Below are 72,089 nucleotides of genomic sequence, written 5' to 3'. Positions count from 1 at the left end.
ATCTATGGAATGCATTGCGGATTCAACTCGAAGAGTGTCTCCCTATAAACCTCTGCATATGCAAAGTTCACCCCCCAACCGTGCTGACCAGACCACACACAGAAATACAAACCCCTTATGTCTCTATAACAAGCAGACACACATTTCAAAACTGAAGTAGGAACATTATAATCATATGAAATTCGTATTTAAACAAATAAACTAAGGAATTATGAGTGGCATAATGTTTAGCTTCAAGGGTGGAGTGTTGGTAGTGCGACACAAAGCAAGTAGGCAGATTGTATTCCATGTGAAAGATCGAAGCCTATGTAAAAGCTGGAAATGACACTTTCTTTCTATACAATGCAGTGTTCGTTGCCCACACATGATGGAAGAGATCACATAGAGAAATACTATTCACTCATGTCTACGGTTGCAGTATTTAGAAACAGGGTGGTCCACCCTAAAAGAATATTGACAACAAATATGACAAGGCAAGCATAGATGTAGTGAATCAATCATTTACTTGTGAGCTTACTAGGACAAGTATGCAGAATTGTAACTGCAGTAAGAGACTGTCCACAATCTGAATCAAGAAGTTTGTCTAGCACTTATTGTTTGCAACTAAGCGATGTGAATAATTGGATATTATATCGAATGGGTAAGAAAGACAAGTAAAATTGTCAACAAACCTGGCTTGCAGTAGTAATCTGGGTCAATGTCACTACGACCAACAATCCAAAATGACTAGTGTTTGTTCCTAGGGCCGGAATTTTGAAAACCCTGTGAACTTTACAGGTACTAAAGATTACCGAAATACATCTGAACCATTAAGTGTAGGTAGCACTGAGCACACAACAAACCCTAATGACAGTCCTGCCTAATGAGTAATGACTCAATTAGAAAATGGGTGATGAGGAGTGGCTGCTGAGTGTTGAGGACTTATCTCAGGATAAATCGGGTTAGCTTAGTGGGTGCTGCATGCCTGAGCCCTGAACGGACTGGGAAGGTAGGCACGACGGCGTGCCGGGCAGCGGTGACGCTGTTGGGCGAGTGCCTCCTGATCTCCTGTTAGTCCGGCGTCTCCTCCTAGAGTCATGCCGTCCGGGGACGGCAAGTCGCCGGCGAGGCAGGCGGCTGGGGGCGAGTAGAGATCGGAAGCGCGCAGCAGAACAGAGGGGAATCGGGGCCTGGGACGACCCAAAATCCCAGGGTGGGCCGGCCCACCATGGGCACCCTGTAGAGATACACACACGAGCGGTGAACATGCATTTTCGAAACTAATTTAGGAACATTTAGCTGACCAATTAAATGAATCTATTTTAATAATATCAGATTCGTATTTGAACAACTAAGCTTGTTTAGCTTGATGGGTCGAGCAGTGCTATTATGACTCGAAGCACATATTCTGATCATATAGTGATCATAAAAGGGGGAAACCGGAGAAATGATATTTAGCAGCCATTGTTTGCTTCGAACTAAGAACTAAATTCTAAGAGCTGAAAAGAAAGTAGAGTAACCAAGTTAAGATCTATTTTCTGGCTGAGATCAAAAAGTTGAGGAGATATGAAGTACCACCTCTCTTGCGGCGCCGTGTAGGCATCGGGGTGCGATGGCTGTCGGTGGCATTGAAGCAGATCTGCGACGGCAGGCGGGTGCATCGGGGGATAAGTCCCGTTGCGGTGGAAGAGAAGGTCGTGTGAGCGGCCCCGACAAAGAGTACGACGGCGCCGATGAAGCGAGAGGATGTGATGCAAGGCTCTTGGTCCGTCGCCGTGGATGAGAAACGTCCATCTCTAGCAGTGGACGACGTGGTCTTGGTAGGCGCTCCGGCATGGTGGAGGACGGTGGCGATGGATGTGGTGGAGGACGGCGGCGATGGATGTGGTGGAGGACGGCGGCGACGGATGGGGTGGCGGACGGAGGCTGGTGTGGGGATGGTGTTCTAGCGCGGACGGTGTATGAATGAGAAAATGGAGGGAGAGGTACGGGGAACCATGTTTTTGGGACGCGCCTGTCTGAAATATGGGAAAGTTACGAACTTAGCCCCTGTTTAAAATTTGGACGTCTCGTCGGTTGGGGATACGACGGTAATCTCGCATCTCACCAATATTTGCCCAGAGCGATTTCGGGCGAGGAGAGGGTGGTTGGCGCCCATGGTTGGCGCCCACGGTGTATGAACGGGGCTGACAGGTAGGGCGGTTGTGTCACGTCTGAGTGAAGTTACAAACCTACCCCTATTGAAAATATTTGCGTACATCGATTTTGGTCGAGTCGAGTTTGTTTTGCCGCCCACCGTGTATGAATGGGGAAATGGAGGGAGAAACAGAGGTCTTTCGGACAAGCTTGAATCAAATGTGTTTTGCCGCCCATGTTTGGCGCCCACCGTGTCGGAATGGGCTCAGAGGCGGTCGTGTCACGTCTAATTGAAGTTACTATCCTACCCCTATTTAGAGCAGTGGAAATGGGCCGATGGATTGTCCTTGTAATGGGTAGACAGTAATTTCCATCTCCCAAACACTTGGCTTCGAACAGCCGACGTGGGAGTGGACATTTTGCCACTTCTTTCGAATTTTGGGACAATAAGCATCCACGTTTACCCTGGCAACTAAATTCGAATCCATTTTGTATTCCTATACGAATCTTTATAAATCATTCTATGTGTTTTTATATATCTTCAAAAGGACGACAAAGATGTATTCCACTGTCATATATGAATATGGTTTACAAATGCCGATACTCAAATTCACAAGCTAGAATCCAGTTTAAGGTGAATTCGAATACTTGGAACACTTCATGTCCAACTCAAATGTCACACGCAGCATAATGTGTACTCCCATTTAGATATGTACACAAGCGATGTATCAAGATTCAAATACCGAGTCAATCAACCAAGAATGTACAGAACTAACAGACATATAAACACTTATAGAGTATATGGATCAATAATATCATCTAACATACATAAGCCAGGCCGCTGTACTTTTCTTTGCTACAACATCATCCTTTTTTTAGCCAAGCTACTATAGCATCTTGGCCCTTTCCGATGCGTGCAACTTATGGTCCATCTATACTTCTATTATTGCTGAATGCACATTCAGCCCGATTGGCATATTTGTAGGTCTAGCACAGCAATCAAAATGAAATGTCTCCGAGTCTTATCAATTAATACAGACTTCTGCTGAAATAAAATTACAAACCAAAAAAAAAACAAAAAACAATTATTACATGTTCTCTAAAACAAATGGTTTGATTGATTACATGAACAAATAACACAAAGGTTATTCAACGATGGAAAGAAAATTTCACCTATGATTTACCAAGTGGAATTTAATTTCCTTTTTTCCTTCAGGACCTTAACAATGTGGTCAGTCTCAGCTTGCTTCGTTTTGAAATCCACCAAATATTTAATGGTTGTCTTGAGTACTGCTAATGATTGTGTTGTTTGCTTCCTCAACATGTCAACTTCATATCTAAGTGGAGAAGCAGAATCTCTTTCTACCACTAGTTTAGCCTCTAGAGCATCAGCAGTTGGCAATTCATAATGCACGATTGGGCCGGTGCCACTGCTGTGGGATGATACAACGTCCATGGGGACCTCGCTCTTTGATCTTGGGCTAACCTGTTTTGTCATCAAAGTTCCGATTGGATTCAGAAAAGTTGAAGTTAGCAAAACATCTCAACTGGGAGTTATAACAGCAAACCAGTTAAACAAACAAGGAATTAAAGAGTTTCAATTCGATGTTGAAAAGTAGTTATTAACATCATTGTAACCCGTTGTTGCAGCAGCAAAGCAGTTAAACAAACAAGTAGCTATTTAAGTTCGGGCAAACAGGTAATTCTTAATAGTAAGTATCAAACACATAGATAGGCGCAGTTTATAATAGGATTAACAGGCTGTGGCATTATGTAATCATTAGCAAACTAAATTAAGCCAAGCAACGTAATTGAACAATTTTCCAATAAGTGGCTAACTAAAATTCCGAGAAGCAGGTAACTGAACTTACGCTAGTTCTTTGTACAGGCACAATTCAACTTCTTTTTCGCTTACAAGGTTGTACGAAGGAGTCCATGGCATCAATTGCTTGGATACGCAGTCCCAATACTTCTTTCTTCCCACACTGCATTGGTAAGTCGAATGGTTAACTGGTAAGATGGTGCGTCCTTGATATGTTATATGAGGACGTGTAGTCAGACTAGTTGTAGCCATACACATCACACTGGCTTTTACTGTATATTTCATGCGATTACTTTTGGCATATCGAGATCTAAGCAATCTACAATAGGATGAAAAGACTGGCATCCTTCAAATTATTGGCGAACTCAGTTCATAGAAACAAGCAATTCAACCATTCTGTGGGTAAATCAAAAGCGCCACTGGAATATTTTTCACTACCCCTATCATACACGCAAAAAGGGGCGACGCCACCATAGGGGCTGGTATGGGCGGCCGCCTCGGGTGGCTCGAAAGTGTGCACCTAGTTTGAGTCGTCCAGGTTGGCCCAGGCTAGTTTTGTTCGTCCCAACGCACGAGCAGGCAATGTAAAAAATGAAGAAAAATGTTCCATTTTGGATAGGCCAATAACATAAGTGCAAGGCAGGCCCTATAGCAGGCTCGCGGCCCAAACGAGCGCCTCTCATATCGATCGACAGCAGGAAAAATCCCAATTCATCCGCTCCAGCCTCCAGTCTGGTTTGCTCCTAACCTAGCCGCCGCTGGACAGACCGACACAGCACTTCCTCGCGCCCTCGTTCGAGGGCGGTCGCCAGGCTTCAAGCGAATGGAAGGACAAGAAGATGAAGATCCAACCCTGGGTGTAGCCTGCGTGGGAGGCAGCGGCGGCAGCACGGGCATGGCATCAAGCTTGCGCAAATGGACAGTCGCAGCTTGCAAGAGTAGCATGCGCAACGAGCAGGTACATCACATCCCTGATTATATCTAATTCAACTCTTCAATTTCTGGCCAATAGTTAAACCTGACGGTGTTGTAAAACTGCTTGTATGTAGGGAATCTATCAGAAAATGAAACCAATTTCTACTTATTTTATAACTCCCCCAATCAATACTGAACTGACTGAATCTGATGAATCTAATCAAGTTTCCGGTGCAAACATCCAAGCTCATGTTATTCTTGAGCCTGAAGTGTCTAATGAACAGACTGGTAATGAAGGATTTGATGCAAACATTTTACATGCTCCTGGTGATGAACATATAGTGTCTAATGAGGCATCTAATGCAAGCATTTTGCAAGCTCCCATTGAAGGATTTAGTGTCTAATGATGATCTGCTATGTTGAGAGAGACATAGAGATTTGCAGGCATTGATGACAAGCAAATTATAGTGCATTTTCATGGCTTGAGGAAATGTCGAGGCCATCTACCAGAAAGTCCCCGTATCATGACAACGTAGCATAAATACTTTTCTAATCTGTTGTTTGAAACCATTGGCATACTTGTGCAGGATAGATATATTGATATGCAGTTTGCGCACTGGTTATAGGTGCAATTACACTTTGATATTTTCAGCCAAAGAACGAATAATTCAAAGAGGTACAGACCATGTTTGTAGTCCTTGTACACCATGTTGCATTTTGTGTTTTTGGTGCTTGCATCATTTAGTGTTTATAATCTGAACTACTTTGGATCATTAGCTAGTTTTCAAAGTGCATGTATCTTCACATTTCTCAAGTTATGTTGATTTCCGGAGTGCAAGTGCCTTCGTATTTTTTAAGTTGAATGTTCGCCCCTGGTAACTTGAATTCGTGGATCCGCCACTGCACACAAATCATACACGAATGCCAGTACGAATTAAATGAAATGCAGGGACTTACGCTAGCTCGTTGTACAGGCTCACTGCAGCTCTGCTTGCGCTTGGGATGTTCCATGTACAAGTCCATGTTACCACTTGCTTGGATGTGCAGGCCTTGTGCTCCTTGCATCCCCCTCTACATTTTTGACACGGCGAATGGCTGATCAAATAAGAGGAATCGACCTTGCTGTTGTACCGGAGGACAGATACTTACAAGGTTATACGGGTGTGCAGGATGTGTACCAGATCCCGTAGCGCCGTCATGCTTCGCTAAAAAATGGATTTGCTTGTTTCAGATGATATCTCCAGAACAAATAAGAGTTAAAGTCAGAGTAGGTGTGTAAGCTAAGAGAGCAGTGAAAGGATATCCAAACATCGTCGGAACAGTGCACAAGGGAGTGATGTGTGGATACCTAGTTCGGGCCGGCATTTGGGCATGCTCGCCTAGCTAGAGTGCGGGTCACTTCAGAGCCGTTGAGGGTGATGCGCTGGCGTGGGCTGGCCGTGCACGGATGCAGATCTTGAGTGGCAGCGGAGCGCTACGATGCGGTGGACGAGACCGTTGGTGAAGCCCCTGCGGCCTCGGGGGGCGGAGGCACGACGATGTGCTCGGTGAAGTAGCCCCGGTGAGCTGGGAGACGGCATCGGTGAAGCGCACCTGATGCGGCGGAAGTTGGTGTCTGTGAGGCACGTCGGTTGCGGCGGCCGACGTTGTCGGTGGACCACCCGGTGCGGTGGACGAGGGCGTAGATGAGGTAGCTCCGGTGCATGTCGTCTTCGTCGTCGTCGTCGGGCACAAAGGTGGGGAAAGAGACGAGACGAGGGGCGATTCAAACTTTGCTTGGGTTGGCGGCAAATTAGGGATTTGAGCAATCTTGGCGCGGAAGGGGACGGTGGAGAAGGGAGATTTTGCAGGGCTGGAATTGGGGCCGCCAGATATTTCAATCCAAAACGTGGAAGCGCGAACTTATTTTGTCGTCGTCCTTTTTTTGGAGGGAGGGGGGAGGGGGAGGGGGGAGGGAGGGAGGGGGGGTGGGTGGCTGGGTTCTAAGCGTCCGTCCGACACACGCGACCACCACGACACGACCCTGGTCTGCCTGGTGCGCCTACATTTGAGAATGCAAACGAATCTTCTTTCATTTGCAAACGAATCTGTATGTATTACCATGCCCGTGTTTTCCTTGCAATAATTAGTCATTCGAAACGAGATACTATAAATTAATTAATGAGGATTTATTTGAAAAAAATTGAAACGGTATCCACGTTATCCACGCTAACTTGGATTAGAGTGTGTGTCACGTAATTAGTCATTTGAATTAGAGTGTGTGTCACATAGCGATCTCCAATTCTAACGTGGATTTCGCATTTCACTGTATCCACGCTACTTTTTTTAATACAAATTCATATGTATATGATGAACACCATGGTAGTGAGAAAACTTTTGGATGGATTCAAACATATGACCTACAAAATAGCACAACAAATTGAGTCAATTCCAACTTTTCGAAACCTAGTATGGCACGAATTCGAAATAATGACCCATATGCATGGTCCTCAGTTCAAATCTTACAATGCACAATGAATTGAAACATCTATATTAAGTCTCGTACTATCTACATTCAAATGTTGTTTTTAGCCCCCCCCCCCCCCCCGCACACACGCTACATACTTCCTGTATCGGTCAATCTTCCTCTCCTAACCACCTTAGGAAGCTATCGGTTTCCAACACACATCCATTCTTTCTCTCCATGTTTCGATCTCTAACTCTCTCAACTACACAACCCCCTTTTTCCACTCTGTTACGAAATGTATTTACCTCACACTCCCGCCATTGCACCCCATGCCGAGCTCTCTCTCCGTCCCTCTCCCTCTCACCCTCTCGCGCTAAATACATGCATTGCCTATCTAGCCCCCAACCTGTCATGCGCACGCACGCACGTTGTCTATCTAAGTCACTCCCTCGAGACTGTCTCACTCTTTCTTCCGCACGGCGGGCCACACTCGCTCAATCTCGCTCTCTTTATCTGAGTCTCGTTTAACCTCGTTTTCTTTCACACACAAATGATATATCTCCCTGTTCGGGCCTCGATCGACACACTCTATACTCTCTCACGCAGATTGTCTATCTAGGTCAGTCCATCGAAGCCGCCCCCACTGTATGTCTCGATTGACCTCGCTCTTTCTTGGACAAAAATGATATATCACCATGTTTGAGCCCAACTCGACTTATTCACATTGTATACTCTCTCACGCACATTGTCTATCTAGGTCACTCTCTCCAACCCGTCTCACTCTTTCGATCGCACGGCGACCCTATGTGATCGATTGACCTTGCTTCCTCCCACGCACAAAATATATCTACACGTCTGTGATTGGATCATCTCTCAAGCTCTATCTTACAGCCCTCACCATTGCCAAAAGCTCAATCGGACAATATCTCTCCAGAGCATATATATTTGTTCAATGAATGTCGGACCACACTCACTTTGTCTCTCTATCTATATGTCTCTCGGTTGACCTCGCTTTCTCGCACCGTATCTTCCACCCATTGAAGCTACCTCTCCATCCCTCGCAAAGCCGGAGCTATTTACATTGCGAGGGGCACTCCAACCTTGGATTAATTTGTGTAGGCATTTATTCCGGTCGGTTTAGATTATATTTTTGTAGCATTCGGCCCACAACTACCCGAAACACCGTTGCAACCCTCGCAACTCCCCTAGTTGATTTCCCTCTGGCTCAGTCATCGCACTCTCGCACGTCCTTTATCGCCTTCAACGTCGCACCATGGTATTATTGCAAAAAACTCTGTTGTTCTCTTCAATTATTATAAATAAGCTACAAAACTACACACCGATAGTCCACTTGGAATGGAACAAATTTTGACCCACAAATTAAAGTGCTACAAACTACACACCGAGGGGCCCACATGTCATGAAACAAACTTGGACCCATATACAAATTAAAAAATAAAGGACGAGGATCGAACATGCGACCAGGGCCTTCAAGCCACACATCAATAGGCAACATACGTAGTAGAACAGCAATGTTTGTTGTACCTCCCTTTGTTCACATAATGTTTTTATATTACCATAGCCTATTTAATTGATAACATGTAATATTATTTTTAGTACTATTCGCCTTCACTTACTGGTGGGTTCCATGTGTGCTCTCTCTCTCCTCCCTTTCTGCGTTTAGACGCACGGGCAAACACGAAGAACTCACGGGCGATGTTGGCGTTGACCATATCTGGACGCGTTCACAAGTTACGGCACCAGTTTCACATGCTAGCAGCACTAGTCAGTGTGTACGTGCAATGCACGTTAATTTGGAAGTATATTAAGTGCATGCGGATATTAAGTAGGATATTATTTGCGTGTTATTATGTGATTAGCACTATTTTTGGCATCAAATTAACTGCACGCTAAACATGTTGAGCGCTCGACATTGAAGCAGTCTTGGTCATTGGATGACAAGGAATACATGTGGCTTGATGACGTTTTATATTTAGTTTGATACGGCTCTAGCAGAACATTCAATCGATCAAACCATAGATTTTGTTCAGTCTGACTCTGACTTTAAATTATACGACGATCGATCTAAAATAAACGGAAAGGATAAACGTTCGGATTTTAAGCATGGCAATCCAATTGTTTTTCATGGCAAATTTAGATTACGCGGCGGCGGCGGGGGCGTCTTGCGGTGGGAAGCGGCTCCTCTGCCGTGCTCTGTGTGTCGTCGGGCCACTGACCGACGGCGACGGCGGCGCCTTGCGCCGTTGTTGGCGTACTCCTGGACGTTGGCCTAGCTTCAAGGAAGGCCAAAATGTTCTGGACTTCGGAGCGAGTCAACTGGCGGGAGGAGGCGACTGGCGTTGGTGCAAGGAAACGGTCGACGGCGGCCATCCATGGCGCTGAGGGGGGCACTGGCACCCGCACGGGGACAGACGCTGTCAACGGTGCGGCGGAGACATTCGTGTGCACGGGCACCGGCACGGGCGCGCACGCCAGTGCACGAGCAGGCGCATGCGCTGGCAGGTGCACGGGCACCAGCACGGGCACCGACACGGGCGTGCGCGTTAGTGCATGCGCAGGCGCATGTGCTGGCAGGTGCACGGGCGCGTGAAAGTCGGCGGGGACCTTGTGGAACCCCATGGCATCAAGATCGGTGACAATGTGCGGCTCCCAGCCCATAAATGCCACGGGGATGGGCGCTAGCGCAGTCGGGGCGACGGGAGGCGGAACGGGAGCGGGGACAGGCGCGACGTCTTCCCGCAAGGCCAGTTCAAGCTCGTCCCAAAGCGCCTTGTGTTCTTGAGACTCCGGCTGGGTGTCTTCCTCAGGAAACTGGAAGACTAAGGGCATACCATCGTGATGCAGCATGGCGTAAGTTTAGGTCAAGCTGGTTGGAGGTAGACGACAGGAGAATCGGAGAGGAAGAGAGAAGATTGTAGCGATACCAGGTAGTGAGGGGTTGATTTTAAACTGCGACGCCGACGCCATTAAAAGTGGGAGCAGTTGGGACGAAAGTGGGCGGCGGAGCCTGGTCAAAGGGCTCGCCTCCCGGTGAGCCTACACAGCGGTCTGCTCGCACGCCTCCCTGTCAGCTGGCGCAGCGGTCTGCTCGCACGCCTCCCGTCGACTCAGATGCTTGCTCGGACGGCACCTGCCGATGAGAAGCGGGACTCATGGCGGCACATAAACGCCCGTGGTTTCAATAGTGAAAGCCCTTGCCTTAACGTGACAGGTCTTTGTTCCAAAATACCTTGGCTCTTCATTTGTGCAACTTGTCATAAGCAGCTTGTCTCAAATTGAAGAAAAAAATTACGAAGTAATATTTGTGCCATATCACGTGACCATGCTCAGTTTCAAGAATTTATGGTCACTTTTGGATTTTCTGAAATTTAAGATCCAGGATTCGAAACAATATCATAACCTGCATCATGCAGTAAATTTTCAAGCCATACATCTGTCCTGTTGTATTTCTTAAGAAAGGATTTGGTCAAACATTTTTCTTAGTTAGACTTCAGACAAGTTATATATGCAGAGCAAAAGGATAATCCATCCGTACCAGTGCATTGCCTGATATATTTACTCAAGTACTAGGCACGAACAAACGGGCTCAATTCTATGCTCATCCTGGTGTAGTAGTAGTACTAGGCAATGGAGTTGACGAGTGACCTTGGCGAGCGGCGACCGAGGGAATTTAACCGTGCTCGACACGGTAGGTAACTTTGTCTAGTTACTAAAGCATCCCTCCGTTGTTCATCGGTAGTCATTATGGACCGGGGACATGAGGGGAATTTCCTAGGGCTGGAATTCTAGCCGCCAGATATTTCGACTCGAAACGCGGAGGCTCGACTGGTTGGGGTTGCCTAATGTGCGTACCACGCACGCCACCAGAAGAACATGAGCCCGATTTTCAATTTTTTTAGTTTTTTAGGATCAACACTGTCATGACCGGTTTTTCAATAAAATATTTATTGAGAGACCAATCCCTTTTACGGACCAGTAAAGAAGAATTCCTTCTCACTGGTAGACAATATCTTGGTCACAGAAGAAAAATACCAGGAGTACTGAATATAATACAAGGTTGAGTGGGGACTGCCCAACAATTTATTACATGCGCGCCGATAAAACAAGACGGCAGATAGGGTGGCATGACTACTAACTCACGATAACAACGATGGTGGAAATATCACCACGAAGTGGGTGATATGACTCCTGAAGACTACAGCTCTTCGAGCGTCGGAGTGAGGCTCGAGGAGACTTATTGCGGGTGGCAGAAGCGTATATAATACAAGTGACCAAAATCCGGGATCGCACAGGACTGACTGGGACTCCTCTAGGCGTCGGACGCGCTATCAAACTCTTCATCCAAGAGATCGCCTTCGTCAACATCTGGCCAAATCAACAAGCCAGGTGAGTACTATGAAAGTACTCGCAAGACAGTTCGGACATAAGATATAACAAATGTAAACATGAAGCATAAGAACGAAATAGCAAGTGCGTTCAGACATAGAGACAATAATTGCATGAGAAAATAACGGAGAAGTCGGGCGGTAGTCCTCCCGAAATCCCAAAATAAATACGGGGTGCCAAACGAGGGTCTGAATGACTCCTCGAGAGAAAACTGCAAGAATAGTAATACTGGTGCCAAACGAGGGTCTGAATGACTCCTCGAGAGGAAACCGCGAGAATAATAATGCTGGTGCCAAACGAGGTTCTGAATGACTCCTCGAGAGGAAACTGCGAGAACAATAATGCCGCAGTCGGGCGTCAGGGCGACACCACATAAAGGGCTTATAACAGAAATAAAAGACAAACATGCCACAGTCGGACGTCTGAGCGACATCACATAAAGGGCTTATATTGAAAGTAAAAGGCAAACATGCCACAGTCGGACGTCTGAGCGACATCACATAAAGGGCTTATATTGCAGCTCAATAATTCAGTAGCTCGAGAACATAAATTATTACAAGTACGAGACAAATATAAGGTTAGTCCATCCGCAGGAATAACAATTAAACTGGGTTTACCACTTGAGCTTGTTTACCGGGGATAAATTTCCACGAGGATAGATATGGATATACTGATCACCCTACTTGATCATGGATACGATGACTTGGAAGGATTCGACTCTGCAGAGTTTGTACTTAACCACAGCCAACGGATTTCAGTAGTCACGGGGACTAGTTCCGTTTATGGTGTTTTGGAAGAAACACGTCTAACCAGTACACACCCATTCAACATTCCGAAGCCAGGGATCACCCTCGGCAACGTTCAAGAAAAACCTCGAGACGGGGAGGCTACAACCTCGCGTAGCATGGGATCAAATTTCTATACGCGCGCTCTAAGGGGGTGCCCCCCCTCTCGGTCCCAACTGGAAACACCCATGCCCCCTGACCGGATGACTGGCTTTAATCCAGGGCCATGGAACCATCATCCTGGCCCCTCTGTTTGGTGTGTACACAGAAAGAGGTTACCAACTTACTAAACCGCATCTTGGCAAAGAAACATGTGGTAGCACGGAAGGGAAAAGAACGATAACGTGACTCCGTCCACGTTAACGTCGGAATATGTCGGATGACGCAAGGCTGGTATGCTACAACAGTACCACCTTGCTGCCCTTCATGTCACCACATGATTAGGCCATCTCTCACCAGAGATCATCGCAACTTTGGAACATGCGGGTAGTTGCCTCACAAGCAACGAGGTACTTACCGACGCTCATATGCCACGCACAAACTTATACGCAAACATGCAAACACCTATCATATCAAAGGTTCAAACATGCTTGCCTGGTTCAGAGAAGTCGGAGTCTAGCTCGGCGAAGTTCGCGGCTCCGTCACCTCTTCCGGAACCTACGGCAGAACGAAAACGGGCACTAACATGAAAACCAACACGTGCCTAAAAACTTCTCCAAATTTTTTCCAAATAAATACTATAAAAAACTAGACAAAAATACAAGACTGAAAAAAAAGAATCATTCAAAAATCACTTTTTATTAAAAAGTTATAAAGGTTTCTGTCCAGGGACTCATCTGTAATGAAACAGAAAAGTTACAGGGTTTAAACTGAGAAAACAGAAAACGCTTCGGAAAGAAACGCGCCAGCTCAAAATGGAAAACGTAATTTGCCCGAAGGCGCCAACAGAAAACGTTTCGAGGGGGAAGAGAATAGAGGCTGACATGGGGGGGTCCACATGTCAGGTTTAAAAAGCTCGCCGGCGCCCGAAGACTGCGGTGGCCGCCGGCGTCGAACCACGGCGAGACAGGGAGATCGGAGTGTACCAAGAGCTTCAGTGTGTCCTTCCGCGTCGGTGGGTGGTGGACACGACCGTCGGAGAGCACCACGTCGACGGCGACACATTCTCCGGCGGACGGCGGCTCGGGTGATGGTGGAGAACTCCGGTGATGTGCTGCAAACCTCGAATTGAAGCGCGGGGTCAGAAAGAGGGATGCACTAGAGGGCTACTGGCAAGAAATGGGAGGCAGAGGTGCACGCACGGGAGCGAATCGAGCTGGGTCCCGTGGCGGGTCGCGGCGGCCGGAGTTGAGGAAGGAGACCTCCTCGGGGCTCTTCAAGTGGCTAGGCAGGGTCTTGGGGGAGTGCAGAGGTGGTGTGGGTTCGAGTTGAAGCTCGGGGCCTCTATTTATAGGCGGATCGAGGGGGTGGCCGTTAACGGGGTTGCTCCGGCGAGCGACTACGGCGAGGCAGTGGTTGAGCAGGGGGTTTGAGTGGCCTGGCAGCATCAGTGAAGTTTACTGGTGCCGTTCCCCCGCAAATCTTGGTTGGTCTTGGCGTAATGGCGCCGGTCCACGGTGGGGTGGCCGCACGGGCACGACGGCGGCAGAGAGCGCGCTCCGCGCCCTGCGGTTCACGACGAGAGTGGCAGCGCATTCTAGGGAGTGGAAGGCCACGCGGCGAGCTCCGGTGGCTTGGGCGGCGCTGGGTGGCGCCGTCTGCGTCGCGCCTCTCTCTGGCGGCCGCAAAGCCGCCGCTGGCGTCGGTCACGGGGCGGCGCACCTCCTCCTGCTCGTCGCCAATGTCCGCAAGGCTCCAGGGGTTCGTGCGGCGCAGGAACAAGGGGGAGAGGACGGGGAGCAAGGCGACACAGCGACACTGGCGAGATTGAGATCGAACACTGAAGAAAACGACAGTGGTTCAGCCACTGTTAACTGAACTTGACTGAACTTGATTTTGACAATGCCCTGCAGGTGTTCGACAGAATGATTTGGCAAGCAGAAAAATTTTCCTGGGGCTGGGACTTGGTGAGGTGACCACTCAATGCACCCAGGGGCTGCCTGATTTTACTCAGAATTTTTGGAGAAAGATTTGAATGAATTTCACCAAATTTGACAAATCTGGTCCAAACTTGCAGCAAGTGTAGTTTGAAAAATTTGAACTGTAGACCAGTGGATCTTCATGGATCTTGGTTGAGGGTTCAAAGGACTAGGAAGGGAAAAAGGTTTGGGGGCAAAAAGCAAAACAGAAAGGGTAGTTCCTTTGTAAATCTCCAAGGGCTAGAAGAGAAGACAGAAATTGTTTTGATAAGATTTAAATGGAAAATAATTGTATGGAGAGGTCCAACTTGCTGGATTTGATGCAAAACATGATCCAAAGATGAGGGAAGGTCTAGGAGAGTGGATTTGCACTAAGGCCATGGCAATAGAGAATTGTTGAAAGTGGTAAAGGATTTTTCCAAAAGCCATAGTGCATTTTCAAAGAGATTCTCAAAATTCATGTTCCCCAAATGAAAAGCATTTTGTCTTGAGTCCAAATAAAAAGCAAGAACCTCCAAGACCAAAAACAAGTCTTGGGTGAATCCAAATAAAACTCTTGCCATATAAAAAAAATATTTTGAAAGGGAGAGTTCTTTTGAAGAAAAATTTAAATCACCTCCCTCAAGTCAAATAAAATCTTTTGAAAAAAATCCAAAAAACTTGGGTGTCACAACACCTACCCCCTTAGGAAAAATCTTGTCCTCGAGATTTCAGCTGATCCTTGAATAGATATGGATATTCTGCCTGAAGGAAATCTTCCCTTTCCCATGTAGCTTCATCCTCAGTGTGGTTGCTCCACTGAACCCTCAAAAATTTTGTCGTTTTCTGACGGGTCCTCCTTTCAGACTCTTCCAATATTTTTACCGGCCGCTCTCTGTAGGTGAGATCTGGTTGCACATCAATGCTCTCATGAGATACATGCTTTTCTGGGTTACTCACACATTTTCTCAATTGTGAGACGTGGAATACGTCATGGACGTCTGACAGCTCCTTGGGTAGGTCTAGTTTGTAGGCTACTGTGCCTCTTCGTGCGACTACACGGAATGGTCCAATAAATCTCGGGGCTAGCTTCCCCTTAACTTTGAACCGTTGCAGACCCCTCATAGGAGACACTCGTAGGTATACGGAATCACCGGGTTCAAAGCTGACCTCACGATGTTTTTGATCGTAGTAGCTCTTTTGTCGGCTCTGCGCTGTCTTGAGTCTGTCCCTGATCTGCTTAACTTTCTCCTCGGCCTCTTTAAGCATGTCTGGGCCGAAGATACGACTGTCACCTGTTTCTGACCAATTTAGTGGGGTACGACACCTCCGTCCGTACAATGCTTTCAAGGGTGCCATTTGCAAGCTGGCTTGGTAACTGTTGTTGTAAGCAAACTCGGCATACGGCAAACTCTCTTCCCAACTGGCCCCATAGGTGAGCACACAGGCTCTCAACTGTAGGATTTGGTTCACACGTTCTGTTTGTCCATCAGTCTGAGGGTGGTATGCTGTACTGAAAGTTAGCTGCGTGCCCAGAGCTTGTTGTCCCAAAAGTTGGAGACAAACTGTGTGCCTCGGTCGGATATTATTGTCTTTGGGACTCCATGCAAGCAAACTATACGGGAGAGATAAAGTTTGGCCAGTCTTTGTGTGGAGTAGGTAGTCTTCACGGGAATGAAATGAGCAACCTTGGTTAGTCGGTCTGTGATGACCCATATGGCGTCATTTCCGCGTTGTGATCGGGGTAGTCCGACGATGAAATCCATTCCTATTTCATCCCACTTCCACTCCGGTATCCTGTTTGGCTGGAGTAGCCCTGCTGGCTTTTGATGCTCGGCCTTGATGCGCTGACATGAATCGCAGCAAGCAATAAACGCGGCTATATCCCTTTTCATACCGTGCCACCAAAATCTTTCCTGAATGTCCTTGTACATTTTAGTTCCTCCAGGATGAATCGAGTATGGAGCGGTGTGGCTTTCCGTCAAGATTTGTTGCTTGAGTTCCTCAATGTTAGGTACGCAAAGTTTGTCTCCGTACCATAATATTCCTTCACTGTCTGTGACGAACTCTGAAGCCTTACCAAGGTTCATTTTCTTCTTTATACCTTCGATGCTGGGATGTCCCTGTTGAGCCTTCTTGATTTGTTCCACTAGGGTGGGTTGTATCTCCAGGTTTGATACGGTGCCCTCAGAGACTAACACCATGTTGAGCCTAGCGAACTCTTGCTGAAACTCAGGCCTCAAGTTTTGGGGACCGTCATTGTCTGGGCTGGGGTTTCGACTAAGGGCATCAGCCACTACATTTGCTTTCCCTGGATGGTAGTGAATGCCGACATCATAGTCCTTGACCAATTCCAACCAACGTCGTTGGCGTAAATTTAACTCTGGCTGTGTGAAAATATATTTGAGTGGTCCGTATATATTTCACATCGATTTCCCAACAGAAAGTGCCTCCACTCCTTGAGTGCATGTATGACCGCTGCTAGCTCCATGTCATGTGTTGGGTAATTTTCCTCATGTTTTCGCAGCTGCCTGGAGGCATATGCGACAACTTTGCCATCCTGCATTAGCACACACCCGAGACCTTTTCGGGACGCGTCACAATACACTTCAAAACTCTTGTGTATGTCTGGCATAGTTAAGACCGGTGCGGTTGTCAGCTTCTTCTTGAGTTCTTGGAAGCTTTTCTCGCATGCTTCCATCCATACAAATTTCTTGTCCTTCTTGAGCAACTGTGTTATAGGTTCTGCCCCAGTGGAGAATCCTTCAAGAAATCTTCTGTAATATCCGGCCATTCCCAGGAAACTCCGCACATCTGTAACGTTGGCGGGTGGCTTCCAGTCAAGTATGGCTTTGACTTTCTCTGGGTCTACGGACACGCCTTCTTGGTTTAATATGTGGCCTAGGAAACCAACTTGTCTTAGCCAAAATTCACACTTGCTAAATTTGGCATACAACTGATGTTTCCTCAATTCTCCCAAAACAATTCTGAGATGCTCAGCATGCTCTTCCGGTGTCCTTGAGTATACCAGAATATCGTCGATGAACACCACAACAAATTTGTCCATGAATTTCATCAACACTTTGTTCATGAGGTGGACGAAATATGGGGGGCGTTCGTTAGACCAAAAGGCATCACGGTGAATTCATATAATCCGTATCTGGAGGTGAATGTTGTTTTAGGGATATCTTCTGTCCGCACTTTCAATTGGTGATATCCCGATCTCAAATCAATCTTTGAGAACACCTTGGCTTGTGCGAGCTGGTCAAACAAATCATTTATCCATGGCATCGGATATTTGTTTTTGATGGTGACCATATTGAGAGCTCGATAGTCTATACACAGTCTCAGTGTCCCATCCTTTTTCTTGGCGAACAACACTGGCGAACCCCATGGTGAGGAGCTGGCTCGAATAAACCCCTTGTCCAATAATTCCTTTATCTTCTTCTTCAACTCCACCAATTCTGAGGGTGCCATTCTATAAGGCTTCTTATAGATGGGCGCGGTGCCAGGTGCTAGTTCGATGTTGAACTCTATCTCTCGGTCTGGTGGCATGCCTGGTAGTTCTTCAGGAAATACGTCTGGGAACTCGCACACCACTGTAACTTTTCTCAGTTCTGAAATGTCCACTTTGTTCAGTTTTGGTTGCTGTGACCGTGGCCTTTCTTGAGCTGTAACCTTTATAGTCTTGCCGTGATGATGAGTGAGAATCACGGTCCGATTGAAACAGTCGATGAATCCTTTGTTGGTGGTCAACCAGTCCATTCCTAAAATGACATCCAGTCCTTTATTTTCCAAAACGATGAGATTTGCTTGGAACTGTAGTCCTTCGAACTCAATGATTACTCCTTGACAGTAACTCTGAGCGATTTGCTTATTTCCGGGGGACTTGATGATCATAGATTTTTCCAAGGGAAGTATCGAAAAACCATGTTGCAAAACAAAACTCTTCGAAACGAACGAATGGGAAGCTCCAGAATCAAACAAAACCATGGCAGGTACTGTGTTGACGGGGAACATACCGAGCACGATGTCTGGGGCATTCTACGCTTCTTCTCTGGTCACATGGTTCAGGTGACCCTTCCTGTGGTTGTTGTTGGGATTGAAATTGTTGCTCTTGGGGGCTGGATTGTTTCCACCATTATTTGGCTTGGGGGCCGAGTTCCTTGGTTTTGGGCACTGTTTAGCATAGTGCCCTTCTTCACCACAAGCATAGCAGGTGACCCCTGGATGGTACGTGTACTCCTTGTCTCTGGCATGAAACTGTCTGACGGGCCTTGGATCAGTAGTCGTGGATCTCCTTGCTTCTGTCCTTGGAACCTCAGTCTTGCTTCGGTTGTTGCGAGCAAGAGCCGTCTTGTCCCTCTTTCGCTTACGGAGATCTTCCAGACTACGGCGCTCATTCTCCAAGGTAATGGCCTTGTCAACCAGAGTTTTAAAATCCGGGAAAGTGTGTACAACCAGTTGGCATTTTAGCGCTGGTGCCAGGCCGTCCAGGAATTTTTCCATCTTCTTGTTTTCTGTCATGTGCTCGTCGTAGGAATAACGAGATAGCTGGGTAAACTGACCATTGTATTCTGTCACTGACATGCCTCTTTGCTTGAGATCGTCAAATTCTCTCTTCTTGATTTTTATGATGCTCCTGGGGATGTGTGCCCTACGAAAGCCTTCCTTGAATTCTTCCCAGGTGATGTTGTGTTCACTGGGATGCATGTGTAGGAAGTTTTCCCACCATGCTGCAGCTGCTCCAGTAAGGTAGTGTGGTGCATAAAGCACCTTCTCATGATCTGAACACTGAGCAATAATCAGTTTCCTTTCAATGTCACGGAGCCAATCATCGGCTTCCAGCGGCCTATCGGTGTGAGCAAAAGTTGAAGGGCGAGTCTTCTGTAACTCAGATAACTTGGAATGTGGTTGATAGGGTTCACGGTGGTTTCCCATATTGATGACATGATTCATCATCTCTTGGTGCTGTTGCTGGCTTTGTTCGAAGAGACGGCATACTTGAGACAAGGCTGCTTCGCTGTCTAGTTGACTGGACTGTCCCTGGGTGAAGTTGTTGCTAGTCTGTGTCCGATAAACTTCTTCTGGCTGATTGGGCATGGAGCGAGTCCACGGACGAGAAATTTTTCCAGTCTGGGGTATTATGTTGCAAAACCCATGAGAAGAACTGTGTAGTACAAGGAAAATCTTGCAAAGGCAGCAATTTAAAAGACCTCAAGGTTTTTAAGAAAACATAAACGATTTTGCACGGAGAAGAACTGCTTAGCATATATCTTACACGCGAAAAGCAAACACACGATACAACACTCAGGATGTGCGTACACATTCCTGACATGTTGTTTAGACTAGCGTACTCCTCCGGAAAGCAGCGAACACACAAATACAAACTAGCGTACAGAGAAAACACATCATACAAGCAGACATAACGCGCGGCTACTCTCAGTCGGAGATGGTGACGATGTCCTTCCCCTTGCCGAGGGCAAGACTCAGCGGTCCAGGAGAATCAACCTCCACCTCCTCTCTAGCGGGCTCCTGACGCGTAACGCTGCGCTGCGGTGATGGCCCGGGGGCGACAGGCGGTAGAGCGGTTGCGGCAGGCGGTGCAGCTCTGACTGGAGTAGGAGCGATGACTCGGTCGAACTCCTCAGTGGTAGGCAGACGGCGAGAAGTGGCTAAAACGGCCGGTGCATAAGAGGCTGAAGACGAGACGAATGTCAGAGGCGGTGCTGTGTGAAGAAGCTCCCTCCTGCAGGAAGGACCGCCCCGGACTAAGTCCATGCGGGCAGCCACAAGATCGTCCACGAGGTTGTCGAAAGACTCCTCCAGAGCCTTGAGATACTCCACAACCATCTCGATGGCTTCATCTCGTTCTCCCCGATGGCAGGCGAATGCATAGTGACTGGTATATGGCACATGGCATGCGAGGTAGCGGTAGCGACGAGTCTTCATCGTAGGAAGGATGTCCCGAAGACGAGCTATCGCCTCACGGGCAGCCATCTGCATGGCATGCCTCTCTGTAGGCATGGCCCTTCCAACAAAACGGAAGTGGCGAGCTGCAGAACGTCCTCCCTTGAATTGCACCACAGCTTGGTGCATAGACACGTCGTCACTGAGCTTGTGCTGGTAAAGCGTGAACTCCGGGCGAGTCGCTGGCCTGATCGCGAGCTTGGTGATGAAGACGAGGAGCTTGACAAACCCCTCGGGCACGTTCGTGAACACTCGAGTCTCACAGCTGCTGCCAGCCATCTACAAAAGTAGGCAAAAATTCTGAGTAGTCATGTCATAAATTTATGATGACCAACAGAAAATAGCTACAATTGTAAAATGTTGAAAAAGCACAAAAGACGCTAATAACCGATTAGCGATCGCACCTAGTGGCTTCCTACAGTCAGCCTGGCTCTGATACCAAGCTTGTCACGACCGGTTTTTCAATAAAATATTTATTGAGAGACCAATCCCTTTTACGGACCAGTAAAGAAGAATTCCTTCTCACTGGTAGACAATATCTTGGTCACAGAAGAAAAATACCAGGAGTACTGAATATAATACAAGGTTGAGCGGGGACTGCCCAACAATTTATTACATGCGCGCCGATAAAACAAGACGGCGGATAGGGTGGCATGACTACTAACTCACGATAACAACGATGGTGGAAATATCACCGCGAAGTGGGTGATATGACTCCTGAAGAATACAGCTCTTCGAGCGTCGGAGTGAGGCTCGAGGAGACTTATTGCGGGTGGCGGAAGCGTATATAATACAAGTGACCAAAATCCGGGATCGCACAGGACTGACTGGGACTGCTCTAGGCGTCGTACGCGCTATCAAACTCTTCATCCAAGAGATCGCCTTCGTCAACATCTGGCCAAATCAACAAGCCAGGTGAGTACTATGAAAGTACTCGCAAGACAGTTCGGACATAAGATATAACAAATGTAAACATGAAGCATAAGAACGAAATAACAAGTGCTTTCAGACATAGAGACAATAATTGCATGAGAAAATAACGGAGAAGTCGGGCGGTAGTCCTCCCGAAATCCCAAAATAAATACGGGGTGCCAAACGAGGGTCTGAATGACTCCTCGAGAGAAAACTGCAAGAATAGTAATACTGGTGCCAAACGAGGGTCTGAATGACTCCTCGAGAGGAAACTGCGAGAATAATAATGCTGGTGCCAAATGAGGGTCTGAATGACTCCTCGAGAGGAAACTGCGAGAACAATAATGCCGCAGTCGGGCGTCAGGGCGACACCACATAAAGGGCTTATAACAGAAATAAAAGACAAACATGCCACAGTCGGACGTCTGAGCGACATCACATAAAGGGCTTATATTGAAAGTAAAAGGCAAACATGCCACAGTCGGACGTCTGAGCGACATCACATAAAGGGCTTATATTGCAGCTCAATAATTCAGTAGCTCGAGAACATAAATTATTACAAGTATGAGACAAATATAAGGTTAGTCCATCCGCAGGAATAACAATTAAACTGGGTTTACCACTTGAGCTTGTTCACCGGGGATAAATTTCCACGAGGATAGATATGGATATACTGATCACCCTACTTGATCATGGATACGATGACTTGGAAGGATTCGACTCTGCAGAGTTTGTACTTAACCACAGCCAACGGATTTCAGTAGTCACGGGGACTAGTTCCGTTTATGGTGTTTTGGAAGAAACACGTCTAACAAGTACACACCCATTCAACATTCCGAAGCCAGGGATCACCCTCGGCAACTTTTAAGAAAAACCTTGAGACGGGGAGGCTACAACCTCGCGTAGCATGGGATCAAATTTCTATACGCGCTCTAATGGGGTGCCCCCCCTCTCGGTCCCAACCGGAAACACCCATGCCCCCTGACCGGATGACTGGCTTTAATCCAGGGCCATGGAACCATCATCCCGGCCCCTCTGTTTGGTGTGTACACGGAAATAGGTTACCAACTTACTAAACCGCATCTTGGCAAAGAAACATGTGGTAGCACGGAAGGGAAAAGAACGATAACATGACTCCGTCCACGTTAACGTCGGAATATGTCGGATGACGCAAGGCTGGTATGCTACAACAGTACCACCTTGCTGCCCTTCATTTCACCACATGATTAGGCCATCTCTCACCAAATAAATACTATAAAAAACTAGACAAAAATACAAGACTGACAAAAAAAGAATCATTCAAAAATCACTTTTTATTAAAAAGTTATAAAGGTTTCTGTCCAGGGACTCATCTGTAATGAAACAGAAAATTTCCAGGGTTTAAACTGAGAAAACAGAAAACGCTTCGGAAAGAAACGCGCCAGCTAAAAAGGGAAAACGTATTTTGCCCGAAGGCGCCAACAGAAAACGTTTCGAGGGGGAAGAGAATAGAGGCTGACATGGGGGGTCCACATGTCAGGTTTAAAAAGCTCGCCGGCGCCCGAAGACTGCGGTGGCCGCCGGCGTCGAACCACGGCGAGACAGGGAGATCGGAGTGTACCAAGAGCTTCAGCGTGTCCTTCCACATCGGTGGGTGGTGGACTCGACCGTCAGAGAGCACCATGTCGACGGCGACACTTTCTCAGGCGGACGGCGGCTCGGGTGATGGTGGAGAACTCCGGTGATGTGCTGCAAACCTCGAATTGAAGCGCGGGTCAGAAAGAGGGATGCACTAGAGGGCTACTGGCGAGAAATGGGAGGCAGAGGTGCACGCACGGGAGCGAATCGAGCTGGGTCCCGTGGCGGGTCGCGGCGGCCGGAGTTGAAGAAGGAGACCTCCTCGGGGCTCTTCCAGTGGCTAGGCAGGGTCTTGGGGGAGTGCAGAGGTGGTGTGGGTTCGAGTTGAAGCTCGCGGCCTGTATTTATAGGCGGATCGAGGGGGTGGCCGTGAACGGGGTTGCTCCGGCGAGCGATTATGGCGAGGCAGTGGTTGAGCAGGGGGTTTGAGTGGCCTGGCAGCATCAGTGAAGTTTACTGGTGCTGTTCCCCCGCAAATCTTGGTTGGTCTTGGCGTAATGGCGCCGGTCCACGGTGGGGTGGCCGCACGGGCACGACGGCGGCAGAGAGCGCGCTCCGCGCCCTGTGGTTCACGACGAGAGTGGCAGCGCGTTCTGGGGAGTGGAAGGCCGCGCGGCGAGCTCCGGTGGCTTGGGCGGCGCTGGGTGGCGCCGTCTGCGCCGCGCATCTCTCTGGCGGCCGCAAAGCCGCCGCTGGCGTCGGTCATGGGGCGGCGCACCTCCTCCTGCTCGTCGCCAACGTCCGCAAGGCTCCAGGGGTTCGTGCGGCGCAGGAACAAGGGGGAGAGGACGGGGAGCAAGGCGACACAGCGACACTGGCGAGATTGAGATCGAACACTGAAGAAAACGACAGTGGTTCAACCACTGTTAACTGAACTTGACTGATCTTGATTTTGACAATGCCCTGCAGGTGTTCGACAGAATGATTTGGCAAGCAGAAAAATTTTCCTGGGGCTGGGACTTGGTGAGGTGACCACTCAATGCATGCAGGGGCTGCCTGATTTTACTCAGAATTTTTGGAGAAAGATTTGAATGAATTTCACCAAATTTGACAAATCTGGTCCAAACTTGCAGCAAGTGTAGTTTGAAAATTTTGAACTGTCGACCAGTGGATCTTCATGGATGTTGGTTGAGGGTTCAAAGGACTAGGAAGGGAAAAAGGTTTGGGGGCAAAAATCAAAACAGAAAGGGTAGTTCCTATGTAAATCTCCAAGGGCTAGAATAGAAGACAGAAATTGTTTTGATAAGATTTAAATGGAAAATAATTGTATGGAGAGGTCCAACTTGCTGGATTTGATGCAAAACATGATCCAAAGATGAGGGAAGGTCTAGGAGAGTGTATTTGCACTAAGGCCATGGCAAGAGAGAATTGTTGAAAGTGGTAAAGGATTTTTCCAAAAGCCATAGTGCATTTTCAAAGAGATTCTCAAAAGTCATTTTCCCCAAATGAAAAGCATTTTGTTTTGAGTCCAAATAAAAAGCAAGAACCTCCAAGACCAAAAACAAGTCTTGGGTGAATCCAAATAAAACTCTTGCCATATAAAAAAAATATTTTGAAAGGGAGAGTTCTTTTGAAGAAAAATTTAAATCACCTCCCTCAAGTCAAATAAAATCTTTTGAAAAAAAATCCAAAAAACTTGGGTGTCACAAACACGAGCCAAGGTCTGGCTGGTACGCCGTTGGGTCCTACCATTCGAGAATAGGAAAGGAACCTTTTAAATTGCCGAACGTATCTAATTGTATTACAATGCCCGTATTTTCCTTGCAAATACTAATCTCAACATGGTAATTGATTTATGACGAGTTGTTGAGTTAGAGTGAGTTTGTGATATAGTGATCTCAACGTGGATTTCACATTTCATGGTATCCCTGGTAAGTTTTTCAATGCAAATTCAAATTTAAAAGATGAACAATATGGAGGTGAGAAAACTTTGTATGTATCAAGCATATGACCCCCCCCCCCCACACACACACACACAGACACCCACACACGAACACACCAACAATCCAATAAGTATAGTGCATCTATTTTTCCAAACCATGCATGCATGACACGAACTCAAAAATACTCCTTCTGTTCCTAAATATTAGTCTTTTAGAGATTTCAACAAGCGACTACATACGGAGCAAAATGAGTGAATCTACACTCTAAAATATGTCTATATACATCCGTATGTGCCAGTCCACTTGAAATCTCTAAAAAGACTAATATTCAGGAATGAAGGGAGTAAAATGTAAGACATGCTTGGTCCTCAATTCAATATTTAAAATGAACATGAAACTGAAACATGAATATTAAGTCTAGTACTACAGTTCATGCAAATGTTGTGTTTAATTAGGCGGAGCTATGATTGTGGGGGGTCACCCCCTCGACCTTAGATAAAATTGTGAAGCTCTGTTTAGGGTTGTTTAGATTATATTTGTCCCCACCCTCCCAACCACCGATTGGTTGTGCACCCCCACCCCTCCTCCCCGGGAGAATATCATGTGCCCCCATACCTTAGATATGCCGATACGAGTTGCTTGGAGCTTGTAGATCTGAGATATAGCAGCTCACATGATGTCTTAATATTTTTACAGGAAACCATGATGAGTTTGAGAATTGCACACAATTTGTACAAAAACTACTCAGATGCCCTTGGATCCCATATCCAACGACCTCGAAGCTCGTATCACCGTAGCATCTAAGATGAAGGAGGACATCTTATTCTCCTGTATGTAAGAATATCATGTGCTACCACAACTTAGATGCTTTGGTGATACAAGCTCTTTGGAGCCGTTGGATTTGTGACCCAACACCTCCTCGGTGGTTCGAAAGGTTTTTTGCAGAAAAGCCCCCGAAGAGTTCGGCCACTCCTTACAACCACAAAGACTACTTAGATGCCATTGGATCTCAGATCAAACGACCTCGAAGCTCGTATCACCGTAGCATCCAAGCTGCGAGAGCACCTTATGTTTTCTCGCACAGGAGAATATGAGGTGCTCCCGCACCGTAGATTCTATGGTGATACGAGTTCACGGTGATCTAACGGCCCACGGTAGGAGGTTTGAATGTTTTTGCAATATACGGCTGAGAGAGTTTGGGAATTGCGCAAAAAGTACAAGTACTACGCATGTGCCATCTGATCACTGATCATACGACCTAGATGCTCATATCACTGCAGCAGGTAATTAAGCTACGGGGAGCACCTAATATGAGCAACGGGCAGCCGTTGGATCCAAGATGCAGTGGCACACACGAGGCCTGAATGTTTTATTTGCAAAAAAACCGTTGGGGAGTTTGGAAATTGCTCATAATTACAAAGACTACTCCCAAGCCATTGGATTTCACTTCCAACGGTGCAAAAACTCGTATCACCATAGCATCTAAGCTGCGGGGTGGATGTGATATTCTATGCCACTGTCATTTTTGTTCGTAAACTTCCAAAATATGTGTAACTTGTGCCGTTACTTGTCTAACCGCACAAAGTGTTTGTTCAAAAAAACCATCCTACACTGAAATATCGGAACAACACACGGGGGTCCCACACTTGTCATTAATCACATTTGGACCTAAATCTAACAAATCTGAAAGACAAGATTCGAACTGGCAACCTGGACTACAAAGCGTAAGTCGATAGCCTGAAACAACAATGGTTGTTGGCTTTGTCCCATAACTTGATTTTATACAGTATTACATTGAGTAGAGTAGAGGGAGTGCCTCGTCAACACATGCATGACCGTTGACTCACTTACTGGTGGGTCCTAGGTCTGCGATCTCCCTCTTCTCTCCATCGTCTAACCTTTGCACGGGCACACATGAAGAGCGGTGCTAGCTTGCCGTGGTGTTATTACAACTAAAAAAAAGCTTGGAAAATAGAAGAATCGCCTAGAACAAGACACGTTGTGGCTGGTCGAGACGGCGCTATCATGATGAAGCTGTGTGGCTAGTGGGGTGTTTTCGACTGACTAGCTGGGTCCCGAGGTCGAACCATAGGTACTGCGTCTGATACAGTAAATATTTAGACGCACATTTTTCCTCCGTGCCGAGACATGGCACACCCTACCGCGCAGTTTCGGGGTCCTCCCGGGTGGTGCACGCATATATTCTTCCTGACGTTGGACGCACTACCGCGCGTTTTCGCCAAAGCAAGTAAATGAGTCGACAAATCACGAAAGACCACTTTTCCCGCCGAGTACATCAGTGAAGCACAGTGGCTAGCTAGTTGGGCTAGTTCGACCGACTAGCTAGGCCGCCGCCACATTTGTTTTTTCACCCCTTTTTTATCTACTTGCCGGCAGGTAAATTTAAATAACCACCGCGGCGTTGCTCTGGTGTTTGAGTGCGGCAGGATTTTTAATTTTTTGATTGACGGGAGCAAGCGCGGCAGGATTTTTATTTTTTTGATTGACGGGAGCAGGCGCGACAGCAATTAGTCATGATGACTCCGCCTGTAAAACCCACTGCTCCCTGATGTGAGAAGTCGTCGACTGGTGTTTTACCATGGTGAAAACCAGAAGATTCCCTCCTCCTCGGCTGGCTCCCTCCGCCTTCCCATAGATTGCATTTCCTTTCTGCCGTTTCGCCCCCTGCATCACCAACGTCGTGCGCCTCGAGAAGTAGAGGGACTTCGGTGGTGTTTAGGCGCCCTCTGCATGGGCATGTCCATGTCTCGGCGCAACATGACCATTCGATCAAACTCAGACAGTGCAGATCAGTCACTGTAGCACAAAGCGTGTGGGTGTGTTTGGTTGCATTCTCATCTCAATATACTCCTCTGTCTAGGTGTGTAAGTCACCTTACAAAAACAAAATAATCCCAAAACACTTTGGCACGGTACATTAACTCCCTCCCCGTTTCTTGTTTTGTGACATATCAACCAATAAGAGACGTGGGCCGTGCATGCTTTCAATGACTTGAGACTAATAAACATGACATGCAGTGGTTAGTTCATTGCGTGCAACGCTATTAATTAGCAAAAAGACATTAAGTTTTCTCGTTTTCCTCTTCGCCTTGGTCGCAGTTGTTTCCTCTTCGTGTATTTGTGTTAACCTACTAGTGTGGACTCATGCACCCTTCATGCACTCTGCCAAACACCCAAAAGTGGGTCGAGAAGGGAACTTTTGCTCCCATCCCGTGCACCCTTCATACACCCTTCCTAACACTATTCGTGCTTCATATGGTTCATGTTTCGTGGAGTACTGTAGCACTGTACTCTTTGTGCGCTGTAGACCTAGTTCTATTAACATTGATCTCACCGTTCATTCTCGACCAGACAGTCGAGAAGCGGTACTATGTTACTACATTACTGTTCATATAGTTGACATGCGCACAACATCATTTGTTGTCGTCATATCTTACTACACTAGCAACAAGATTATGTAGTATTGACATATGAACCACTACACATGCCTAGTAGTAGGAGTACTGTGTATGTTCAAGTGGCTGCCATGTTTCGCACTCCTCCGTCGTAAGAGTGGAAACACTTGCTGTAATCATTTTTTTCTTCAGAAAAATAGTGGACACGCTCTACCGTGCGGATCCTCCTCCAGCCATGCGCATAATTACTCACTTTTGCCGACGTGTGGGACAACCAGCATCGGGGTCCACCAGCCATGCACTAAATTACTCCGTAGTAGAGTGACAGTAGACTACCCCGATTGAAGCGCCGCAGTAATGCCCAATGAGCCGTCAAATCACAAAACCCCCTCCTTTCTAGCAGTAAGTTGGACGGACGAAGCAACCATCATTTCACTATTCTCTCTCAGCTTCCTCTCTACCCAACCCTCGCTTCTCCCTCATCTTGTTCCTCATTTCTTGAAGAAAAACCCTGACCTGCTTCTGCCATTGTTCTTCTCTCCCAAAGAAGGAAATATGAGCGCATCAATGGTGTTGATTCTGGCCAAGGCCCGGTCTTGCAACCCCGAGACTGATCCTATAACTCCCTCTTTTTTCTTCTTTTGGGTTTGTGATTATGGTTTCTTTTCTTTTATTTCTATTTGACAGTTTCTTGATGGACGCTGGAGCACCGGCCGAAGTGATGTCTATGGCTATGGCCAAAACCGTCGAGGCTCATGGTACGAAGAAGCGCAAGCACCCCGCCGAGACTACCGCAGACAAGCTCAAAGCCATCGCCCTGTCCAAGCCCCCCTCTCCAGGATCCCTCATTAAGCAAGTCCAGGTAATGTCTCTTCTTGATGATCTTTTTCTCGATCTTGATCGTGTTTTTTAATCTAACACGCAGTACTAGTACTAGTAGTACAACTTTCTGGGTGATCTTGCATGTGATTTTTTGTGCCAAATGACGGTTCTAAATTCCTCTTTCGACCAAAACATGCGAGAGGTTGACACTGATTTCTTATAGATTACTTTCAACTACTCCCTCTGTCCCAAATTTCTTGTCTTAGATTTGTCTAGATACAGATGTATCTAATACTAAAATGTGACTTGATACATCCGTATCTAGACAAATCTAAGACAAGAATTTTCGGACAGAGGGAGTACTTTATGAACATCAATGCTACCTTTGAAGAGGATTTATTTGCCTTAGTAACTTGTGTTATGGATATTGCAAGTAATCCCTCTGCTCTCATGCCTTTGAAGACATGTTCTAGTGTATTTGTTCACTCATTTCTGTGTGTATATGTAGTCATATATGGAGTATAATATCGAAAATCATCTTATATTTCTAAACGGAGGTAGTAATAAAATATGGTTTCTGTTTGAATTAGAACTAGGTCCGCGGTGGAGATGAAGTTCTCAAAGCCATGCCGTGTGAACTGGAAGACCTGAGGATGAGTTCTACTGCTCAACTATCCAACTGCTATGTCCTTGTCGCCACGTGTCCTGAACTAGTGTTTTCCTGTAGCATTGTTGTCAGGCCACTACTAGGAAAAGGCCTACTAGTGGCGCACCAGTTTTGCCTACTAATGGCGCACTACTAGTGCGCCACTAGTACCACGCCACTAGTATTAAATACTAATGGCGCACCACTGGTGCGCCATTAGTATAGGCTACGGTGCGCCATTAGTATAGGCCACTGGTGCGCCATTAGTATAGGCCGCGGTGCGCCATTAGTATTTTTGAATTTTGAAGGCGGGAAAATAGTAGTGGCGCACCGTCTAACCCCATCGTGCGCCATTGCTATTTTTGAATTTTGAATTTGGATCTGGATCGCGATTTTTTTGCCCATTTTTTGCTCGTTTTTTTCTTGTTTTTTTCATGAATTTTTTTCAAATTTTGTTCTCGTTTTTGGATCTTGTACGTTCTTTTGTCGTGTTCTTTTGCCGGAGAGGAGTTCGCCGGAGAGGAGGGCCGAGGTCACCGGAGAGGAGGAGGAGGAGGTCACCGGAGAGGCGCTCGCCTACATCACCGGAGAGGAGTTCACCGGAGCACCGGAGAGGAGGAAGGAGAAACCGTGAGGGAAGGGGAGGAGAGGAGGGAGGAGGAGCTCACCGAAGAGGAGGGAGGAGGAGACCACCGGAGAGGAGGGAGGAGAAACCGTGAGGGGAGGGGAGGAGAGGAGGGAGGAGGAGGTCGCCGGAGAGGAGGAGGAGGAGGTCGCCGGAGAGGAGGAGGGTAGTATGGTGGAGGAGAGAAGGGGAGATGGAGTGGAGGAGAGGAGGAGATGGAGTGGAGGAGAGGTGGAGTGGAAGAGAAGAATGAAGAGGTAAGGAGGAGAGGACCACGCCCAGCCATATATATGGCATAGTAATGGCGCACCGTGGGCAGGTGCGCCATTACTAATTTTTTTTATTTTTTTGATTTATTTTGAATTTTGAAGGCGGGAAGATAGTAATGGCGCACCATGGGCAGGTGCGCCATTAGTAAGTTTGAATTTTTTTGAATTTTTTTGCCTCTCCAGATCTTAAAAGCCCCGTATCTTTTTTTCTGTTAGATTTTTGAGGATTTTGAAAATGTTTAACGGGGTTCCCCCGATTAAATTCGGATGTAACTTTTCGAGTAGATGATTTTTCATATAAAAAACTTTTTCATCCGAGTTCGTATGCAAAAGTTATGCCCATTTTACAAATTCTCGAGAGATTTTGCAAAAAAGTCGAAAATTCATGTTTGTAAATTTTGCTAACAACTAGACCACATATCACATGGGAATCTTATTTTCTTTTATTTTTTTGACATTTCTATCATTTTCTTTTATTTTTTTAAAACTGAAAAGGCGGTCCAGGGGGGTGCATTCGGGGGAATGTTTGGGCCAAACTACTAATGGCGCACCATGGGAGTGGTGCGCCATTAGTAGTTTAAAAATAAAATAAAATAAAAATTTGAAAAAAATTTGAAACATATTTACTAATGGCGCACCGTTGGAGTGGTGCGCCATTACTAGTTTTGAAAAAAAAAATTACTAATGGCGCACCGTGGATGTGGTGCGCCATTAGTATTTGCACACTAATGGCGCACCAACACATGGTGCGCCATTACTATTTAGTAATGGCGCACCACATGCATAGTGCGCCATTAGTGTCCATATTGGCTATAGCTGTTTTTGTAGTAGTGGACGTGTTCTCGAGGCTGTACTTGACCACAACAATTTCCTGGCCGTGCCTTCGATTACGAAGGGTGTTGTTCTTGTAAAGCTTCCCATCAAATCTGATGCGGCCTGTCTTCATGATCATGTTTATGAGTGGAATGACCACTCTGTTAGGTTCTCCAAGGATGACGAGATGGTGATGGTGCATGTAGACATCTCTCACGAAGTCCATGGCCTAGTTAGTTATGCGGGGTTCATCCCGTAGGTCGGTGGCAAGAAATAGTCTGCAGAGTTTAATTAGTGCAACTTTTCTTGTCCGTAGTAAGTACTATTGTTCAGTACTTGATTTGTGTTTGTGAACCCTGTATTGTTTATTAGTACTGCCGCTTTTGGTGTGTGGTCAGTCCTGAGAACGGTCTATGTTAATGTCTATCCACTCAATTCAGTCTGTATATTTTGTAGTATCCAGATCATCTTTTTTGTGAGGACGGTTTATCAATTATGGTTACACTCCAATATCTGTATGCATTACAGGGTTTATCGCACCCACCAGGATTTCTAGTCCCATGGATGTTCGGTCCATACGATTTGTCATGACCTTTGGACTACCCTACTTGTGGGAGTAGGCGGGGCCCCTGCATGTCACCCGTAGTTGGACGATCAATCTTCTGTTTAGTACTTCAACATAGTGATTTCCTGGTAAGGATTCACTCGTGTCACATCAAGTAAATCTTATTGATTTACTGTCTAAATCTTATTTATTTAATGTCATGTTTTCTTTCTTTTCCTGCAATTTTACGATGCAAGTTTTTCCATGTGACATTCATCACAGAACAAACCGTTTGGTTTGCTCTACGATGGCTATTTTTGCAGGTTTCACTTCTTATGTCGTGTCAGTAACGAAGGCACTGTCCATCACTTATATTACTGGAAAAAATTGGATCAGTCTGTTGTCTGAGTACAAGTTGAATCCCTATGATGAACTGCAGTTTGGTTTAACAAAAACGCCACAATTAGTCCTTCTCGCGTTTAAAAGAAATGAAGAAAAAAACTGGATCACGGTCACGAAGCCTAGTCAAGTTAGAAAGCTAATCATAACAGACCAGACATGATCGCTACTGTCTCGCACATTGGTACCACCTTCAGCAACGGATCGAGCACCGGCAGTTGCTCTAGCACTGACAGCGGCAATAGCTCATTCTGATCCAGCTGAGGATTTGGCACCGACCGCGTCAGCGGATCAGGCTGATCTACCGGAGGACCGGGCATCGACACCGGCACCTGCTCCGACACCGGCACCTGCTCTACAAGGAGCACCATCTCCGGCAGCAGCGGCGGCTTCGGCACCTGCATCAACACTTGCACTTGCATCTGCTCCGGCCCGTGCAGCGGCAACCGAACGAGCAGTTGCACCGGCAACAGACTGGGCTGCAGTTCGCACTTCATATACCAAAGTCCTTACAAAAACCGACATGTCCACCTTCTTGGTAAGTGTTGGTGCAGGTGATAGTGCAGCCTTGGTAACTGTTTGGATATTGGATCATTGGCCGCCCAAGTGTTTCGTTCTTTTTTCTTTCCATGTTGTTTCGCATGATTCACTGTGTTGATCTAACTGTTTGGGTATGTCTTCTTGTTTGCAAATAGAGAATTCCTAGAGCAACGAGGGAGTCGCTCAACAATCCGGGCGACAGCGGCCAAGTTTCTCTTACCATGCGCAGCCTTGGTGTGAATGAACCTGCTCAATATACCATAAGTACAAAGGATGGTCGCATGATGATTTATGCTAAAGGATGGTCAAGGTTCAAATCTAAATCATATCTTGCGGTAGGGGATGATCTCAAAATCGAACTTTCTCGGCAAGGAGAGCTGGTCCAAATCAACTTTGAAATTCTTGAGTAGCAGCACGCAACTGCCGAACTGATCTATCCTACGAGAGATTTTGATGTAATAATCTGGCATGGTGAAACAAGTGTCCTGTGTGTATAAGTAATATGACAGTATTATTTATCACATGGTATATCGTTGATAGAATTGCAACTCTCATTGCTGGTTAGGAACTGTCGTTCGATTTCATTCCAATAGCTGCCGTGCTTTATTCAATATTGTGTATTCGCCTTGCGACAACATCTAAAACCAGCGCCGTACCGATCGCTTGCAATATGAAAAGCGCTGAGGTAGAACACATGGGCCCCCAAACATGCAGGGTGGGCCTGCGGCACAAAGTCCAGAACCGTGAGCCTGTCTGAGTATTATATTCTCAGCTGAACCCCCATAATGCCCGTGCGTTGCACGTAACATCAAGATGCATTTGTATGAGTATTTTATCTTGTGAGAGAAAAGTATGAACGAGGGAAGGCCTTATTTGCAAATGTGGAGAGGTGTGTGGGTACCTTTTTGCAAAATTGCCATAGTTTCCTTCCTATCCATCAGATTTAAATCGGATGGCCTATATTGCAGGATGGCAGGCACACCATCATCACCAACTCGTCTATACTGTGTTAAAAACAACTCAGTTTTTTATAATTATATATGTTATATATATTCCCCTTGATTTTTCTTATGTATAAAGTTGTGATATAAAAGATTTGTATATTTCTTTATAGGTCAAAAATATATTTTTGTGTAACTAGTTACTCCTGTCTTTCTACTTCCTTTCGTTGATATGTGGGGCATCCGGCAACGAGGTCCATGTGCCATATGCACAAATTAGAGTGCACAACTGCACGATAGACACACCCCGGTCGTAGCGCCGCAGTAATGCCCAATGAGCCGTCAAATCACAAACCCCCCTTTCCAGCTTAAGCAGTAAGTTGGACGGACGAAGCGGCAATATTTCACTAGGCCTGAATCCCCTTCTCCCTAATCTGCTTGTTCAGAGAAAACCCCCTCTCGGCGAGTGCATAGGGTTTTCTCATGGAGAACCAGGTACGAATTCTTCATCCATCCCCGATAAATCCAAGTCCCCTGGTCGCGGGTAATCCCAGGATGGCAGCCGTTGTCGTTGATGCATTTTCTTCCTACTGAATCTAGTGTGTTTCATTTGCAGTGCCCAAAGTGCGAGGACCCTGCAGGTTTCTACGCCCTCGGCGAGACGCCACACTTGTTCCTTCTCATCCTAACACAGGATTTAAAACGCGCACAGTATGTTCCTAGAATCCTCTTCTCTATCCGGGAGGGTGGGTTTTTTTTGAACATGCTGTCGACTAATTTGGAAATTTGGATTGCTATATTTGGATAAAAGGTACTACCAGTACGATGGTCAACACTGACGAGAAGGAGGAAGTTATTTCTAGATTTGGATAGGGAATACATTGTGTTCTCATATTATTTTTCCTGCAATGCATTATTTGCTCTGCCAGAACACATGTACTCAAGATGCTCGGCCTTGCCATAACTGAATACACCAGTTTAATGGTCACAGTGAAGACAAGCCATGGATATAAGTTCCGAGTTGGGTTCATGAACCAAGAAGATCGCTGCTTTTTTTATGGCCGAACTTGGATAAAGTTTCTCAATTGTTACGGACTGAAAGTTGGCGCACGAATGTTGATGGAAATAGCAGAACTTTGTCTCATCTTCACTGCGATCTTCCACCCCGACGTCGTTCCAATTGTTCATCCATGTTAGTTTTGTATCTGGTTCTTGCTTGCTGCCTCGATCACTTCTTAATCCACCAATTCTGTCTAACTAATCACAATTTAACTTTAGAAGTAGCAACAAATCTCTCACGAAGATGCTACTTCTAACTAATATTTTCTTATAATTGGTGGCACGTGTAGGTTTTTTCAGAGTTAAGCAGGCTGTTCGTTTGTTATTCTGTAACAACTCAGCTGTTACTGATGGCACAGAAGTTGACTGGGACGACATCCACAAGTTCCTACACTTTATTGACCGTCTTGAGGTCCTTGTGGGGCGTTTCAAAGGTGGAAGGCCACGTGGGATATGTGTGCCACTGCTGCACTCGTTGAACAGGTCCAACTGTGTCGAGAAACTTATGGTACGAGTTGTTTTCTGTTATATATGTTGTTCATAAACTATTGCTTATACACAATTTTACAACTGTGATCTTCTTGAAACAGAAACTGCCCAGTTCTATTGTTCCTATACAGATGCCTGACCATGGTCGGTTCAGACTTGCGCTTGGTCACAACATGATGTTTATGTCGACCTACTCCATTCCCCTTGGAGGTGAAAAGATACGTATTCATGGGTGGTCTCAAATAATGAAGGCCCGTCCATCTTGGAGAATATGACAGAAGATTATGTTCCTGCTTTTCCATGGCTCTAAAGCAAATATCCTGTTTATTGACCACATTGGAAGATGAAGCCGCTTTCGGAAGGTTGTGGATGCGCGGGGTGGCGCCTGGGCCTTGTCCTGGGGCTTGGCGGCCTCACCCTTGGTTAACTGTAGGCAAAGTAGCACTGTTCAAGGCGTGCTTTGTACGGTTGAACCTGTAAAAGTACTCATACTGCTTTGTGCTATGGTTGTTAAGTGCCCCTGCTGGTTTTAGTTAAGGTTGTTAAGTACTCCTGCTTCTTTTACACTCTGTCGTGTTTCTTCAGTCCTGTCTTCCTCCAGCCGCCAAACCAAACTAGCGCCGGTTGGGCCGCCTGCTTCCGCCTCCCATGGCTAGCTGCGCCTCAGCGCATGCATCGCCGCCCCACCGTCTCCTAAATCGTTAACGCCGACGTCCGAGGCCTCGCCGTCGTCCTCCGCGCGCTTTATTGTGCTCGCCGCGGCGCCGCCCTCTCGCGTTGTCAACATGGTCAACAAACAACAAGAATCGGCAGAAGTACGTGGAGAGGATGACAGTACGGGCCCACCATGTTAGCGTATAAAATGCTTCCTCCTAGTGTTTTCCTGACATCTGGGACCCACGACATTGTGAGCGTATATAGTCAATAGACAAGAGAACAACACAAGATCGGCTGACACCTGGGACGTAGCTGCTCGAGCAGTATTTTTTTTGTTATTGTTGAGACGGTGCAGGGTTTGAACTGGGCTGTGGCCCGTCTAGCCCAGGCTTATATTTTATGTTCACCATGTGACCAGCCCAGCTATTTTTTCTTTGTGAAAATGAGCCCAGTTTATTTTTTCTAAAGAATACCCAATCCTGGCTTATTTATTTTTCTACGCCCTGATGGGCTGCAACTCTTTCAAGACGCCTGCAAATTTTGAAAGTAATATGAAATTGGTTGTAAATATAAAAACAGATGAGAAATTGGCAATTACTTTATAATTTCTGAAATTTTCGCATTTTCAGATTCCTATTTCACTGGGCATTAACCTAATTTAAATATATCTTCAAAGTACTTTAAATCTGGCTCGACATTTCGGTATTGAAAATAGTTTGGAACCCACAGAAATATACGAAATTGGCCCTGGCCAAACAAAAAAACGGACTGCAATAAATTGCATAAGAAGTCGCAATGAGCTATATATAAATTATTAAAAAAAGATGGAATGGTCTGACTTATGGGCCTATTAAGTTGACGCGTATGCAAGATTTTTTTAGTTATTATATATGTCAACAAACGATTCTAGCAGACGTAACCATTGGATGTCAATCCAACGGCCGTCGTGTTTCTTCAATCTCTGATCTTCTTGCTCCAGCTGCCAAATCCAGCGCCGGCGGGACCGCCTGCTCCCTCCTCCCGTGCAGGTGTCACCGCCCCCCTACAAATCCCACCGCTGGCCAAGGCATCCCTCTACCCACCACACCCCCTGTTATTCTGCGGCGACGGCAGCCTCACATCGCAGCCGAACCAGTGAACCCTCATACTCCTCTCCGCGTGGGCATCCACTGCCGCGTCTTCCCCGGCTCCGCGTCGCCCCATTCCTAGGCCCCGCCGTCGTCCACCGCCCTGGTGCTCTCGGTGCGGCATGGTCAACATGTTCAAGGAACGACTTCCATCGGAAGAGTACTGTCGTGGAGAGGCTGACAGCTGGGTCCACGGCAGCCGCAAGGAAGTGCCTCCTTATTACGCGGAAAAGAATTATTCCTCCACCTGACAGTAGGGACCCACCGGACAGGCCACTGTATTTGGCGAAAAAACGTTTCCCCCCTGACTGCTGGGACCCACCGGACGGGCCACTGTATTTCGTGAAAAAACGTTCCCCCGCTGTCAGCTCGGACCCACCAGAAGTGCCTCCTTATTACGCACAAAAAAATGAATAGTCCCCCTGCTAGCTGGGACCCAGTATAGTGGGAAGCTGACTTGTGGGCCTACTAAGTTGACGGGGACGGATGGCTTTGTCAACTTAGTCAATATGCACGATTCTAGCTGCATTGACCGTACGATTGCTATCCAACGGCCGTAGTGCTTCTTCAACCTCTGGTCTTCTTGCTCTAGCCGCCCAAACCAGCGCCGGTCGTGCCTTGTGCTCTTGCCTTCCGTGGCCGGCTGGGATGCCGCGGAGGCGTCACCGCCCCCTAGAACTCCCACAGTTGGCCAGGCCATCCCTCTACTCACCCACACCCCCTATTATTCTGCGACGACGACAGCCTCACACCGTAGCCGAACTAGTGAACCCTCGTACTCCTCTCCGCATGGGCATCCACTGCCGCGTCTTCCCTGGCTTCGCGTCGCCCCTTCCTAGGCCTCGCCGTCGTCCACCGCCCTGGTGCTCTCGGCGTGGCATGGTCAACGTGGTCAAGGAACGGCTTCCATCGGACGTGGACTGCATGTGGAGAGGCTGATAGCTGGGTCCACGGCCGCAGCAAGGAAGTGCCTCCTTATTATGCGCAAAATAATTATTCCTCCACCTGACAGCGGGGACCCACCGGACGGGCCACCGTATTTCGTGAAAAAACGTTTCCCCCTGACTGCTGGAACCCACCAGTTACATCTTCGCACGCAAGGAGGTGCGTCCGAGCAAAAAAAAACGATTCGCCCCCTGACTGCTCGGACCTACCAGCTACATCTTCGCACGCAAGGAAGTGCGTGACAGTCGGGACCCACCTGGTCGAAGCGTACGTAGCATTGTCACTCTGGTCGCGATTTACGTACATACTGGTCGATGTAGAGGCGCACACGTGTCATAGTAGAGGCGCGCATGTAGCATGTACATGTACGTACAACGGCAAGTGTGCAAGAAAGAAAATACGGCCACGTACATACATACGGGCAGGGTCTCAAATGCCTATACGTACGGCCAGGGCTCGTGTACATGGCTGGGTCAGAACGGAGAAACTGCGTCGTCGTCATGTTCATAAGGAGCCAACCGGCTGGGTCGGAACGGAATGCATCGTCGTGTTCATCGGGAGGGCTTGGACGGAACAACCGATGGAAACGAGGCCTGGCGTACCGCAGAATGGAGGAAACGGCCTTGTGTTCGACCGGCCACGTTCGAAATGGGATCCTGTTCATTGGGAGGGGTCTGGCGTACCACAAAACAGAGGAAACGGACCTCCTACGGTTGAAACGGGGGTCCTGTTGATCGGGAGGGGTGTGGCGTACCGCAAAACGGAGGAAACGGACATGTGTTGGAGCGCTACTATCGAAACGGGGGTCCTGTTCATCGGGAGGGGTGTGGCATACCGCAAAACGGGACTCCACGGGATACTGTTCATCTCCACCGTCGACCCCCTCCAGCCTCCACAGGCTATTGTTCATCCACCATCGACGTCCTCCAGCCTCCACCTGCGACAGTTCATCCACGGGCTCCTGTTCATCCAGCCTCCACCGTGCGCTACTCCACCGGCTACTGTTCAACCAGCCCTCTCCACGGGCTCCTGTTCAACCACCCCTCCATGGGCTACTGTTCATCCAGCCCTCCACCGTCTACTGTTCATCCTGCCCTCCACGGGGTGGTCTGTTCATCCTGCCCTCCACGGGGTCCTGTTCATCCAAAGGCAACACCACGTGGTCCTGTTCATCCACCCCCACCGGGAACTGTTCATCCAAACCCCACAGCAATGCTCACTGTTCATCTAGAGGCAGCATCGATCGGCTTCAGTTAGCAGCAGTAGCGAAGGAATTGCTCGATCGGGTTCAGTTAACAGCCATCGATCGATCGCTCGGGTTCAGTAACGCGTAGCTTGCAGTGCAATCGCTCGGGTTCAGTTAGAGCCCAACGCCTCGCTCGGGTTCAGTTAGAGCCCAACGCCTCGCACCCACGCGCGTGCGTGTATGAGAGAAACTTGCATCGCTCGGCCCCGACCACCCACCGTAACCGGGAAGACCCCGATATTTTCCTCGCCCTCGCTTCTACCATGGTTTTTTCCGTCATGGACGACCCAAAGAATGTCATGCAGCTCCGTCTCCGGCCCGACCAGGAAGAAAAGCCCATTTTCTATCACGATTTTTTGTCATAGAAGTAGGACCCCACCACATCTATGATGATACCGTGTTTTGTCACAATTATTGTCATAGAAGTGTCATAAGTATGACATAATTTTTTTTCGTTCGACCCAAAATGTCACGGATATGTCTTTTTTTGTAGTGCTTGATCTTGCCGATTGGTGAGCAGGACCAGCCGGGCACAATGCCATGAAACGCAGTCCGACTGGGCAGCAGCTGCTTCTCTTTGATGTTCAACTTCTCCATGGTATCGCGGTAAAGGATGTTGATGCTGCTACCGCCATCTAACAGAATCCGGGAGAAACGAGCAGCTCGCCTCTCCGTAGCAAGGGTAGCATCCAACACCAGGGCATAGGAACCCGGAGAAGGCATGACTTCCGGGTGGTCTACGCGGCTCCAACTGATAGGCTTCTCAGACCAGTGCATGAACTCTGGGGCAGTTGAGGCAACGGCATTTACTTCTCGGGGTTGCTGACGTCGGCTGCGCCTATCAACAGCCACACTGGTGAAGACGAGATAGGCTTCATGTTCTTCAGGGAACTCATCTTGGATTGCGCTGATTGCTGGACGAGCGGCCGGCTGCTGAGGAGGCGGAGCCGGCGGGCCAGCAGGCGGAGGAGGCGGTCCTTCTCCCTTGGCGATGCGGACGAGCCAGTGGCACTTCCGGGTTGTATGGTTGGACGGCTTCGCACCACTATGGAACTTGCAGGGAGCATCAAGGGTCTGCTCAAGGGAGAAAGCGGGCAACCAAGATGGCTTGCCGCCCTTCTGACGCTTGGGGCCGGATTGTCCTTCAGGCTGCTGGTCTTCAACTGTTGCTACCTGCCGGCTGGTGGAAGCCGGCTGGGGGGCTTTGCGCTTGTTGTCGTTCGGCTGCTGGCGCTGACTGTTGTCTCCAGCCGGCGTTCGAGGAGCTGGAGGGAGCACCTTCCCAGAAGCATCCACTCGGAGCTCCGACTTCATGGAGGAGTCGGCAGTGGCGTACTTGTCTGCTATGATCAGCAGCTCGTCGAGTGTAGCCGGCTCATCGCAGAGGAGTCGGTGCTTGGGTAAGGTGCCCTTTCGGCACCCGACAGTGAAGTACTCTATGGCTTGCACCTCGTGCACCCCTTCGCAAGAATTGCGCAGTTCAGCCCACCGCGTCAGGTAGTCGCGAGTGGACTCATTAGGGCCTTGAACACACAGCGAGAGCTGGCGGGGCTTGGGCGGCCGCTTGTAGGTGCTGGTGAAGTTGCGGACGAAGACTTCAGTGAAATCTACCCAGCTGTTGATGCCGCGGGGCTTCAGGCTGTTCAGCCATGTCCGGGCCGTGCCATGGAGCATGAGCGGAAACGTACTTTATGGCAACATGCTTGTTGCCGTTTGCTATGCTGCTGGGCAGTGGAGTAGTCAACCAACCAATCTTCCGGCTTCATAGAGCCGTTGTACTTGGGCGTGTCTCTTAGCAGCGAGAACCCTTTGGGGAAGGGCTCCTCGCGGATGCGGGGGCCGAAACAAGGAGGGCCCATCGCTTCTTCTTCTTCTAGCGCCAGGGATTGAGCAAGGCGGTTTATCCGGTGGCATGCATCGTTCTCTCCGACTCCTTCTCGGTGGCCCAGCCGGTCTCCGAGTGTCGGGTGGTCAACAGGCGGCGGGGAGGCGCGCCTCTCCCTACGAGGAGGAGGAGGAGGCGACGGATAGTCGTCCCGACGTTCCACTGCTCGTGGGCGGCCATCTTGGTTGCGCTCGATGGTGAGACGTGTGCGGCTGCGGCTAGCAGCCGGCTCTCGGTGCCGTCTGTCACGGACGCCACCAGTCGGCATCCGGGAGGTCGCGCCTTGCTCTTAGCGGGGGGGGGGGGGGGGGGGGGAGGTTCTCAACCCGCTGGCAGGGTTCTTCTACGCGGCAGCCGGCTTCCTTCTGTGCGGCAGCTGCGTCGAGGAGCTGCTGGACGCGCTCCGCCATGCAGCGTCGCTCGTCACCCTCAAGGTGATCCATCTCGTCTGCTGCCGCCTGGGCAGCTCGTATGTTCTCCACAGGCGTGGCGTAGACAGGGCGGTCTGCCCCGAAGATGCTGGCGACGGCAGCGCCACGCTGTCGGACCGAGCCTATGCGGCTAGACCCGTCAACAGCTGGGGTGCCGCCAACAGCGCGGTCAATCTTGTGCTGGTAGGCTTTGGAGAGGCGTCTCATGGTTGCCAACTTCTTGGCGTTCTCGATGAGCGAGACGCGGTGGGCTTCTAGCGACTCGGCGCCGGCGCCTGCCGCGATGGGAGTGGACAGGTCACACATTGCCGCCTACAACGGGTCTTGAGGAGCGCCATCAGAGGCTCCGTCGTGGCTGATGACGAGCACCTCCGTGACGGTGCTGCCTCCGCTGTCGGCGCGAGGGTGCGGGTCGTCGATGATCACCATGTTGCTGGGGAAGGCGTCAAGGGATGCCGTGTCGGAGTCGAGAAGCATCGGGTCGGTGGAGCTGATTGACTCCAGGTCAGAGGCCGACTCATTGGCGATGTCGAGCTTGCCAAGGAGGTCGAGGAGGCAGCTTCCGGAGATGGCTGCTCCCGCGTCGGGCGCGGGATCGTCGGGGAGGCGGATCTCGCCGATGAGGTCAGCGAGGCAGCTCACCGCGCAGGCGAGCTCAGCGCCATGCAGTTCGTCGGCGCAAACGCCATCAGGCGTGCCAGGCTGGCTGCACTCGCTAGGGAGGAACAAGGCTCCCGTCTAGAATAGATCTCCGGACGACGGTGCACCTAGCCCCACAGTGGGCGCCAAATATCGGGTGTGTCGTGCGACATGTGCCAAAGGGTACCTTATCATGGAGGGGGCTAATAATACGTCGCCGGTGCTTGGAAACGGGATAAGGCACAAACATGCCCGCCGGCAAAACTTACCCAGGTTCGGGGCTTTCCTAGGAGATAACACCACTACTCCTGCTCTGCGGGGTCTCCGCATGATCACTCAAGCAACAATCGTGGCTACAAGCTTGCTCCTTGAGCTGTTTCTCTAGTGGGGGAAGAAGAACGAGGCTAGCCCTAGCTTCCTCTCTCGCCGCCTTCTGGTTTCTCACGGACACGTAGGGCCCGCCGCCTGCGGGCCGTACTGACAGCCTGTAGTGGGAGCATGGCCTTCTCTACCATGGGTGACGTCATGGGATGCGTGGCAACAGTGTCGCGCCGGCCTAGGGATGTCCACCCGGTACGCTGAGTTGTGGCCACGCTCTACCCGGGATTCGGGGGTGGCAGGCTGCACTGTAGCCATGCCCCGTCTCGTCGTAATTATGTGGGTGCTAACTTTGAGGGCGTGAGGGGCCGCCTGCTAGGAGCCGGCCTCTCTGGAGGACACCTACTAGGAGTCGGCCCGTCTCAGCTTTCTTTTGAGGACTGCCGCCCTCTGGCAGTCGGCCGCTTGGACTAGCCGGCCCCAAGAAGGCGGCTCTTCGTCCTTGAGGCTTGACGGGCGCAGCCGGCCCCGATGTCTTGAATCGCCATGGGGAGCGGATGAGGCTACCCGTGGTCACTTACTCCGACACTATGGTTGCTCCATGTGCTTGTATTTTTGCACTAAGTGATTTGTAAACCACATCTCTCTTATTGCTTCTCCTTGTCCTCTTTACATGCTGGCTAGTTTGTCTCCATCACATCCACCACAAACGCGCCCTCCTCCGCCCCCTCTTCGAATCTTGCCTCCAACATGGCACCTGATTCCTTGACACATCGTCAGGAATATCTATCTCACCAAGGAAGGAGAACGCCGCCCACTGTCGGTGTCAAAACCAGCGGATCTCGGGTAGGGGGTCCTGAACTGTGCGTCTAAGGTTGATGGTAACAGGAGACAGGGGACACAATGTTTACCCAGGTTCGGGCCCTCTCTATGGAGGTAATACCGTACTTCCTGCTTGATTGATCTTGATGAATATGAGTATTACAAGAGTTGATCTACAACGAGATCATAATGGCTAAAACCCTAGAAGTCTAGCCTGTATGACTACGATTATGATTGTTCTCTATGGACCCAGCCCTCCGGTTTATATAGACACCGGAGGGATCTAAGGTTACACAAAGTCGGTTACAGAGAAGGGAATCTTCATATTTGGTCACCAAGCTTGCCTTCCACGCCAAGGAGAGTCCCATCCAGACACGGGTAGAGTCTTCGGTCTTTGTAGATTCACAGCCCAACAGTCCGGCCCATGGCTAACTGGCCGGAAGCCCGAGGACCCCTTAGTCCAGGACTCCGTCAGTAGCCCCTGAACCAGGCTTCAATGACGAGGTGTCCGACATGCAGATTGTCTTCGGCATTGCAAGGTGGGTTCCCTTCTCCGAATAGTCCAACATAGTCTTCGGACGCAATGAATGTATCCTGATCTGGAACACAAGTACCACACACAACCGCATAGAGTATAATATTTCACGAGTCCAATCCGCTGACAACTTTTTTTAATGTGACATCACGTCTGCCCGGTCATTATTTCGAACCATTTCCGTCTGCTGTTCCGTGTTTCGAGACGCGGTTTTCATTGGCACGTCTTGTCGAAGCAGAGATCGTGTCCCCTTATTGCGGGATTCTCATCAATACGGGCGTGGGTAATCCAACCGTGCCGTTTGTACAGCCCTTGGGAATAGGCAAGTTTTAAGGTGAGTGGGGAGGCGTTTGATATTAACTACCTTTATAAGGAGACAAGGACTCCCTTCTTTCCCCCACGCCTTCTCTCTTTCTCCGTCCTTCCATTCTTGAGCTCCAGCGCCCAAGTCCTCACCTTTTCCTCCTCAAGAAAGCACTCAACCATGTCCGGATCTGGAGGGCAAGGCAAGTGGATGGCCTCCTCCGTTAAGGAGAAGGATATCGCCGAGCTTCGGGAGGTCGGGTATCTGGCGAAAGAAATCGCCCACCGGCTTCCGGCCAAGGGGCAAGTTGTCGCCACCCCGAAGCCCAATGAGAGGGTGGTGTTCATCCCCCATTTCGTCCGCGGGTGAGGGTTTCCTCTCCACCCATTCGTTCGCGGACTTATGTTCTATTACGTGCTAGATTTCCATGATCTAGCCCCGAACTCCTTCCTCAACATCTCGGCATTTATTGTCGTGTGCGAGGCCTTCCTCCGCATTCCTCCCCACTTCAGACTATGGCTCAAGATCTTCAACGTGAAGCCGAAGGTGGTGGATGGCCAACACGCGGAGTGCGGAGGTGCCATGGTGAGCAAGATGCCCAATGTCACATGGCCCAAAGGTACCTTCGTGGAGACCGTGAAGGAGTGGCAGAAGCCATGGTTCTATATCATAGAGCCTCACGACGCCACCTGTGCCGCAGCTCCCGAGTTCAAATCCGGAGCTCCAATGCGGCTCACCTCCTGGATAGAGAAGGGCCCAAATTGGTCTTCGTCGGACGAGCTGATAGCGCTGCAGACGCGCATCCAAGGCATGGTGGACAAAAACATCAAGCTCGTCCACGTGATCCAGGTGATGCTAGTTCGCCGGATCCTTCCGTGCTAGAGCCGAACATGCCCTTTATGGGAATTTGATCCGGAGAAACACCAAACCTTGGAGAGACTCTTCGGAACTACTCACGAAGATGTCTGGACGTTGCTCTTTAAGGGCAACGAAACGCCGCCGGACATAGACTCGGATCGCGGGCATGATCTTGCCCATCCTGCCAGTGCGGTAAGTCACGTCTCAAGGCGCATCCTCTACTTGCTTGTTCAAGGAGGATATCTAAACTTTACTATTTTATCCTTTCAGGTATGGACAGAGAAATCGGAAAGGATTCGGTGTCCGGCTCAGCTGCCCGAGGAACCAGTCATCCCGCTCCTAGCGAAGATGCTGGTTCCGGCGCCCTACAAGGCACCGGAGAAGAAGGCCAAGGGGGCCAAAAGTGGCCCTCGCCGCAAGGGCGCTTCGGACGTGACGTCCGAAGACAAGACTCACTCCTCTGCCGCCGAAGATGGCGACGAGGAGGAGGAAGAAAGCAACTCTCCCCCTGATGGGGGGAGGAGGAAGAGGGCGGCCTCCACAAATCTGGAGGCGGAGGCGCCCAAGAGGGGGAAGGGCCCCCTCGCGGATAACTCCGCGTGGGACGTTGACAACAGCCCAGAGCGACGCCCCCGAAGCAAGCCCCTGGCCGCATTGTAAGTACTAATAGCCCATATGCATCCATGTATCCAACCTCTCTTCTTCATGATATAAACGTGTTTAATTATGTTATTGGAGTCCGACCCACGACAGCTCCCCGTGAACCTCATCAGGAGGTTCGCTGGATTCGAAGGCGATGGCCCGCGAGTCACCGCCGGCCACTCACTCTCCCAAGGCCAAGGGCGACGACGAGGTGCTGTCCCAAAGGACCTTCCCAGGCGAGGGAGAGGTTCAGGAGGCCGTCAGGGTGGCGCCGGAGGGCGAAACCTCGGTCGCCGAACACCTGGGGGAGCAGGTCCCCATGGAGACTGGCGATGGGGGCCGTTTTCAAATCGGACCCCAGCCAAACATGGATCCGGAGACCCATACGACTCCGAAATCCGGCGAGCAGCCTCCTTCGAGGGAAGGAGGTGTTCCTGTCCCGCCGGTGACGTCTGTCCAACTAGAGGCACCGGATAATCTGCTGGAAGCGCTACGAGGCGCTTCCATTGTGGAGGAGCACCGTATCCTTATGGGTACGGTGATTGAGAGGGTTCAGTCCGTCAAGAGCGGACTGACCGAAGCCTGCGGCAGCCTGCTGACAGGCTTTGAGGGAAGCGACACGAAAGAAAAAGTCCTAGTATAGACAGTAGCCTCTGAGACACTGTTCGGTGTTCGGAAAGAAAAGCCGGACAGAGGATCAATTAAAGTTCGCAGGAAACTAACTAAATATGTCTTATGTGAATAAGCAGGCGTCGTTGCTGGCCGCAACCTCTCAAGCAGCGGAGGTCTCCGGACTAAAGCTGAGTCTGGAGCGGGCCGAAGAAGAGCTCGGCCTTGTAAAAAGGCAGCTGGAGGACAAAGAAGGTATGTTGTAACTAGCTGTTTATTCGGAAAGAATGGATGGTGTGTATTGACCATAGTGCCATAATATTTGTAGGAGCGGCGACTAAGGTCCAGGCCCTTAAAAAGGCCCTGGCCGAAGCCGAGGAGAAAGCTACCAAGGAACAAGCCGGTCGTAAGAAGCACAACGCTAGGCTTAATGAGGTCCAGCAAGAGCTCCAGGATGCCGTGAAAAAGTGTGAGACCTTGGAGCGCGATGTTTCGGCTCAAGAGACCGAACTCGCCAATGCTCGCCAAAGCGCGGAGGAGGCCCAGGTTGAAGCCTAGGGCGCCCTCCAGGAGATCCAGGCGGCCAAGAAAATCACGGCGGGTAAGGCGTTTAGTATGGAAAGCAAACATGTGAAGAAAAAGTATTTCTTACTAACCCAGATTTGGAGTTCTCCAGGGGCGTTTGCGGATCTGCCGCGCAGTGTTTCTGATGCTGCAAAATTCTTCCGGGCCAAAGAAGGGAGCTCAACGGAGAAGCTGTTCTGGTCGCAATACCTTGCGCCAGAACATCCGGTGCCCTTTACCAATCAGCTAAAACAGTTGGTCGAGCTGCATAGGGTGGCCGAATTGGCCATGAAGGATTTAATAATCCGACTGTGGCCTGCCGAAGCTATACCCAGCAGCTACTTCGGTCTCGTGAAGCGGCTGGTAGATGCCTGCCCTCGGCTGGACGTCATCAAGCGGTCGGTCTGCATCGAGGGCGCGCGCTTGGCCTTCGCCCGCTTCAAGGTGTGGTGGGCGAAGATGGATGCCGTCAAGCTTGTGACCGAGGGGCCGCCTGAGGGCAAGGAGCACCACACGCCTGAGCGGTATTTTGAAGACGTCCTGGAGGGGTCTCGCATTGTGGCGACGCAATGTGCGCAAGACATTATTTTTGAATGAATACAGTCATGTTGTCTCTGCCTTGTATGATGAAACAAAGTTGTTATGTAATATAATGTTTGTTTAAAAACTTTTACCTCCTGTGCGACCGTGTCGTATGAAATCTGAGAGTTGGCCAGTTGTCGGCTTCTGCCCCACGTAGGTAGTACGGGGGTGTTCAGGATGGAATCCAAACTCTCTTGTTCCAAGTGTTTGGTCCTTGAAGGAGGTGTTTAGCGCAGCGAACCAGGCAATCAGACTATGCGGCTTGAACACCCTCACTTAGCCATAGGAGTTTGACAATAAAAATTTAGGCGCAGCCCCTAGTATCCGAACTAGGATGCTGTAAACACCTGATTGGGCAAGTACCAATCCCTCGCGCAATGCGGAAAAAATCTCTAAAGATTTGAGACCTCTGAAGAGCTGACCGGCTCTCGCCGCATCATGACAGTCAGTTTTCGGCTTTCTCTACTGAGGTGCTCATCTGGGTAAACCAGGGTACAATCGCAGTAGTTCTCCCTTTACTACCCTAGCCGATATATCGGAACGTAAGGTAGCAAGCACAGGAGCCGGGCAACCCAACTATTGACCATAGACATGATTCGGAGCCAGTGCATATAGTGCTAAATTCGGGGTGCCGAACTATACTGTAAAAAGTGTTCGGACTTTGTTGCTGTGTTGCGGGGCGCTATGAAGCCCCTTGCAAATTGAAACTTACCAAAGTGTACGAGTGCTATTTGATAAAGTTATGAAAAAAGAAAATAAGAGAGGATAGTAAGCTAGAGCCGTAGAATTTGGGCCGCAAACTGTTTCCATTATAATTTGGTTAATACGTCAAAGCGCATTGGGACAAGTGGTGTAATAAGCAACATGCTATTTAATATGCCACGACCAAGGGATAGCTGCGTGTGGGTCCTGAAAATAGGTAGAGTGGCCGTTTAAAGAGACCAGCTGGAAATTCCCCTCTACGTCCATGCTTGCTGCCGTCTTGGTGTATTGATCCTTCGAAAGGACCTGCGATCAGGCCATCAAGGAAGGCCTATGGAAAAGAAACCTGAAAAGGAGAAAGAGGGAAACAATGAAAGTATATGTGTCCAGGGGCGGTCAAGCCGTATTGTGGATCACAAGCTGGTTATGCCTCCGTCTATGCCCATGGTATTTTGAGTGTGTAGTTATGTACGAGCGGTACGGATGCCGCTATTTGATTGGGACTGGGATGGAGCCCAAATTACTAGTCGAGCTCTTGACGAGCCGAGCTGTCCTGCTGCAGAATAGTCTGGACTCTCTTGGTAGTGTCAGGGAGCTCGCCACCGAATTAAGGTTCTGCTTGAAAAGGCCGCTCTGTACTTCTGCTGCTAAGGCAGCGGTGTGCTCTTCGGTACAGAGGGAGCGTTCCGTGTTTCCATTAAGCATAGTGTGGCACCGCATTGAATCGAGAAAATGCGGTTTGTCCAAGCAGTGCATGATAGCTGCTGCGAAAGGGGACGATATCGAAGATTAACTCTTCGCTTTGGAAGTTTTCCGGAGATCCTAAGACAACCTCTAGTGTGATTCAGCCTGTACAGCGGGCCTCTACACCTGGTATGACTCCTTTAAAGGTAGTCTTTGTGGGCTTAATCCGTGATAAATTAACACCCATTTTGTGCACTGTATCCTGATAGAGCAGGTTCAGGCTGCTGCCGCCGTCCATGAGGACTCGCGTCAGGTGGAATCCATCAATTATTGGGTCAAGGACCAGTGCGGCCGAACCGTCGTGACGGATACTGGTCGGATGATCCCGACGATCGAAGGTGATCGGGCATGACGACCATGGATTAAATTTTGGGGCGACTAGCTCAACCGCATAGACGTCCCTGAGCGCACGCTTGCGTTCCCTCTTGGGGACGTGGGTAGCGTATATCATGTTCACTGTTTTGACCTGAGGGGGAAACTTCTTCTGTCCCCTGTGATAGGTGGGCGGGACTCCTCGTCATCGTCCTCGATTTGCAATCCCTTCTCCTTGTTTTCGGCAGTTAACTTGCCGGCCTGTTTAAAAACCCAACAATCTCTGTTGGTATGATTGGTTGGTTTGTCTGGGGTGCCATGGATCTGGCACGGACGGTCGAGTATGTGGTCCAAGCTGGATGGTCCCAGGTTGTTTCTTTTATATGGCTTCTTCCGCTGACCGGACTTGGAGCCACTGAATCTGGAGTTGACTGTCGTGTCATTGATATTGTCACCATTGCATGGACATTTGTGCCTGTTGCGTCGGAGCTTGCCGTTGCTTTTATCGACCTCGGAGGTGCCCGCTTCGCTTTCCGTGTTTTTGCTACGGGCCAGCCAACTATCCTCACCCGCACAAAAGCAGGTCATGAGTGCCGTGAGGGCTGCCATGGATTTCGGTTTTTCTTGGCCGAGGTGGAGGGCGAGCCATTCGTCGCGGATGCTGTGTTTAAAGGCCGCTAGGGCTTCGGCATCCGGACAGTCAATGATCTGGTTCTTTTTAGTTAGGAACCTAGTCCAGAATTTCCTGGCTGACTCTCCGGGCTGTTGAACTATGTGACTTAAGTCATCAGCGTTTGGTGGCCGGACATATGTGCCTTGGAAGTTGTCCCGGAAGGCGTCTTCCAAATCCTCCCAGCTGCCGATAGAGTTTTCAGGCAGACTGTTTAACCATTGCCGAGCTGGCCCTTTGAGTTTTAACGGGAGGTATTTGATGGCGTGGAGGTCATCTCCACAGGCCATATGGACATGGAGAAGAAAATCCTCGATCCACACCGCGGGATCAGTTGTTCCATCATATGATTCAATATTCGTAGGTTGAAACCCTTCTGGGAATTCATGCTCCGTTACTTCATTAGTGAAGCAAAGAGGGTGTGCGGCGCCTCTATATCGGGCCACATCGCGACGTAGCTCCGATGGAGTCCATCTGCGGTTTTCGGCCCGGGCGTGACTAGGCTTGTCACGTCCGAATAGATAGCCGTCTTCGCGTGTCGAGGCGCGTCCTCGCGATCCGTAGATCAATCTGGTATGTCCTGCTCTACTGTCCAGGTCCTGCCGAAGGTCATATGTATAACCCTGAGCTATTTTACCTCTGCCTTTACGGCGGGGTGGAGCGGGCTGGTGTTCATCTTGAGTCACCGCTTTGTCCCGACCACGTGGTGGTCGGTCAGCCGCATTGAGAGATGATGGTACGGGCTGTAGCGCCTCATCATCGAACTGAGGTAGCAATTTGCGCTTCGGGTAACTTTTGGCTGGGCTCTAGAGGCCGTATTCTTCGGCTGCCAGGACATCAGTCCATCTATCGTTGAGCAGATCTTGGTCAGCTTGAAGCTGCTCCTGCTTCTTTTTCAGGATCCTTGCAGTGGCTATTAGCCGGCGCTTAAAGCGCTCCTGCTCGAGAGGTTCCCCAGGCACGATAAAATCTTCATTGCCAAGGCACACCTCATCCTCGGAGAGTGGAAGATAATTACTGTCCTCCGAGTTGTTGTTTATGGCCATTTCATCAGGGCTAACTTGCCTGTTTTCCCGTTCCTCCTGTTCGGAAGTTATCTCAACGGGGTCTTCATTGTCTTCGGCATCGTCCAGAGTATTGTTTTCCCCGGTGCCGGTATTGCTATCTTTTGCATGACGTGACTTAGAGCGGCACCGCTGACGCCGGCGTCTGGGCTGTGTCTCGGGAGGTTTATCCTTGACTGGATCTTCTTTGTCATCGTCATTAGTTTCTTTAGGTGTATCCACCATGTATACGTCGTACGAAGAAGTGGTCGTCCAGCGTCCGGAAAACGACAGGTTTTGGCCCTGCTCCTCCTCGGCATCGTCGTCCATACCGTCGATGTCCTCGGGGCCGTAATCAAGCATGTCGGTTAAGTCCTCGACAGTGGCTATGAAGTTGGCGGTGGGTTGGTTGCGAAATTCTCCGTCATCAGCCTCCATTTCGAACCGGATATAATTCGGCTGTGAGTCCCCCGCTAAGGATAGATTTTTTAATGAGTTTAGCACGTCGCCTAAAGGCGAGTGCCGGAAGATGTCCGTGGAGCTGAATTCAACGATCGATGACTGGCTGAGCTTGACGCACTGGACGCACATGGTTCGGAACCTGTAGTCGAACACGAGTCCGAGGCTCCGGTGACATAGATTCCACTCGAGGCTGGGTCTGTGTGCGGCTCTGAAGCCGCCGGGACTGCGGCATCCGTGGCGGGGTTGAGCTTCCCGTCTTCGGATGGCGCGATCTGCTCCGGATCTAAGGCCAGAGCAGCTACAGGTGCTATCTCCTGGGTATGGTCCGATGACAGATTTAAGTCATGTTCATCGTGGTGATGGGGAGCGGCTGCCGTGGTCTCAAATCCGTCGAAGATCAAGTCTCCGCGTATATCCGCGATGTAGTTCAAGCTCCCGAATCTGACCTGACGACCAGGGGTGTAGCTATCGATCTGCTGCATATGGCCAAGCGAGTTGGCCTGCAGTGCGAAGCTGCCGAACACGAAGAGCTGTCCGGGAAGGAACACTTCCCCTTGGACAGCATTGTTGTAGATGATTGAAGGAGCCATCAAACCTTTTGAGGATGGCCTAGTGGAACTCTCAATGAAAGCACCAATGTCAGTGTCAAAACCGGCAGATATTGGGTCGGGGGTCCCGAACTGTGCGTCTAAGGTTGATGGTAACAGGAGACAGGGGACACAATGTTTACCCAGGTTTGGGCCCTCTCTATGGAGGTAATACCCTACTTCCTGCTTGACTGATCTTGATGAATATGAGTAATACAAGTGTTGATCTACCACGAGATCATAATGGCTAAAACCCTAGAAGTCTAGCCTGTATGACTACAATTATGATTGTTCTCTATGGACCCAGCCCTCCGGTTTATATAGACACCGGAGGCTAGGGTTACACAAAATCGGTTACAGAGAAGGGAATCTTCATATTTGGTCGCCAAGCTTGCCTTTCCACGCCAAGGAGAGTCCCATCCGGACACGGGTAGAGTCTTTGGTCTTCGTATCTTCACAACCCAACAGTCCGGCCCATGGCTAACAGGTCGGACGCCCGAGGACCCCTTACTCCAGGACTCCCTCACCCACCACTGCCAAACCGAGTACACAACAATAGGATTGCGCCCCCATGGAGGAGAGCAGGCCCACACGGCCATGCGTACTGGCACGAGCTTGCAGGCAGTTTTCGACGCAAAACCAACTGGCACAAAGCTTATTCCAATTGATCTCAGATATAAATGTAGAGAAAATGTAATTATTTTCTCGTTATTTAATTAGTGACACGCACAACTATCATGCAGAAGGTTAAGACACTCACCAAAAAAATAGCTGGCAAAATGGAAAATCTTTGAAATGTTGCCCCATGAAAAAACATTTCTACCCATCAAACCAAACTCAAAAAAACATAAAGCATTCACCTACCTTCCCTAAGTACTACTAGTGTACGTGCATGCTTGTTGTACACTGTGGCGTTTTTCCATCAGCTTGGAAGAACTTGAGTGTGTGCCGTACATCCGTAGTTCGCCTAAAAACAAATTGGCGATACCATTTTAATGGTGGAGGGCTCGGATGAGGATATCCAACACCTTAAATTTCTCGTCCCATGTTTTCAAGAGATGTCCGGCCTGACAATCAACTTCGCTAAGAGTGAGGTAACGGTAACGGGATACTCGGAGGTGGAGAAGCAACGGATTGGGAACCACCTTAATTGTTGAATGTGTTCATTCCCCACCATTTATCTCGGCATGTAGATTAGTGATTCATGTATCCTAGAAAAAGACCTTCGCCCAACGGTCACTAAGGTCCAACATCACACTACTAGGGAAAAGCCTAGCAGTAGCGTGGGTTTTTGGCCTACCAGTAGCACGGGTGGCGGCGCTACTAGTACGGCGCTACAGCTAAAGTTTAGCAGTAGCGTGGGTTTACCCGCGCTACTGCTATATCCACTTAGTAGTAGCACTTCCTGGAAAGGGCGCTACTGGTAATTACTAGTAATGCTTCTCGCAGCCCGCGCTACTACTATTATTCCGTATTATATTTCTTTTTTATTTCATGTTGTATTCATACACCTTTATGCAAGCTTTCATACAGCAGCAATTTAGAGATTGTTTTTACATCATAATGAGTTATTACATCACTGCGTGAAAGAATCGTGGATTAGTTTCAAGTGGATGGACATCCACTTGAAACTAATTTGCGGTTCTTTCACCCAATGATATAATAAATATCATCATCGTCATCATCATATCATTAACAACTTATCATCATAATACATCATTGTCATATAACACCTCCTCGTGATCATCATTTTCATCAATGAGACATCATATAGCAAGTTGGTCTCTAGTCATAATCACAACTCCTCCTCATCATCATCAACTCTAACACATTGTACCACATAATAACACATTGTACCTAGAACCTACTTCTCTCTCATAGGACCTACTACCTTCTCTTAGGTAAAATAGCATAAAATAAGATAGGCCCTGACTCTCCATTATGGAAAATGGAGATTATCATGTCTCCAATTCTTGCCCTTCGCACAATGTTGCTTCCAAGTAGCTCCCTACGATTGACCATACATTTTTTCCGATCATTGATTGTCATGTCTTCATCGGTTTTAGAAATCCGATCTGGACAGGAGTAATATGTAGGATGACCTGGCCGTATGTTCAAAACATCAAGGCGACCTTTCTGAAACACTAGATGAGGCACACAATCCTTCGGATTTTCTGTTGAAAAACATAATAATAACTTCGTAGTTAGCAATGTAGTTCAGTTTTGGAAGAATTTATGCAAAACATGCACGGATGTCGTAATAGTAAAAAAAATATTACCATGGCATCTCCATGGATGTTACCGTAGTTCAACACGTGCACTAGTGGCACGTATTGACCATAATGTGGAGGAGTTTGATAATAGATATTGTAATTCTCTATATTAGTAATAAATAAGATCAGATGATTTTTCTCCTGATAAGTTAATTCTGAGCCATCGGTGTAGTAGTTCTGTCTACCATCTTCCGCACATTCTTTGAAGAAGGAAAATAAGCTGTCAATGGAAATATGCTGTCAACTATTTTGAAATAAACAATATAAATTACTTAATAACTATGTTTGAGAAACTCACATAGCGGTAGAATTGGAAGCGTATCAACAAGGACCCAAATGTCCATATTGTCTTTGGCGATGTCAGGATCACCAAGATCAATTGTGACAAGCATAACCTCATGAAAATCATACATCTTGCAAAGTGCTTCCCAATTCGAGCAACCAAAATGGGTTACGCTCTCAGAATTGTAAAGATTTACTTCAAAATCCATACCATGATGGGTCCTTAGGTGAATTTTCTTTGTTTCCATACTTTCATGATCTTCAAAATCCATCCTCTCCAAGACATACCATCTTGCATTGCATGGGATAAGCTAGTCGAATTGTAAAAGACGAAAATTACACGTTGAAGTAGTTGAAGTCGTGCTTAATTACGAAAAAAACTTGTCGTCGTTGCGTACCGTTTCAACATCGAAGGCCTCCTGGAGCTTAGTGCTGAAGCGCCGACCTTCGTCCAGGTGAGGCCTGTCGCACAGACCTCAGTCATTGTTGCACCAGTCGCACTCCCCCAGGAGACTTTCGTCGTCCGACGACGACATTTCCTATGTTCATAACTCAAAGATTAAACTTGTACAATTAAATATATGTACTACAAAAACTAAATTAGATCATTATTATTCATCACGGGTTGACTATCGCTATGCCGAGTCTATTCTTGAAAACTCTCAGCTCACGTGCTGTATATATTCGACCGTCGGTGATGGTCGCTCCTCCCTTCGTCCCCGAGTGCATTACACCAAAATGTCTAGCACACAGGAACGAAGGAGAAGTGACCCCCACCACAACAGTCGGGATTCTTCGTCCTCTCATATATGGTGGAGACTCTCCCTCACTAATTCCTCTCTGACATTTGCGACCGTCAGTGATGGTCGTTACTCCTCCTTCCCCTAGTGCATAGCAATGGTCTAGCACAAGGAGAAGAAGGAGAAACGACCCCCACACAACGGTGGATTCTTCTTCTCTCATATATGGTGCAGACTTTATCCCTCACTCATTTGTTGACTGTCATGTATGGAGCCTCGACAGACTTAAAGTCAACCCGAAATGTTGTTTAATTATCTTTCTAGAAAATCCAGGCCACTCGATATTTCCTACATATTCTAGCACAAGTCATGCCAAAATTCACGGAAAAATCTGGTATGACCTTTGCTAAAAAGGACATATCGAGCACCTGAAATTTGTCGGAACGGAAATTAATCAACACTCTGGCAAAACATAGGCCACTCGGAGGTGTAACCTGCAAACATGGACGACCACTTGGGTAAGCACATATCCTATTTGAGCAACACAAGATATACATGTTTATATCTACATCATATGAGCATTCAAACTTGATGGTCATTGCATTTCAGTGGTTGAAAATATGAACAAAAACATTTCAAATTATCTTATAGGACTCATATTGACATGGAGATTTGGCTGGTCTCACCTCGAGATCGGAGTGGGTCGGTGACGGGGACGACGGCGGGGATGATGGAGGGGCTCATTGATTTCTGCAAAAACAAAAACCCTATAAGCTATCAACTAATCAAATGCATATGCCTTGCATAGTGGGGTCCAATTTGAGCATTCAAAATAGGAGTAGTTCTCCAATTTGAGCATTCAATAAGCAAAATCAAATCGTAAAATAAATAAGTATTCAAACTTAGCATGCATTCAATAAGCAAAACTAAATCATCTCTTGCGTCCGTACATCGTCGAATATTATCACTAATACATCTCAGATAGTATCATACATATAACATCACTAATACAACTAAAACCCTAGCGAGCACAGGTATCGGCGCGGGCGGTGGACACCCAAAGAGAAGGAACCATCACAGGATTATAGCTCCAGTGAGATCCCTGAAGAACCTGATAGGTATTGGAGAACCTGCCCTCTGACGCAACCATGTAGCGACGAACGTGCTCGTCCTCCTCGCTGACACGGTGACGTCACCTTCGCGGGGTCCTCAAGCCTCTGGAGCGTCACTAACCCACGCGACCGCCACCAAAGAAGGTTCGGGTCAACGATGGGCTGGCTCCTCACTAAGCTGCGCCCCCGAAATGTAGCACCTCCCACTACCAGCACGGCGGAGCCCAGTCCCGGACATGGCCCCTCTGATCAAGCAGGTGTCCTGCGCCGCGACGAGGATGCGGGATAGGCATCGTCGACGTTGATGCGGGAATAATTGCTTTAACTAAAAAAAATAACAACAAATGTGACATGTCCACTTCAAAACGAATCAACCTAGAATACTGTTAAATACACCTAAAAATAAACTAGTTCTATTAATTTTCTTACTAAAAATAAACTTATTCTATAGTAAAATTTTAATTAGATCATCAAATCTCATATACCTAAATTTTTCTTACTAAAAATAAACTAGTTCTATTAATTCAACTAAACACTTACTATAAATAAAAATAAACTAGTTCTTACTAAAAATAAACTAGTTCAACTAGCTCTATTAATTTTCTTACTAAAAATAAACTAGTTCTATTAATTCAACTAGTTCTTACTAAAAATAAACTAGTTCAACTAGTTCTATTAAACACTTACTAAAAACTATAAAAAAACTACATTGAATTTTTTCTCTAAACTAAACACTACCGCCCTAATTAATATCTAGTTAAACCCTACTGCCCTAACCCTACAGCCCTAGTTCTTAAGCATCTACAAGTACTAACGAATTAGATGAACCCTAGCTAGGTACTTAAGCATCTACAACTACTTAAGCACCCATTGATGAACCCTAGGAATTTGTCCTAAAAACTGCTTAAGCATCTACAACTTTTGCCCTAATTAACATCTAGTTTCCAATTATATTTACTTAACTACATTGGGTGCACAACAACTATATAAGTACTTAAGCATCTACAAGTAGTAGCTAATTTGATGAACCCTAAAATTTGATGAACCCTAGCAACCCTAGCTAAGCAGAGGTAGGGGAGGAGGAGGGGGTGTAGGCGTGCTCACCTCGGGCGCCGGCGGAGTTAGGAAGTGGCCGATGGAGGGGCACACGACGTCGATGTCGGGGTCGGGGCTCGGGCGCGCGGCGGAGGGCGGCGATGTAGGTGACGAGAACGGCAGCCACCGAGGGCAGCGGAGGGCGACGGGAGAGCGCGCGGCAGCCGACGGCGATGTAGGGCGATGACGGGGGTGACAACAGATCGAGGTGGGATTTGGGGGAAGTGGATGTGGGGAAGAAGAACCGCGCGGTTAAGTCAAAAATAGCAGTAGCGCTGTCCAGGAAAAGCGCTACTGCTATATTAGCTATAGCTATCTTAGCTATAGTGCTGGCTGACATAACGTGCTACTGCTAAGTTAGCTATAGCGCCTGTCCTGAAAGCATGCTGCTGCTACGCATTTCTCCTTTATTTTTATTTTTCATTTATTTTCCTTCACATTTACTTTTTTCCTTCCCGTTTTTCTATTTCTTTCATTTTCATTTACTTTTCTATATGTTTTTCATTTTATTTTATTTTTGTTAGCAGTAGCGCTTTCCGTGAAAAACACGCTGCTATAACCATCTTATGAGCAGCGCGCTTTGCATAAGCTCGCTACTACTATTCCTAGCCTGGCGAGAACAGTATGGGAATTGTAGTAGTAGCGCTTCCTTTCTGTGATGCGCTACTTCTATTAACATAGCTGCAGCGCGTTTGTTTCCCGCACGCTAGTGGTAAATAGTAGCAGTGCTTCTTTTTGACCAGCGTTACTGGTAAGTTTCTGTGTATAAGGTTTTCCCTAGTAGTGTCAAGTGGAATCTTGGCAAGGACGGTGGTTCTCCAAAGCGGCAAGGGTATTCCTGATAAACTCTTTGATGACCAGCCTCTTAATGTATTTGATGGGATTCTATAGTTTTCATGAATCCCTTCACCACGACATAACCAGATACCAATCCTAGTTCTTTTGGGCGCAGCAGGGCGATAAACAAAAATATCGCATGGTCAAGTGGACGGAGATTTGCAAGCCCAAAGATCAAGGTGGATATGGATTTATCTCCCCTAAATGCATGAACATCGCCCTTCTCTCCAAATGGCTATGGAGGATCGCCGCGGGGAAAGGTGTACTGTAGCTAGACATCATTCGCGCAAAATACTTGTGCGACAACCGCTTGCATTTGCCCAGCAGTTGGGAGGATCCAAGTTCTGGCAATACATAATCCAACTCCTTTTGATGCTCCGTATTGGCTCCTCCATCACGGTAGGATCTGGCGTCAGCACACTATTCTGGCTTGACCGGTGCTCGGGCCTATGGTTGTTCGCCGAGCGCTTTCAGTTGTTATTCAACATATGCACGGTGCCCCACATCAGGGTGGAGGCGGCCCTTGCCAACCTTGGCAGCTTTGCCTTTAGAGTTTAGACACACCTTTCCTCCCCCCAAACGGGACCACTGGGAAGAGCTCCTTGAATGCACAACTTTACATATACCCTCCCTCGAACATAATTCCATCTCATGGCACCTCAAACCGAATGGATTGTTTTCCGGTAGATCCTTATATAAGACTATCGCGGCCAATCCGGGGTGCAGTGGAACTAAACCTCCTTTGGGAGATGAAGTTTCCTATGAAGATAAGGATCTTCCTTTGGAAATTGGTATGTGGTTGTCTCCCCTTGGGAGCCAAGGTGTTGAAGTGGAATAGACCTAGTGATGGGACTTGTCCCCTATGCAAGACTCCAGAAGACTCCAACCACATTTTCTTCACTTGCCCTTTGGCGATTTTTCTATGGAGGTGCCTTTGGGAGGCAGTGGGTGGCAGTTGGTGCCATGAAAACCTCCCAGATATGTCCCCCCCGCCCCCGCCCGCCATTTGGGTAGTTGTGGGTGCTCTTGTCTGGACGTTACGGAACATCCACAATAAGTTGGTGAATGAACATGTGATCCCTCTGTGTCCGACTGACACAATTTATAAAATATGTGGCTTCTTACACCTCTGGAGACCGCTTAGTAAGCGGCGTGCTTGAGACGACATAAACAGGATCATCCCCGATCTCCGGTCCATCGCCTTGCGCCTCGGTCCACTGACCACGCCGCCGCCTCCTGAGCCGGATTAGCTTGCTTCTGAGTTATCTTGTAGAGGTGTTATGTGATGTGCCCCCAGCTAGACTTTATTCTCTTGCACTTTACCGATTGTATCCGTACTTATTTTATGTTGGTTTGGACCTGGACTTATTGTGTGCTCGGTGGTTTCTTTATAATATAAATCGGTGGAAACCCTTTCTCGTCAAAAAAATTGGCGAGTCACGTCAGTTGATCGTGACTGCGCTAACATCGCCACCTGATGAAGGAATTCGCTGCATACCAGCAGGTCACACTTCCTAGTTCCTCCACCTGTGGCTCCTGCCTTCTTCATGTTAGGGAACGTAGTATTTTAAAAAAAATTACCTACGATCACGCAAGATATATCTAGGAGAAGCATAGCAACAAGCAGGGAGAGTGTGTCCACGTACCCTCGTGGACCAAAAGCGGAAGCATTTAGTAACGCAGTTGATGTAGTCGAACATCTTCGCGATCCAACCGATCCAAGTACCGAACGTACGGCACCTCTGCGATCTGCACACGTTTAGCTCGGTGACGTCCCTCGTACTCTTAATCCAGTTGAGGCCGAGGGTGAGTTCTGTCAGCACGATGGCGTGGCGATGGTGATGATGAAGTTACCAGTGCAGGGTTTTGCCTAAGCACTACGACGATATGACTAAGGTGTGTTTCTGTGGAGGGGGCACCGCACATGGCTAAAAGATCAACTTGTGTGTTCTAGGGTGCCCCCCTCCTCACGTATATAAAGGAGGGAGGGAGGAGGAGGCCGGCCAAGGGTGGCGTGCCCAAGGGGGGGAGTCCTACTCCAAGTAGGATTCGCCCCCCTTTCCTATTCCCACAAGGAGAAGGGGGAAGGAGGAGGAGGAGAGAAGGAAAGGGGGGCCGCCCCCCAACCTAGTCCAATTCGGTTTGGGCTAGGGGGCATGTGCCACTCCTTGGCCTACCTCTTCTCTTCCACCACTAGGCCCATGAGGCCAAATAACTTCCCGGGGTGGCTCCGGTAACCCCCGGTACTCCGAAACTTATCCGAAACGACCCGAACCATTCCGGTGTCCGAATATAACCTTCCAATGTATGGATCTTTTTGTCTCGACCATTTCGAGACTCCTCTTCATGTCCGTGATCTCATCTGGGACTCCGATCAAACTTTGGTACATCAAATCACATAACTCATAATACAAATCGTCATCGAACGTTAAGCGTGCGGACCCTACGGGTTCGAGAACTATGTAGACATGACCGAGAAACATCTCCGGTCAATAACCAATAGCGCAACCTGGATGCTCATATTGGCTCCTACATATTCTATGAAGATCTTTATCGGTCAAACCGCATAACAACATACGTTGTTCCCTTTCTCATCGGTATGTTACTTGCCCGAGATTCGATCGTCGGTATCCTCATACCTAGTTCAATCTCGTTACCGGCAAGTCTCTTTACTCATTCCGTAATGCATCATCCCGTAACTAACTCATTAGTCACATTGCTTGAAAGGCTCATAGTGATGTGCATTACCGACAGGGCCTAGAGATACCTCTCCGATACACGGAGTGACAAATCCTAATCTCGATCTATGCCAACCCAACAAACACCTTCGGAGACACCTGTAAAGCATCTTTATAATCACCCAGTTATGTTGTGATGTTTGATAGCACACAAGGTGTTCCTCCGTTATTCTGGAGTTGAATAATATGATAGTCAAAGGAATATGTATAAGTCATGAAGAAAGCAATAGCAATAAAACTTAACGATCATTATGCTAAGATAACGGATGGGTCTTGTCCATCACATCATTCTCCTAATGATGTGATCCCGTTCATCAAATGACAACACATGTCTTTGGTTTGGAAACTTAACCATCTTTGATTAACGAGCTAGTCAAGTAGAGGCATTGTCGGTGTCAAAACCGGCAGATCTCGGGTAGGGGGTCCCGAACTGTGCGTCTAAGGTCGATGGTAACAGGAGACAGGGGACACGATGTTTACCCAGGTTCAGGCCCTCTCTATGGAGGTAATACCCTACTTCCTGCTTGATTGATTTTGATGAATATGAATATTACAAGAGTTGATCTACCACGAGATCGTGATGGCTAAAACCCTAGAAGTCTAGCTTGTATGATTATGATTGTCCCTACGGACTAAGCCCTCCGGTTTATATAGACACCGGACGGGGCTAGGGTTGTACAAAGTCAGTTACAGAGAAAGGAATCTTCATATTTGGATGCCAAGCTTGCCTTCCACGCCAAGGAGAGTCCCATCCGGACACGGGAGAGGATCTTCGGTCTTTGTATCTTCACAGCCCATCAGTCCGGCCCACGTTACATAGTCCGGTCGCCCGACGACCCCTTAATCCAGGACTCCCTTTGTATCCCCTGAACCAGGCTTCAATGACGATGTGTCCAGCGTACAAATTATCTTCGGCATTGCAAGGCGGGTTCCTTCTCCAAATACTCCAAAATAGTCTTCGAATGTAACGAACGTGTCCGGCTCTGCAAAACAGGTACCACACACAACCGTAGAGAGTACAATATTCCACGAGTCCAATCTGCTGACAACTTTTGTAGCGTGACATCACGTCTCTGCCCGGTCATTATTTCGAACCATTTTCGTCCTGCCGTTTGACGTTTTGAGACGCGGTTTCATTGGCACGTCTTGTCGAAGCAGAGATTGTGTCCCCTTATTGCAAGATTTCTCATCAATACGGGTGTGTGTAATCCAACTGTGCTGTCTGCACAGCCCTTGGGAATAAGCGAGTGTTGAGGCGAGTGGGGAGGCGCTTGATATTCACTACCTTTATAAGGAGATAAGGATTATTCTCTTTCACCCACGCCTTCTCTGTCTCTCTCTGCCCTCCCATTCTCGAGCTCTAGCGCCCAAGTCCTCATTTTTTCCGCCTCAAGAGCACTCGATCATGTCCGGATCTGGAGCGCAAGGCAAGTGGATGGCCTCCTCCATCAAGGAGAAGGACATCACCAAGCCTCGGGAGGCCGGGTACCTGGCGAAAGAAATCGCCCACCGGCTTCCGGCCAAGGGGCAGATCGTCCCCACCCTGAAGCCCAATGAGAGGGTGGTGTTCATCCCCCACTTCGTCCGTGGGTTAGGGTTTCCTCTCCACCCTTTCGTCCGCGGACTCATGTTCTATTACAGGCTAGATTTCCATGATCTAACCCCGAACTCTTTCCTCAACATCTCGACATTTATTGTCGTGTGTGAGGCTTTCCTCCGCATTCCACCCCACTTCAGACTGTGACCTAAGATCTTCAATGTGAAGCCGAAGGTGGTGGATGGACAACACGCAGATTGCGGAGGTGCCATGGTGAGCAAGATGCCCAACGTCATGGCCCAAAGGTACCTTTGTGGAGACTGTCAAAGAGTGGCAGAAACTGTGGTTCTATATCACAAAGCCCCACGATGCTACCTGGGCCGCGGTTCCCGATTTCAAGTCTGGAGCCCCAATGCGGCTCACCTCCTGGCTAGAGAAGGGCCTGAATTGGTCTTCGTCGAACGAGCTGACAGCGCTGCAAACGCGCATCCAGAGCATGGTGGACAAGAACATCAAGCTCGTAAATGTGATCCAGGTGATGCTAGTTCGCCGGATCTTTCCATGCCAGAGCCGGACTTGCCATTTATGGGAGTTCAATCCGGCCGAGCACCAGACCTTGCAACTGTTCTTCGGAACTACGCACGAAGATATCTGGAAGGTGCTCTTCAAGGGCAATGAGACGCCGCCGGAGACGACCGAGGACCACGGGCACGCCCTGGCCCATCCCGCCAGTGCGGTAAGTATTTCGCGTTTCAAGGTGTACCCTTTCCTTGCTTGTTCAGGGAAGATACCTAAGCCCCACCATTTATTTTTTTCAAGGCTGGACAAAGAAGGCGGAACGGATTAAGTGTCCGGCTCCGCTGCCCGAGGAACCAGCCGTCCCGCTTTTGACGAAGATGCTGGTCCCGGCGCCCTACCAGGCGCCGGAGAAGAAGGCCAAGAAGAAGACCAAGGGGGCCAAAAGTGGCCCCCGCCGCAAGGGCGCGACGTCCAAAGACACCAAGACTCACTCCTCGCCTCCGAGGAGGAAGAAGAAAGCAACTCTTCCCCTGAGGAGGGGAGGAAGAAGATGGCGGCCTCCATAGATCTGGAGGCAGAGGCGTCCAAGAGGGGGAAGGGTTCCCTCGCGGATAACTCCACATGGGACATCGACAGCAGCCCAGAGCCGCGCCCCCGAGACAAGATCCTAGCCGAATCGTGAGTATTAAAAAACCCCGACGCATTCATATATCCGGCCTCTCTACTTCATTGTCTTAACATGTTGGATTATGCACTTGCAGCCCGGCTCGGTCTGATCTCGAGCGGTCCCCATCTTCGGGGAATTCGCTGGACCCGAAGGCGATGGACAACGGGTCCCTCCCGGGGGCCTCCTCTCCCAAGGCCATGGATGACATCGAGGTGTTGTCCCGAAGGATCCCAAGCCGGGGAGAGACTCAGGAGGCCGCCAGGGCGGCGCCGGAGGGTAAATCCTTGGCCGCCGGACACATGGTGAGCAAATCCCCATGGAGACCGACGATGGGGGCCGTATTCCGTTCGGCCCCCAGCCGAATACGGTTCCAGAGACCAGTGCGGCTACGGATTCAGGCGAGGAGCCTCCTTCGAAAGAAGGAGGTGCGCCAATTCCGTCGGTGACCTCTGTCCAACCAGGGGCACCGGATACTCTACTGGAAGCACTGCGAGGTGCTTCCGTTGTTGAGGAACACCGTATCCTTATGGGTACGGTGGTTGAGAAGGTTCAGTCCATTAAGAGCGGACTGATCGAAGCCTGCACCAGCCTGCTGACAGGCTTTGAGGTAAGCAACGCAATTATGTAAAAAGAAAGTCACAGTATAGAAAGTAGCCCCTGAGACTCTGTCCGGTGTTTGGAAAGAAGAGCCAAACAGAGGATCAAACAGTTTTCGCAGGAGACTAACCATATATGTCTATGTGAACAAGCAGGCATCGCTGCTGGCCGCGACTTCTCATGTTGCCGAAGTCTCCGGACTGAAGCGGAGGCTGGAGCAGGCAGAGGAGGAGCTCGGCCAAGCAAGGAAGCAACTGGAGGATAAGCAAGGTATGTAATGACCCGCCGCATATCAGAAAGAATAAATGATGTGTATTGAGCATAGTGCCATGATATTTGTAGGAGCGGCGACCGCGGTCGAGGCCCTTAAAAAGGCGTTGGCCGAGGCCGAGGAGAAAGTTGCCAAGGAACAAGCCGCCCGCGAAAAGCACGAGGCCCGAGTCGGTGAGATCCAGCAAGAGCTCCAGGATGCCGTGAAGAAATGCGAGTCCTTGGAGCTCGATACTGCGGCTGGAGAGACTGAACTCGCCAAGGCTCGCCAAAGCACACAAGATTCCCGGGTTGAAGCCCAGGGTGCTCTCTAGGAGATTCAAGAGGCCAAGAAGATTGCGGCGAGTAAGGCCTTCATTATGCAGAGCAAATATGTGAAGACGAGGTACCTCTTACTAACCCTGATTTGGAGTGCTCCAGGGGCGTTTGTGGATTTGTCGCGCAGTGTTTCTGACGCTGCGGTATTATTTCGAGCCGAAGAGGGGAGCTCAATGGAGAAGTTGTTTTGGTCGCAGTACCTTGCGCCAGAACATCCGGTGCCCTTTAGCGACCAGCTAAAACAGCTGGTCGAGCTGCATAGGGTGGCTGAACTAGCCACGAAGGATTTAAATCCAGTTGTGGCCTGCCGAAGCTATACCCAGCAGCTACTTCGGGCTCGTGAAGCGGCTGGTCGATGCCTGCCCCTGGCTTGATGTTATCAAGCGATCGGTCTGCATGAGGGTGCGCGGATGGCCCTCGCCCGCATCAAGATGCAGTGGGCGAAGATGAACGCCGTCAAGCTCGCGACCGAGGGACCGCCCGAGGGCAAGGAGCACCGCACGCCCGAGCTATATTTTGACAATGTCCTGGAGGGATCCCGCATTGTGGCGGCGCAGTGTGCGAAAGATGTGATCTTTGAATGAGTACATTTGTCTTACCTCGCCCTGTATTCTGAAACAAAGTCGATTATGTATTATAATATTTGTTAAAAAATTTCCTCCTGTGCAGCCGTTTTTATGAAATCTGAGAGTTGGCCAATCATCGGCTTCTGCCCCCACGTAGGTGGTACGGGGGTGTTCGGGATGGAATCTAAACACTCTTGATCTAATTGTTGGGTCCTTGAAGGAGGTGTTTAGCGCAACGAACCAGGCAATCGGACTATGTGGCTTTAGCACCCTCACTTAGCCATAGGAGTTTGACAATAAAAATTTAGGCGCAGCCCCTAGTATCCAAACCGGGATCCTGTAAACACCTGATCGGGTAAGAACCGATCCATCGCGTAATGCGGAAAAATCGCTAAAGATTTGAAACCTCCGAAGAGCTGACCGGCTCTCGCCGCATCATGACAGTCAGTTTTCGGCTTTCTCTACTGAGGTGCTCATCCGGATAAACCAGGACATGATTGTAGTAGTTCTCCCTTTACTACCCTAGTCGATATAACAGAACGTAAGGTAGTAAGCATAGGAGCCGGGCAACCCAACTATTGACCAAAGACATGATTCGTAGCCAATGCATATAATGCTAAATTCGGGGTGCCGAACTATACTGTAAAAAAGTGCTCGGACTTTGTTGCCGCATTGTGGGGCGCAATGAAGCCCCTAGTGGATTAAAGCATACCAAAGTGTACGGGTGCAATAAGATTATCAAAAAGAAGAGTGGCAAGCTAGTGCCGCAGAAGTTGGGCCGCAAACTGTTTCCACTATAGTTTGATTAATACGTCAAAGCGTATTTGTACAAGTAGTGCAATAAGCAGCAGGCTATTTAATATGCCACGGCCAAGGGAGAGCTGCGTGCGGGTCCTGAAAACAAGTAGAGTGATCGTTTAAAGAGACCACCTGGAAATTCTCCTATACGTCTGTGCTTCTTGCCGTCTTGGTGTATCTATCCTTCGAAAGGACCGGTGATCAGGGCGTCATGGAAGGCCTGTGGGAAAGAAACCTGAAAAGGAGAAAAAGGAAAAGTGAAAGTATGTGTGTCCAGGAGAGGTCGAGCCGTATTATGGATCACCATCTGTTTATGCCGCCGTCTATGCCCATGGTATTTTGAGTGCGTAGTTATGTACGTGCGGTACGAACGCTGCCACTTGGTCAGGACTGGGACGGAGGCCAAATTGCTAGTCGAGCTCTTGACGAGCTGGGCTGTCCTGCTGCAGAGTAGTCCGGACTCGTTTGACTGTGTCCGGGAGGTCATCCGCTGAATTAAGGTTCTCCTTCAATAGGCCGCTCTGTACTTCTGCTGCTAAAGCAGCGGTGTGATCCTCGGTACGGAGGGAGCGTTCCATGTTTCCATTGACTGTTATGACGCCGCGTGGTCCGGGCATCTTGAGCTTGAGGTAAGCGTAATGTGGCACTGCATTGAATCGAGCAAATGCGGTTCGTCCAAGCAGTGCGTGATAGCCACTGCGAAAGGGGGCGATATCGAAGATCAACTCTTCGCTTCGGAAGTTGTCCGGGGATCTGAAGACAACCTCTAGTGTGATTGAGCCCATACAGCGGGCCTCTACACCTGGTATGACTTCTTTAAAGGTAGTCTTTGTGGGCTTGATCCGTGATGGATTAATGCCCATTTTGCGCACTGTATCTTGATAGAGCAGGTTCAGGCTGCTGCCACCGTCCATGAGGACTCGCGTGAGATGGAATCCATCAATGATTGGGTCGAGGACCAGTGCGGCTGAACCGCCATGACGGATACTGGTCGAGTGGTCCCTGCGATCGGAAGTGATCGGGCAGGAAGACCATGGGTTGAACTGTGGGGCGACTGGCTCCATCGCGTAGACGTCCCTGAGCGCTCGCTTGCGCTCCCTCTTGGGGATATGGGTAGCGTATATCATATTCCCCATTTTAACTTGGGAGGGGGGGACTTCTTTTGCCCCCCTGTGTTCGGTGGCCGGGGCTCCTCGTCATCGTCCTCACTTTGCGACCCCTTCTCCCTGTTCTCAGCATTTAACTTGCCGGCCTGTTTGAAAACCCAACAGTCTCTGTTGGTATGATTGGCTGGTTTGTCTGGGGTGCCATGAATCTGGCATGGGCGATCGAGTATGTGGTCCAAGTTGGATGGTCCTGGATTGTTTCTTTTATATGGCTTCTTCCGCTGACCGGACATGGAGCCCTTGAATCCGGCGTGGACTGCCGTGTCGTCGGTATTGTCACCGTTGCTTCGACGCTTGTGCCTATTGCGTCGGGGCTTGCCGTTGCTGTTTTTGGCCTCAGAGGTGCCAGCTTTGCTTGTAGTGTTATTGCTATGGGCTAGCCAACTATCCTCGCCCGCACAAAAGCGGGTCATGAGTGCCGTGAGGACTGCCATGGACTTCGGCTTTTCTTGGCCGAGGTGACGGGCGAGCCATTCGTCAGGGATGCTGTGTTTAAAGGCCGCTAGGGCTTCGGCATCCGGACAGTCGACGATCTGGTTCTTTTTAGTTAGGAACCTAGTCCAGAATTTCCTGGCTGACTCTCCGGGCTGTTGAACTATGTGACTTAAGTCATCGGCATCTGGAGGTCGTACGTATGTACCTTCGAAGTTGTCGCGGAAGGCGTCTTCGAAGTCCTCCTAGCTGCCAATAGAGTTTTCAGGCGGACTCTTTAACCAGTGCCGAGCTGGCCCTTTGAGTTTTAGCGGGAGGTATTTGATGGCGTGAAGGTCATCACCGCGGGCCATATGAATATGGAGAAGAAAATCCTCAATCCATACCGCGGGATCTGTTGTTCCATCATATTATTCAATATTTACGGGTTTAAACCCTTCTGGGAATTCATGCTCCATTACTTCGTCAGTGAAGCAGAGGGGCTGTGCGGCGCCTCTGTATCGGGGCCAAGTCGCGACGTAATTCGGATGTACCCTATCTGCGGTTTTCGGCCCGGGCGTGGTTATGTTTGTCGCGTCCGGGCAGATGGCCGTCGTCGCGTGTCAGGGCATGCCCCCGCGATCCGTAGATCGATCTGGTCTGACTTGCTCTGTTCTTTAGGTTCTACCGGAGGTCATATGTATAACCCCGAGCTGTTTTATCTCTGCCTTTATGGTGAGGTAGGACGGGCTGGTGTTCGGCTTGAGGTGCTGCTTTATCCCGGCCGCGTGGTGGTCGATCAGCCGCATTACGCGTTGATGATGCGGGCTCCAACGCCTCGTCATCGCATTGGAGTAGCAATTTGCACTTCGGGTAACTTTTGGTTGGGCATTCGAGGCCGTATTCCTCGGCTGCCAGGACATTAGTAAATCTGTCGTTGAGCAGATCTTGATCAGATTGAAGCTGTTGTTGCTTCTTTTTTAGGCTCCTCGCAGTGGGTATTAGCCGGCGCTTAAAGCGCTCCTGCTCGAGAGGTTCCTTAGGCACGATGAAATCCTTGTTGCCGAGGCTCACCTCATCCTCGAAGAGTGGAAGGTAATTGCTGTCGTCCGAGTCTTCGTTTACGGCCTGTTCATTAGGGCTGACTTGCCCGTCCTCCCGTTCGTCCTGTTCGGAGGTTGGCTCCACGGGGTATTCCTTGTCTTCGGCGTGACTTAGAGCGGCGCCGCTGACGTCGGCGTTTTGGCTGTGTCTCAGGAGGTATATCCTCGACTGGTTCCTTCTCATTATCACCATTGTTCTCTTTGGGTGTGTCCACCATGTACACGTCGTACAAAGAAGTGGCCATCCAGCGCCTGGTAAACGGCGGGTTTTGGCCCTGCTCCTCTTCGGCATCGTCGTCCATACCGTTGATGTCTTCGGAGCCGTAATCGAGCATGTCGGTTAAGTCTTCGACAGTGGCTATGAAGTCGGCGGTGGGTGGGAAGCGATATTCTCCGTCATCAGCCTCCAGTTCGAACCGGATATAATTCGGCTATGAGTCCCCCGCTAAGGAGAGTGTTTTTAATGAGCTTAGCACGTCGCCTAAAGGCGAGTGCCGGAAGATGTCCGCGGAGCTGAATTCTTGATCAAGCTCGGCGTACGCGGACGCACATGGTTCCTAACCTGTAGCCGGAAACGAGTCTGTGGTTCCGGTGACACAGATTCCACTCGAGGTTGGGTCTGTGTGCGGCTTCGACGCCGATGAGTCTGCGGCTTCCGTGGTAGGGTTGAGCTTCCCGTCCTTGGATGGCGCGATCTGCTCCGAACTAGGGCCAGAGCAGTTCCAGGCGCTATCTCCTGGGTATGGTCCGATGACAGATTTAAGTCATGTTCATCGAGGTGGCAGGGAGCGGCTGCCGTAGGCCCGAATCCCTCGAAGATCAAGTCTCTGCGGATATCAGCGACGTAGTTCAAGCTTCCAAATCTGACCTGATGGCCAGGGGCGTAGCTGTCGATCTGCTCTAGATGCCCAAGCGAGTTGGCCCGCAGTGCGAAGCCACCGAATACGAAGATCTGTCCGGGGAGGAAGACTCCCCCCTGGACAGCATTGTTGTAGATGATTGACGGGGCCATCGAACCTCTTGAAGATGACGCAATAGAACTCTCAATGAAAGCACCAATGTCGGTGTCAAAACCGGCGGATCTCGGGTAGGGGGTCCTGAACTGTGCGTCTAAGGTCGATGGTAACAGGAGACAAGGGACACGATGTTTACCCAGGTGGCCTGCTTGATTGATCTCTATGTATGAGTATTACAAGAGTTTATCTACCACGAGATCGTAATGGCTAAAACCCTAGAAGTCTAGCCTGTATGATTGTGATTGTCCCTACGGACTAAGCCCTCTGGTTTATATAGAGACTGGAGGGGACTAGGGTTGTACAAAGTCGGTTACAGAGAAAGGAATCTTCATATTTGGACGCCAAGCTTGCCTTCCACGCCAAGGAGAGTCCCGTCCGGACACGGGAGAGGGTCTTCGGTCTTTGTATCTTCACAGCCCATCAGTCCGGCCCACGTTACATAGTCCGGAGGCCCGAGGACCCCTTAATCCAGGACTCCCTCAGACATACTAGGGACACTTTGTTTTGTCTATGTATTCACACATGTATCAAGTTTCCGGTTAATACAATTCTAGCATGAATAATAAACATTTATCATGATATAAGGAAATATAAAATAACAACTTTATTATTGCCTCTAATGCATATTTTGTTCACTTCATTCTTGCGGCAACATTCTTTGATAGGATCTAACAATCTTGTCAGGCACAAATTAATAAGTTTCCTGCTACCTCCTACTCCCATGTATTCTTGTGGTCTCGGCATGTCAAACTTTGCATCAACTTCCATGGTTGTCTTCCCATGCTTGCACAACTAGCAATGTAGAACACTTTCCTTATTCTTATGAACTCTATAGCGCTACCAACGTCGATTATTTATCAATTGAGGGGTGAGGGACATGGTGCATAAGTGCAACACCAGTGTCTTTAACAACTGAATAACTAGCGTACAAATACCATGAATGGAGCTGGGAAAATCAGGGCTAGTAAACTATCCAGAAGATGATGGTGGTTGATGGATAAATTTAAAGCAGCAGAGTCTCAGCAGAACTGTATTAACTAGACTCTCCTTGTTCCAGTCTTTTTTATGAGTCTAATTGCGTTTCAGTATTTTTTTTTTAAGTTATTCACATTTCTAAACTTTCAGTCATCCTTTTATTGTTACTTCACTAATTTTGCATTGTTGAAAATACTCTTTTCTTTTTGTGGAATTGCAACTTGTCCTAGTCGTAATTGCACGTCAATGTATTTTAGATTTGTTTTCTTTTTGCTACAATTGCACTTCACTTTGGTGCAAAAAGAACAGTGTCACTCTCATCATTAAGTCACACACACACACATTAGTATATCACTTTATGGTAACCAATGAATTGCTATTCAGGTGCAAAGACCTCTTCTGACCGGGCCGCCGGGTAACTGGAGGAGAGGGATGACGAGATTTTGACCAATGAACAAGTATCTTGCGCTCACGTCCCTAGCATTTTTCTTCCTCCACCCTTTCCATTTCCACCAAGCAAATCATGTTGTTCATGCTTTGCAAGAAGAGTTTCATCATCACCAATGGAAAACTTTTGACGCATCGTATACTAGTTTGGATGTTTTCCTTGAATCCACAGTGCTTACTTACCGCATGACCATTCAGCACCCAACCTACATTTGTTACAAACATCCTCAAATTAGTGGCCATAGTAGGAGAAAAACACCAGGGAGGATGCTCGTGGGGGTCTATAACACCTCCATCAGACAAAGCAGTGGCTCCAGACCAGCAGTTCACACTTCACAATTCATCGACCTATGTCCCCTGCATTGCAGCCCATGGTTCTCATGTTCCACGACAATCTTCTTTGATTGAACCTGATTTTTTTAAACAAAAGCAAAAGCTTTGCATCAT

This window comes from Aegilops tauschii, chromosome 7 (genome assembly GCF_002575655.3).
Source record: "Aegilops tauschii subsp. strangulata cultivar AL8/78 chromosome 7, Aet v6.0, whole genome shotgun sequence".
Lineage (NCBI taxonomy): Eukaryota > Viridiplantae > Streptophyta > Magnoliopsida > Poales > Poaceae > Aegilops > Aegilops tauschii.
This window is presented reverse-complemented; position numbering follows the sequence as displayed.